This window comes from Phyllobates terribilis, unplaced genomic scaffold, assembly GCF_046119375.1.
Source record: "Phyllobates terribilis strain yellow unplaced genomic scaffold, ASM4611937v1 Scaffold_2__4_contigs__length_985480577, whole genome shotgun sequence".
Lineage (NCBI taxonomy): Eukaryota > Metazoa > Chordata > Amphibia > Anura > Dendrobatidae > Phyllobates > Phyllobates terribilis.
In genome coordinates this window covers 851,324,964-851,377,275 of record NW_027362762.1, presented here as the reverse complement: position 1 = coordinate 851,377,275, position 52,312 = coordinate 851,324,964, and the positions used below count along the sequence as shown (strand labels likewise).

The following is a 52,312-nucleotide window of genomic DNA, read 5'->3' as shown; positions in this document are numbered from 1 at the left end:
ACAATGTGAACATAGACTTAATGGAACCACTCACATATTTGTTCTTTTGTAACAGATCTATGTGCCCGCACCATTAAATCCTATTCTAATCCATTTGTTGGATCAGAATCTGCCATTCCAGTCTACGGAGATTGGTTAAAAAGTGCTTAAAATAAAAGCCATCCATCTTCAACTGATCCATTTGTAAGTTACAATAGAAAAAGAAGAAAGTTCACTTTACTTACATCAGTTTTTAGATCCTGATGAGGAAAACATAGATGAAAAATGGATGCCACACGGGAGAAAAGCGGTTTGTCTTTTCAGGATGAAAAAGAAAATTTAAACTGTTGTGTGATTGTGCTCCTGGGCCACGGCCCCACTATCAGTATTTGGTCAGTATTTTTTTCTCACAGACAAAACCATGAGTAGGTGATAAATGCAGAATTGGTGACTTGTTTCTATTATACCTTTTCTCTGATTGTTCCTCACCTGGTTTTGGCTCCCACTCCTGAGAAAAAATACTGACTGAATACTGACCGAATACTGATAGTGGGGCCGTGGACTATTCAGACAGGCTGGAAAGTTATTTTAAACAGAACTGAAAGTAGTTTGTTAATGGCCATATGTAAAGGATATTTAATATTCACAAGATCACTCGATCCAGCACTTATTAAAAAATATATATATACGAGTATCTTGTTTATTGCGGCTTATACCAGGATTAAAAGCATGTTTTTTAGAAAAGTGTAGCTCCAGTCCACTCTATTAGGTCACTGTCTGTCATTTTTGGATTTCTAATTTAAAAATTAAAGAAGACATATATTTTTTGATCTTGTGGATCTAAAGATGTTCATGTATAGTTTCCTGACTGCCGGCAGGATCCTTGCACTGCACTAAGGCACCGTCCATATATTCAGTATTTGGTCAGTTTTTTACCTCAGTATTTGTAAGCCAAATCTAGGAGTGGAACAATCAGAGGAAGAGTATAATAAAAAATACAGAAGTGGTGACGTGTTTCTATCTTGTTTTGGCTTACTGAGGTAAAAAACTCACTTAATAGTGAACGTGGCCTAATATGGGACAAATACATACCAATATGGAGAGGTGAGAAATTAACTAATTAATCTTTCTTTGATTAAATATTGGAATAATATGGAATATTCAGAATCTTTGAGATTTAATTTTTGTTATTCGGTTTTGTTATTAGCAACGAAAGAGAAATATAATATATAGGCCCACTAAGACAGGCCCGTAATCAGGAACTTGGGAGTGCTCATTTTGCAATTATCGACCTGTAAAAACAGGCCGGCAATCACCTGACTAAGGCCACGGCCCCACTATCAGTATTCAGTCAGTATTCTGTCAGTATTTTTTCTCAGGAGTGGGAGCCAAAACCAGATGAGGAACAATCAGAGAAAAGGTATAATAGAAACAAGTCACCAATTCTGCATTTATCACCCACTCCTGGTTTTGGCTCCCACTCCTGAGAAAAAATACTGACCGAATACTGACCAAATACTGATTGTGGGTCCGTGGCCTAACGAACAAAATTATTGTTCTCGGCAGCATATCATCCTGTTAACGTGATGTTATATATTTGTTCACAGACCTATCGTATTGATGAGCAGTCCAGTAAACGACCGCCAATCAACTTGCATGTGGCCCAGGGGCATATCACTAGTGCAACCTGTGCGGCCGCACAAGGGCCCAAGAATTAAGGGGCCCAGTTTCACCTCCAAAGCAGGTGGAAATGTCCATTATGATGAGCTATTGGGCTGCAAAGGGCCCATATATTGTTCTTGCACAGGGGCTTCTTCTGTCTGTGTTCGATACTGATGTGGCCGATTAGCGGCCGTTTAACATAAGTGGTTGGCCCGTCTAAATGGGAACTAAGCTTTTATGGCAAGACCCTATCTTCTAATTGAGGCCACATGCGCACGTTGAGTATTTAGTGAGTTTTTTACCTCAGTATTTGTAACCCAAAACCAGGAGTGGGTGATAAATACAGAAGTGGTGACGTGTTTCTATTATACTTTTCCTCCTGGTTTTGGATTACAAATACTGAGGTAAAAAACTCACCAAATACGCAATGTGTGCATGTGGCCTAAGGGCGCTCATACTAGCGTATAACCTGGGCGAGTACTGTCCAATGTTTTATTGCATAGCACTTGGACTAATGTTATTCTATGGGGCAGTATTGATCAGCATTTTTTTTCATCACGCCAATTCAGCATTGCAAAAAAATAAATTGCAGCATGCTGCGACGGGTGGCTCTGCAAATCTGTTCACGTGCGCCCATGCAAGTCTATGGTGAGTGGAAAACATTGGACTGCACTCGGATGACAGCTGTGAGCAGATTGATTTCCGTGGACTCACAAAATGGAGTAGATGGAAAAAAATCTTGTTCTCCCTCTTCTTTGCACACGTGATACGATTTTCTCATGCAAGAGAATCGGATCAATACGGGCCAAGTCACCTTTCTTTTGTGTGAACCGCTTAGTCCAAGGAAGGAAAATCGGACATGTGAACTATGCCATAGACTAACACGGAAAGCACTCGTACATGAAAAACTTCTGAATGAGGCCTAATGTGTCACTGAAGATAATGGCTTTATATAAATAAACTTTTCTATCTTTACAAAAACTTGGTTAGTTGTGGGGAGTTCATTTGAGCATGACCCAACATAAGGAAAATTGACAAATGAAGTGCATGCAAGGAAGTAAAAAAAAGATGAGACATATTCTACTGTATAATACTATACTATTAATTAGACGATATACATGTGTACTGTAGCTGCCCCGTCTGTTATCATAGAGGCCACAACATGTACGTGCTGACTGGTAACGAGTGTTCAAAGTAACATCTCCCTGGAGGCGGCTGATAAGTCTCAGAAACATCAGCAACATTCTCTAATCTAATGCAGCTGAGTAGGTGTGATGAGTGGACGCACCCAGTATGTGATGAAAGGCGGCGTAATCACATGATGGACAAGTGTCTGTCTCTACAGAAAGCAACTGCCATTTATGTGGGGCTTACATCAGATCAACCCGGGACATTGTACATGGCGGGAAAACTTTGAATAAAATCCCCCATATACGTACAGAATGATGCAACCATGTTCCAAATGAAATGTTAATGGGTTGTGTTTTAAGGCCACATTCACACGTTCAGTATTTGGTCAGTATTTTTCCTCAGTATTTGTAGCCAAAACTAGGAGAGGAACAATCAGAGGAAAAGTATAATAGAAACACGTCACCACTTCTGTATTTATCACCGGCTCCTGGTTTTGGCTTACAAATACTGGTGTAAAATACTGAACAAATATTGAAAGTGTGAATGTGGCCTAAGGCTATGTGCACACGGAGTATTTTTGCTGAGTTTTCACAGCGGAAACTGACAGTTTTTCAAGAGTTTTGAGATTTGGAGGAGGATTTAGAGAGGTTCGAAAAACTGCTCAAAAACATAGTGTGCACGATGTCTTTTAATCCTGTTGGGTTTTTCAAGCAGAAGATGATTCAGGAAATTGGTGTTTTTTTCCTGAAGCCTATTTTTTCTACAGTTTTGGCTGCCAGCAGTTTTTTGGAGGGTTTTCCCATGATTTATGTGATGTCATTTATTCACTCCATTGAATAATGGAGAAACTGACGGTATTTTTTTTTAAGCAAAAACTAAGGCAAAACGCTCCATGGACACGTCACTTCTTTTAACTGCTTAGTGTTTCTAGAAACCTGATGCGGTCAAAAAAACATTCAAAAGCCTGAACATATGATCAGCAAGTTATTTTTACATAGAAAGGCGAAAATTCATTCTTTTGAGTGGTTTCTGTTTTGTTTTTTTTTTCAGGCAGTTTCTGTGGAGAAAAAAAAGAAGTTTCACCACCTTCTCCTTTCTGACTGTCATCCGAGTGTGGTGCATTTTTTTTCATGGACCCATAGACTTCCATTGCTGATTTTGATCTGACCCTCGGATCGAAATCGGACATGCCTCTGCGATTTTCCAAAGACCGTTCGGTCAGTGAAAACTCACGGACATGTGAATGGCCCCAAAGACTATCACAGGTATCTGTGAAAACCATGGATAGCACTAGTACGAGAAAATTGGACATGCGAATTATGCCTTACTCACCCTTTCCAGGTCCAGCACTCCTGGTGTTTTAAAACAAACTGCAGCTGAGGGATGGGTTTTCTGAAAGAAAAAAAACGTTTAAAAGGTATGTGCACACGGCGACTTGTTCAGGAACATTTCTCCTGAAAAAGTCTGCATGAAATGGCGCCTCAATCGCGCTCGATAAAATGAACATGGTCCACAGCAATGAGATGACATGGCCCTGCTGTGTGTTTGGTGGTTATATAAATCATTTTTAAGCTTTGTGCACACAATCTTACACAATCGCTCTATGAAGGAATTGTATATTTAAAGTCACTCATAGAATTGGATCCAGTACTGTATAGTACAGTGATGAACACAAACGTATGGGAAGCTTTGGTCCTATAAACCAGGGTTCCCCAACTCCAGTCCTCAAGGCCCACCAACAGGTCATGTTTTCAGGATTTCCTTAGTATTGCACAGGTGATAATTCCATCATCAGCACAGGCAATAGTTACATCACCTGTGCAATACTAAGGAAATCCTGAAAACATGACCTGTTGGTGGGCCTTGAGGACTGGAGTTGGGGAACCCTGCTATAAACCACATAGAGACTAGAATATAATTGTATTAATCCGGCCAGGTTTTACCAAGCTGCCTGTAACTTCTGGCAGCAAAATTGTAAGCTTTGGCTGATCCTAGAGTCACAGGGGATCTGTCGTGTTTTGTTTTGATTGGTCCAATCGTATGTTGGATCAAGCACACTGCGTAACTTATGAACAAAAAAGAGAAGCCTGCACCTATCTGTATTTGTGATGGATCCTATAGATCCGAGTTTCCCAAACTCCAGTCCTCACGGCCCCCAACACATCATGTTTTCAGAATTTTCTTGGTATTGCGCAGGTGTTAGAATTATTATCAAGGCATCATAACTTGCCACAGGTCCTCTCACATGTGCCATACTAAGGAAATCCTGAAAATATGATCTGTTGGGGGCCGTGATGACCAGAGTTTGGGAACGACTGCTATAGATAGAAATTTTGTTTTGTTTTCCTTTTCCACATATTCTGTGCAAGTTGATCACCCTCAACTAGGGATGAGCGGACTCATGAAAGTTCGGGTTCTTGCACCCGACCCAAACTTTATTTCAAAGTTCAGTTTGGATACCAGAGCTGAACCAGAACCTGAACCCCATTGAAAACAATGCAGACCCGAACTATTGATCTGGAAAATATTCTCTCTCTCGCTCAGCTCCACCCTCAAGCAGTCAAAGTAGCTCAAGTTATGACCTCCATAACAACTGTAAAATGTGTCCTGCAATATCTGGCACTAAAACATTAGAAGGTACATTGCTAAGTCCTGTAGGTTGTGAAATGGGACCTCCACGGATCACACTTATTTTTCAAAGACTTCTCATAGAGGTACGACCAGATTAGGATCTGGAGAATTTGGAGACAAGTCAACACCTTAAAATCTGTGGTCAAATTCCTCAAACCATCCCTGAACATTTTTTTACAGTGTGACATGGCACATTATTCTATATCATCTACATGGATGGAAAGACCTTAGGTTTCCCAGCAAAACCATTGCCCAGAGCTTAACACTCCTTTTGGCTTGCCGCCTTCCCATAGGACATCCTGATGCCATCTCTTTAATCGGGTAAGAGATGACCATGCACCCACCCATTCATATCACGTAATAGGAAACATGATTTATCAGACCAGATCACCTTCTTCCATTGTGCCATGGTACAGTTCAAATAAATGGGACATAAGGCACAGTACCCTGGATGGGTCACTAAAAAACGCGTTGTTCCAACTCCATTGTTTACATTCAGCTGCTGTTGGTGCCGATAGCCGCTGATCTGTGGTAGTGCCTGGTGTTGGATCGCCTCTGATTTCATTTTGGATATTTATTTTACTCACTTGTATAGCGCCATTAATTCCGCAGCGCTTTACAGACACCATTATCCCTGTTCCCATTAGGGCTCACAATCTAAACTCCCTACCAGTATGTCTTTGGAGTGTGGGAGGAAACTGGAGAAAGTGGAGGAAACCCACACACAAACAAATCAATGTTATTCCCAGTCACCCATTATAGGAGTTATCCAGTAATAACAAGTTGTCACCTATCCACACAATAGGTGATAATTTAAGGTGCATTTACACTGAAAGATTACTGGGCTTGAGCAATGTTAAGAATGGTCATGATAATCTTTTTGTGTAAGCAGGCTGCAGATCACATGATGAATGAGCGAAATGCATGTTCATCAGGTGAAATGATCTTTTGTGCAGCACAAAACAATCATTGTTCTCGGTGGCATATGACTTTCACTGATGAGAACCATGGCAGTCTATGTGCACTGAGCCATCTATTACAGATCTCTCGGTGCGCATCACTTACTTTGGTCTGCCTGTGTTAAGCTATAAAACAACTTTTGGTAGGTAAATGTTTACCGATCGGCAGTCAGTGCCGCTAGTCGGCCTGTGTAAACGGACCCTTACTGATCGTGGGGGGTCCAACTTCTGTGTCCTGCACCAATGGGCAGAGCGAGGAACTTTTATCCCAGATAGAATGGAGCAGCTGTGCACATGCTTCATCAAGCGCCGTGCTCAGCTTTTTTTGGTAGCCTCATAAATAACGAATGAAGCGGCAATCAGCTATGTGACCCACAGCTCCTCTCTAAGGCCGGTGTCACACCAGTGTATGGCATCCGATGCGATATGCTAATGACCCTCAGCTCCAGTTCTGCTGCGAGCCGGAGCCGAGTGTCATGCTACGGTGTTCCGATTATCTTGCATGAGAGAATAGCGATACAGCTGCGGAAGAGACTGAGAAAATAATTTCTCTATCTCTTCCATGGACTGACTCGCCGTATAACGGACTGCACTGAGCGGACATGAGAGTGCACTCCGATGTTTCACTTGCACTCATAGACTTGTATGGGTGCAAGTGAATCGAGTCTCACTGTGATTGTACTCTCACGCCGAATCGGCATGAGAAAGATGCTGAGATCAGCGATTATTATTTCTTTATTGATCTGGTTTTCTATCAGACTATACCTATTGGTCTGGTTTATATCAGACTAATACACACATTAGTGCTTGTGCACTTTTGGATCCTTTGGTGTCTATTTTAGACTTTAATAAATAAACATATACATTTTAAGGGGTTTTTGTATGTACGCACAGTTGGCAACTCTGGGTAGAATATGTATCCTTTATGGTAAATGGGGCTGTTCACGACAGTGTTTTTTTCAGTGATGTATGTAGGGAATAAAGTCTAGCCAATCTGGTCTGATTCTATTGTAGCACAAAAGCACCTACAAAAGGCAAAAAAGCATCAGATCTAAACCATAGAGCAATGGTAGAAGGCCGCCTGGGATGAGTAATCGAATTTCCTCCCATATGACATAGTCAGCCTGGCAGTGGATAACGCCACAATGCACAAGGGAAGGAAAGCAAGCCAGTGTTTTGTTAGCAATCATTTGTTCCTGGCATTCATATGGATTTCACATGTAGCATCTACCTAAACATTCCTGCAGACCAAGTGCACCCCTTCATAATAGCTGCAGGATTCCCTAATCATAGAGGTCCCACCTTAAAACCTACAAGAATTAAAAAATCTGCCTCTACCATTTTGGTTCCAGCTTCCTAGGTACACCTCGAGGCCTCGTTCACGAGTCTGTGAAAAAATGGTACCGGTGTCCTCAGTGTTTTCCATGCGTGTGTGATCCAGGTGTCCGTTTTTACCGTCAGTGTTTTGTTTTTGCAGTATGGATAAAAACCCCCCCCCACAAATGAATTACAAAGTTTCTCCTATACTTTTCAATGTTAAACATGGACAGCACTCGGATTGTATACTGATGGACGCTGGACGTGTTTTTCACTGACCCATAGATTTGCATTGGCCGTTGTCATCCATGTTGCCGGAAAAAAAACGGACACATCTCTGTTTTTCACGGACACACAGTGTGTAAAAACACGGACATGTGCATAGCAGCATATGTTATATTGGGTACTTGTGATATCCATGAAATAAATAGTTACCACACACTGGAAACACAGAAGTGTGAAGGAGGGCTTGGAGATATTCTGGAGTCCACGGCTTGATTAGTCAGACCTGTTTTGGTCCACGAAGGGGAAATAAGCAATATCAGGCCTTATTCACAAGTCAGTCTGCAAAATACTGATGGAACAAATTACATGTTTTTTTTGGTTTGTGAGTCCATTTCCACCCACGGTTTATCATCCTATTTTATTGTACTCAAAAAATGTCCAATAACTCCACTTTAGTGGCCAGTGGCCGGCAGCTGCTGCGAAAGCAAATAAAATAATGGGATGTATTAAAGGAGGCATAGATGCTCATGATGAGAACATAGTTTTGCCTCTATAAAAGTCACTAGTGCGACCACACTTACAATACTGTGCACAATTTTGGTCTCTGGTGTATGAGAAGGATATAGCTGAACTTGAGCGGGTGAAGAGAAGAGCGACCAAGGTTATTAATGGAATGGGTGAACTGCAAAACCAAGACAGGTCATTAAACTTGGGGTTATTCAGTTTGGAAGAATGAAGGCTTAGGGGTGATTTTATAACAATGTACAAATATATGAGGGGACAGTACAAAGACCTTTCTAATGATCGTTTTACACTTAGGCCTGCGATAGGGACAAGGGGCACCCTCTACGGCTAAAGGAAACTTTTAATCATAATTGCAAAGTCAGATTCTTTACTGTAAGAGCAGGGAGAGTATGGGAGTCTCCGATACATGATGTGGTCATATTTGATTTACTACAAAAAGTCCAGTAGGACCTGGATGCCTTTCTTGAAAAATATAATATTACAGGATATGGGCACTAGATTCTGTGATAGGGCGTTGATCCAGGGAACTAGTCTGATTGCCGTATGTGGGGACGGGAAGGAATTTTTCCCCCAATATGGGGCAATTATCATCTGCTTCTGGGGAAATTAGCCTGTTACAGGATGAACTCGATGGATTTATGTCTACCTTCAACCTTAGAACTATGAAAAACAGACGGCACACGGTGTCATTATTTTCACTAATCTATTAACTTGAATGAGTTCTGTCCACAAATCGGGCCACAGTAAAAATTGTCTCCAATTTTTTTTTTTTTTTACTTCCAGTCAATTAAAGCAGCAAAAAATTACTAACATGCGAATAATCCCATAGTCTTACATAATATATGTCAGTGTGTGGTCAGTGTGAAATAACCTGACAACACATGGACCACAAACACGGACGTGTGAATGAGGTTGTAGACGGGCGACTTTAGTCTCCGTTTCCCACAATGAGGATTTTGTGATTTTTTTCTGCTGTGTATTTTTGTGCACACAAAATGCAACATCTTACAATTCCAGCAAAATGGATGTGATTTGAATAAATCTCAAGCCCACTGTGTGTTTTTTTTTGTTTTTTTTTATGCTGCAGAAACTGAATGGTGCAGTTTTGAAATCCACAGCATGTCAAATGATCCACACATGGATTTACCACTAATGTTTTGTGCACACTGAGTTTTTTAAGGAGTTTTTGGAGCAGAAACAGAGCTGAAAATGTCAAAAAGCTGCAGTTTCTGCTCTGTTTCCAAAACAAAAGTTTTATTTACAACATGACAACAAAACTACACAAAAACCACAGCAGAAATAACGTGATAAAAATGCATGGAAAGAAAAAATGCAATAAAAAAACAAGTAACTTCAATTAGTTAATTGATGATCAAAAACACACAAAATACTCATTGTGAAGTGTAACAATGGTTTCTAAGATATCACACGCAAAATACCTGCATCAACAGAAGCCAGAGCAGACCCCAGCCCTATGCACATTCTTTATCAGTCATTGCTGACGTTAGAAGAGGAGGATCTAACGAGTGCTGATAGTTAGTATGTAAATGAGGCGAGGTCTGTATAAATGTGGGACCCAGGAGCCAGGGGTTATAGCCCTTCACTGGTTGATGGAAGTAGATGAAGGCTAATCTGCTACTTGGCAAGGTAAGAGAATGGTCCTACATGGAGGCTGGGGGAAACCTAATATTCATACTATAGTGTACACTACTAGTCCGTACTTTTATAGGATTCTTTTCAGATGAAGAAAACTAACACAAAACTTTTCTAAGCTTTGACTTTCTAGCATTGCAAAATTAACTGTACGTCTTATGTATCGGGTGCATGGTTTCTATGGTTCGCTCTGATGTCCCACCAAAAAGGGCCCTGAAAGCCGACATACGAGCAGTTTGTTATCCCAATATATTTTTGTAATCTGGAAGAAAAATGTGGTCATGGTAGAATTCACAATTCTGAAAAAATGGCAGATCCTTAAGATTTTTTTTTTATTTTAGGCATAGACTTAATCTTGTCAGACAAGAAAATAGAACTGGTGCACATGACATGTATCCAGAGAGTTCTCTTTGCATGTAATGGGCTGGCTATGGACACATTTGTCATGCGCACCAGTTCTATTTGCTTGTCTGACAAAATTAAGTCTATGCCTAAAATAAAAAAAAAATCTTAAGGATCTGCCATTTTTTCAGAATAGTGAATTCTTTGTTAAAAAAAAAAAAATGCTGTTTTTGCCCCCCCCCCCTCTTTAAGCAGTATATGGTATATGCACTATATATATGTATATGCAGTATATGTCACCAGCATAGTCAATAAGACTTTTTAAATCTCATGCACGTGCTTTTATTTATTTTTTTGTGTGTCTTTGAGCCCTGATGTGTTTTTGCCAGGACGCAGCATGTAGATAATTTCAACGTTTTTGTAGTGTTTTTCACCCATTCAAATGAATGGATGAAAAACACAACAAAAAAAAACTTGGGAGTATTGGTCACAAGCTTTACATGTGAACATAACCCAATTTTTGTTATGACAAATGTGTCGCTGTTATATTGAAACATGATGCATGTGAAAGGGATCACATTGCCGCCCCAGGCTACCATGGCAAGCAAGTTGCAAAAAGTTGGACGCAGTTTTTTTTGTGACGTTCTTGTTGCAGTCGGTGCCCTCGGGTTTGCAATATGACTCCTTTTACCTGCATTATGGTGCAATATAGCAGCCGCACATAGTGTCACATGACTAATGATCACTAATATATACTTAAAAATAATTTGCATATTTAGTAAACCTAAGTAATTAATTGCAAGGTGTTCAGAAAATGGCTGCAGCGGTGCTGATATCCCATAGATTTACCTTCACTTTTTATTTTTGTGACATGAGAAAATTCCAATAAAGGAATGAAAATCTGAGTAAAAACCACTAGAAGTAGAGTAACTGCTTCTTTGCACTTTCTTCACAGATTTACTGAAGGAGACTTTGGACAATTGCAGCGGAAGTTTTCTATTAGGGCTGTGTGTGGGATATCATCATATACTGTAAGTTTGTTATAGACACTACAGTATAGATGATGTACTAGACCGAACCCTGCATGCGACTGGATGGAAGAAGCGGTGAAATAAAGGATGAAGCTCTTTCCAAATCTGTAAGATGCTTTATGCATTATAAATCAGAAACTGATAAGGAAGACGACCGAGGAGTTGGCGATGAAACCGTTACCATTACTGAGTTTAGTAATGGTAAGGGTTCTACTGCTGCTCTAAATCTCAGCGCCAAGACACCAAAGGAGGCAATAATGGCAACAGCCAGAATGTTGTGTTGAGTATATTGGGTTCTTATGAATGGAAATAAAGTCTTTGTATGTCTAAGCTATTCCTTATGTATTCATGTGCTTTATCCCATCACATAATGCTCCTTCCGAGCATCAAACCACAAGGTAAGCCTTGGAGTATATACTATTACCATGACATATTATAATATATATTCACATACTCCATGCAGGTAAACATAGAAATGACGTTTTTCATATATGTGTTCTATCCATAGTTTTCACACATACCGCTTTTTTATGTACAGATACACGTGTGTGTGTATGTATGTATGTATACATACATGTATATATACATACATACACACCGATATCTATCTATTGTGGACCGTGTAAAAATCATAGAGACAGCAGTTTTACACATTATAGATGAAAGGCACCAATAGAAGTCTGGAATCACAGGCCGCACATGGAGCATCAGTGAACAGTCCATGTGCTGTCAGTGATTATCAATGTAATGTATAGGAGAAACTTTGCAATTTATTTATCCATACATGAAAATCACTAATGGTAAAACTGACACATTGATGAATCTCGGAGCCAAAACACGGCTCACGTTTGTAACATTTTTTTTTGCGTACGTGATCAAACACTCATGTCAGAATGAAGCCTAATGGACCATCTTCTCCCTAAGTTAATACATAGTATACACAGTGTCATGGGCTGTAAATGCCAATGTAAGAGACTGACAACAGTGGGAGAACTCGAGTACCTCCTGCTGGACAACACAGACCTCATTGAGTGAACAGGTTCCCTTTAAGCACCGATAACGACATGTGCCCTTTATCACTTACCCGCTGGCACTGAAGGCCCAGCAGCAGAGACTTTAGGATTAGGCATGGAGTCATTGGGAAGTTAAGAAAAGATGTGAAAAAATACATTCACTTCATTCCACAATACAGGCAGACAATATATTGTGGATACAAACGTGCCTTTAATATACATAGCAGACTAACATGCTTATATAAAGGTGGGTTACACCGGACTCCTGGAAACCACGCACCATAATCCAGTAGCTTACAAAAATTTATGCAAGTGAATTACAATTTCCCAATATAAACTAAATACAGTATTACATGGATCTTAGACCCGATGAGGCAGGTGTCCTTACTCTGAAAATTCATGTATGAATGGCCGTATAATTATTTTTAAAAGTTTTGCTGCTGAATATTAACGTGAGCATTTTACAAGAGCAGCTATTTTAATGCAGAATACACAGACACTCTGTCATACTTTTTCAAAGTAAGGACACCAGACTCATCAGGTCTAAAATATGTATTTAGTAATGAACAATAAGTGCATTACCCTGAATCTTTGGGGCCACATTTTTACAATTTTAAATTGTTTGTTTTATTTTAATATTGTAAAAGCTACATCACCTGGTCGTGTCTCATTGCACACACACAGCTTTACACAACCCAGTGTGGTGCCGCACCACGTGTCCCGAACCTGCTAGCTAGTCTTCTGTCAGTTGCCATACAACCTCCTCCTCTCCACCTGCACACAGACTTATCAGATGGCTGCTGGTATTTTTGGGTACTGGCATTTTGGGGCCAGATGTGGACAATGTGTTTTTGGGCTCTGAAAAGGTGACCGATGGTGCCTCCATCCACTGCCACACTATGCATGGCTCAGGAGAGTATTAATCCGCAGAGCATCTCAGTATGATGAGCTGAGCACTGTATCCCCACATATACAGAGCCGACCTGAGGGCCCCAGCTAATGAATGCACCTTAATAATGCCCTAACCCGGGAACTCAGCAGATACAGCGCTCAAGCTAAAAAGCCAGAGACTTACCCATCCTCAGTGCCCCAGCTCCGGGGGCTCCAAAATACAGGGACCCATGAAGAGTTCCCCTGTGCAGTTCCCACATCATAGATTGCCCCTTATACAGTGTTATCTGTGGTGATACATAGGACTGCAGGTAACATCTACTACATTGTCCGCAATCAGTATCCAGTGTGGGAGAGGAGAAGCCGCTTCTTGTGTGCCCGTTCTCTACACAATCGCAGGAATCACTCTGCTACATGTGCGAGGATCCGGGTGATGTGACTGCGCACGAAACCCCCGACACCGGCCACGTTAGATGGATGCTCTAAGACAAACGAAAAGGCAGCAGAGGGCACCTTAATAAGCAGGTCACAATATCTAGATATGGAAGCATCGTCTGTTAGTTTTTTTTTTATAATTTTATCTGAAAACTTGAATGTTTTTGTTTGTTGTAATAAAAAAAATAATCTTGATTGTTGGCACAAGCCCTTGCTTTTATATAACAATGATCTATTGGTGCAATATCACAACCTGTAAGGTCATTAATGCCTCACAACAAGTTATTAAAGAGGAGCCATTGCACATGGCATGCTCAAAGAAAAGTTACTGAAGATGTAGATGCTGATTTCAGGAGTTACATTACCATTCCAGCAAAGGCAGCACATGTGGACGTGTGATAAACTATTCCATCAACTGTTCTCCTTGAATAAGAGCATCAAACAATATAAACCACAGGGAACGTTGTGTTCTTCTGAACACTGCAGAAAACATCTCATAGTCCAATCCAAAACTACAGAGTTGGGTTCACACCACAAGTTTGGGCTTTTAATTTGGACATCTGGCCACTATCTCTTTCTAAACTTTACAGCAAGTTGTAGACGGACATCACTCAAGAACGCATTCATTAGATCGCATCCGGCCTCTTTGGCAATCCTGCCGATCAGCTCTCCACCAGGGCCGATGACAAGTTTCTATGTAAAGGCAAAAAAACAGGAGTTAGTAAATCGGTGCGACCACGTGGCCACCGTCAGCTTCGCATCAGAGGAGTCTTGGGTTGTTGGAAGCTGCATTATATTTGTGATATCAATTCGTTACTCACCACATGGTTTTCTTTAGACACCAGCAACGTCTGCTTTATAACCAGTTCTCCGCCAGAACCTTCCTCCCAAAATTCATTGACCTGTAATTAAAGTGTTTAGAAGCACGTCTTATTTTCCAATGTCACATCTCACTACAATGTATAGTGTGTACCATAGATTTGTATCAGTCATGTAATACATAACTTCCCGATACTCACATGGCCCAAAAAACCTTCATTGACAACAAACAGAAGTTTGGCTGAATAGGCCGACCTAACCCCTATGACTAGTGGACCGGGTCGGCTTCAGTCCCTTTGTGCTCCTCAAATAGCAATCTGGGAGAGCGCATAGTTTGGACCAGCAGCACGACCATGTAACTGGACCAAACTGTCAATCTTCAGGAGCGCACCGCCCCCTGGTGACCCGGAAACTGGGAGGAAGGGGAGTGATGTGCTCCTGAAGTTATAAGCAATTATTTTCACTATCAGGGCACGTTTTTATTTTCTGTTTTGTTCTTTCATCCCTATCTTCTAAGTGCCAAGAGCCATAACCTTATTTCTTTTCCATCAACAAAATGAGGATCTGTTATATGAATAAGTTGTATTTTTTATGGCATAATTTGGGGGTAGATATAAAGCATGAAAGACTTTCTTATGCAAAGAATATTCACTTGAATAGTTAGCATGTAGTTAGCTAGCGAGACATGGCTTCCCTGACAAGAACCACTGATATGGTTTACGGCCATGAGCAGTGGTGTAACTAGAGTCCAATGGGCCCCAGTGCAAAATATGGACCTGCCCCCTCCCTCCACATGTTGGTCAGATGTATGGGCTCTTGTAGAGTTCTAAATCCTATAAGGACATACAAGTTGCACCCTCTCCCCCATTAAGTAGTAATGTCCCCCATCCAGGGCCCATCCTGGTATATATATACGTGTCCTCCATCCTGGTGTATATGCTGCATATCCAGGTATATATATCCCTTATCCTGGGCCCATCCCAGTATACAGTGGGTAAGGAAAGTATTCAGACCCCTTTAAATTTTTCACTCTTTGTTTCATTGCAGCCATTTGATAAATTTTAAAAAGTTAATTTTTTTCTCATTAAAGTACACTCTGCACCCCATCTTGATTGAAAAAAAACACAAATGTAGAAATTTTTGCAAATTTATTAAAAATAAAAACTGAAATATCACATGGTCACAAGTATTCAGACCCTTTGCTCAGTGTTGAGTAGAAGCACCCTTTTGAGCTAGTACAGCCATGAATCTTCTTGAGAATGATGCAACAAGTTTTTCACACCTTGATTTGGGGATCCTCTGCCATTCTTCCTTGCAGATCCTCTCCAGTTCCGTCAGGTTGGATGGTAGTCAAGAATGGTCACAGAGTTGTTCTGAAGCCACTCCTTTGTTATTTTAGCTGTGTGCTTAGGGTCATTGTCTTGTTGGAAGGTGAACCTTCAGCCAAGTCTGAGGTCCAGAGCACTCTGGAAGAGGTTTTCATCCAGGATATCTCTGTACTTGGCCGCATTCATGTTTCCTTCAACTGCAACCAGTCGTCCTGTCCCGGCAGCTGAAAAACACCCCCATGCCACCATCATGTTTCACTGTTGGGATTGTATTGGGCAGGTGATGAGCAGTACCTGGTTTTCTACACACATACCACTTAGAACTTTTTGGTGATAATTCTATCTTCGTCTCATCAGACCAGAGAATCTTATTTCTCATAGTCTGGGAGTCCTTCATGTGTTTTTGAGCAAACTCTATGCGGGCTTTCATATGTCTTGAACGGAGGACAGGCTTCCGTCAGGCCACTCTGCCATAAAGGCCCGACTGGTGGAGGGCTGAAGTGATAGTTGACTTTGTGGAACTTTCTCCCATCTCCCTACTGCATCTCAGGAGCTCAGTCACAGTGATCTTGGAGTTCTTCTTTACCTCTCTCACCAAGGCTCTTCTCCCACAATTGCTCAGTTTGGCTGGATGGCCAGGTCTAGGAAGACTTCTGGTGGTCCCAAACTTCTTCCATTTAAGGAATATGGAGGACACTGTGCTCTTAGGAACCTTGAGTAATGCAGAAATTCTTTTGTAACCTTGGCCAGATCTGTGCCTTGCCACAATTCTGTCTCTGAGCTCCTTGGGCAGTTCCTTTGAGCTCATGATTCTCATTTGGTCTGACATGCACTGTGAGCTGTGAGGTCTTATATAGACAGGTGTGTGCCTTTCCAAATCAAGTCCTATCAGTTTAATTAAACACAGCTGGACTCCAATGAAAGAGTAGAACCATCTCAAGGAGGATCACAAGGTAATGGACAGCATGTGACTTAAATATGAGTGTCTGAGCAAAGGGTCTGAATACTTATGACCATGTGATATTTCAGTTTGTCTTTTTAATAATTTTGCAAACATTTTTACATTTCTGTTTTTTTTCAGTCAAGATGGGGTGCAGAGTGTATTTTAATGAGAAAAAAACATGAACTTTTTAGAATTTACCAAATGGCTGCAATGAAACAAATAGTGAAAAATTTAAAGGGGTCTGAATACTTTCCGTACCCACGGTGTGTGTGTATATATATATATATATATATATATATATACAGTACAGACCAAAACTTTGGACACACCTTCTCATTTAAAATTTTTTCTGTATTTTCATGACTTTGAAAATTGTACATTCACACTAAAGGCGTCAAAACTATGAATTAACACATGTGGAATTATATACTTAACAAAAAAGTGTGAAACAACTGAAAATATGTCTTATATTCTAGGTTCTTCAAAGTAGCCACCTTTTGCTTTGATGACTGCTTTGCACACTCTTGGCATTCTCTTGATGAGCTTCAAGAGGTAGTCACCGGAAATGGTTTTCACTTCACAGGTGTGCCCTGTCAGGTTTAATAAGTGGGATTTCTTGCCTTATAAATGGGGTTGGGACCATCAGTTGTGTTGTGCAGAAGTCAGGTGGATACACAGCTGATAGTCCTACTGAATAGATTGTTAGAATTTGTATTATGGCAAGAAAAAAGCAGCTAAGAAAAACGAGTGGCCATCATTACTTTAAGAAATGAAGGTCAGTCAGTCTGAAAAATTGCGCAAACTTTGAAAGTGTCCCCAAGTGCAGTTGCAAAAACCATCAAGCGCTACAAATAAACTGGCTCACATGAGGACCGCCCCAGGAAAGGAAGACAAAGAGTCACCTCTGCTTCTGAGGATAAGTTTATCCGAGTCACCAGCCTCAGAAATCGCAGGTTAACAACAGCTCAGATTAGAGACCAGGTCAATGCCACACAGAGTTCTAGCAGCAGACACATCTCTACAACAACTGTTAAGAGGAGACTTTGTGCAGCAGGCCTTCATGGTAAAATAGCTGCTAGGAAACCACTGCTAAGGACAGGCAACAAGCAGAAGAGACTTGTTTGGGCTAAAGAACACAAGGAATGGACATTAGACCAGTGGAAATCTGTGCTTTGGTCTGATGAGTCCAAATTTGAGATCTTTGGTTCCAACCACCGTGTCTTTGTGCAACGCAGAAAAGGTGAACGGATGGACTCTACATGCCTGGTTCCCACCGTGAAGCATGGAGGAGGAGGTGTGATGGTGTGGGGTTGCTTTGCTGGTGACACTGTTGGGGATTTATTCAAAATTGAAGACATACTGAACCAGCATGGCTACCACAGCATCTTGCAGCGGCATGCTATTCCATCCGGTTTGCGTTTAGTTGGACCATCATTTATTTTTCAACAGGACAATGACCCCAAACACACCTCCAGGCTGTGTAAGGGCTACCTGACCAAGAATGAGAGTGATGGGGTGCTACGCCAGATGACCTGGCCTCCACAGTCACCAGACCTGAACCCAATCGAGATGGTTTTGGGTGAGCTGGACCGCAGAGTGAAGGCAAAAGGGCCAACAAGTGCTAAGCATCTCTGTGAACTCCTTCAAGATTGTTGGAAGACTATTTCCGGTGACTACCTCTTGAAGCTCATCAAGAGAATGTCAAGAGTGTGCAAAGCAGTCATCAAAGTAAAAGGTGGCTACTTTGAAGAACCTAGAATATAAGACATATTTTCAGTTGTTTCACACTTTTTTGTTAAGTATATAATTCCATATGTGTTAATTCATAGTTTTGATGCCTTCAGTGTGAATGTACAATTTTCATAGTCATGAAAAAGCCGAAAAATCTTTAAATGAGAAGGTGTGTCCAAACTTTTGGTCTGTACTGTATATGTGTATGTATGTATACAGTGCTGGCCAAAAGTATTGGCACCCCTGCAATTCTGTCAGATAATACTCAGTTTCTTCCTGAAAATGATTGCAATCACAAATTCTTTGGTATTATTATCTTCATTTAATTTGCTTGCAAGAAAAAAACACAAAAGAGAATGAAGCAAAAATCAAATCATTGATCATTTACACAAAACTCCAAAAAAGGGCCGGACAAAAGTATTGGCACCCTCAGCCTAATACTTGGTTGCACAACCTTTAGCCAAAATAACTGCGAACAACCGCTTCCGGTAACCATCAATGAGTTTCTTCCAATGCTCTGCTGGAATTGTAGACCATTCTTCTTTGGCAAACTGCTTCAGGTCCCTGATATTTGAAGGGTGCCTTCTCCAAACTGCCATTTTGAGATCTTTCCACAGGTGTTCTATGGGATTCAGGTCTGGACTCATTGCTGGACACCTTAGAAGTCTCCAGTGCTTTCTCTCAAACCATTTTATAGTGCTTTTGGAAGTGTGTTTTGGGTCATTGTCTTGCTGGAAGACCCATGACCTCTGAGGGAGACCCAGTTTTCTCACACTGGGTCCTACATTATGCTGCAAAATTTTTAGTAGTCTTCAGACTTCATAATGCCATGCACACGGTCAAGCAGTCCAGTGCCAGAGGCAGCAAAGCAACCCCAAAACATCAGGGAACCTCCGTCATGTTTGACTGTAGGGACCGTGTTCTTTTCTTTGAATGCCTCTTTTTTTTCCTGTACACTCTATGTTGATGCTTTTTCCCAAAAAGCTCTACTTTTGTCTCATCTGACCAGAGAACATTCTTCCAAAACGTTTTAGGTTTTCTCAGGTAAGTTTTGGCAAACTACAGCCTGGCTTTTTTATGTATCGGGGTAAGAAGTGGGGTCTTCCTGGGTATCCTACCATACAGTCCCTTTTCATTCAGACGCCGACGGATAGTACGGGTTGACACTGTTGTACCCTCGGACTGCAGGGCAGCTTGAAATTGTTTGGATGTTAGTCGAGGTTCTTTATCCACCATCCGCACAATCTTGCGTTGAAATCTCTCGTCAATTTTTCTTTTCCGTCCACATCTAGGGAGGTTAGCCACAGTGCCATGGGCTTTAAACTTCTTGATGACACTGCGCACGGAAGACACAGGAACATTCAGGTCTTTGGAGATGGACTTGTAGCCTTGAGATTGCTCATGCTTCCTCACAATTTGGTTTCTCAAGTCCTCAGACAGTTCTTTGGTCTTCTTTCTTTTCTCCATGCTCAATGTGGTACACACAAGGACACAGAACAGAGGTTGAGTCAACTTTAATCCATGTTAACTGGCTGCAAGTGTGATTTAGTTATTGCCAACACCTGTTAGGTGCCACAGGTAAGTTACAGGTGCTGTTAATTACACGAATTAGAGAAGCATCACATGATTTTTCAAACAGTGCCAATACTTTTGTCCACCCCCTTTTTTAGGTTTGGTGTGGAATTATATCCAATTTGGCTTTAGGACAATTCTTTTTGTGTTTTTTTCATTGAAGACAAATTAAATGAAGAGAATAATACCAAAGAATTTGTGATTGCAATCATTTTCAGGAAGAAACTGAGTATTATCTGACAGAATTGCAGGGGTGCCAATACTTTTGGCCAGCACTGTACATATATATATATGTATATACAGTGCCTACAAGTAGTATTCAACCCCCTGCAGATTTAGCTGGTTGACACATGCGGAATTAACTTGGCATTGTGACATTTGTACTGTAGATCAGCCTGGAAGTGGGAAATGCACTGCAGCAAATTATTATTATTTTTTTTTTAAAAACGTTAAAAGTTAATTCAGAGTGTCATTTATTATTCAACCCCTCAAACCACAAGAATTCTGTTTGGTCCCCCTAAAGTATTAAGAAGTAGTTCAGGCACCAAGAATAATGAGCTTCACATGTGTGGATTAAAGATCTCTTTTGCCAGCCTTTTCTGACTATTTAAGACCCTCCCCAAACTTGTGAACAGCACTCAGACATGGTCAACATGGGAAAGACAAAGGAGCATTCCAAGGCCATCAGAGACAAGATCGTGGAGGGTCACAAGGCTGGCAAGGGGTACAAAACCCTTTCCAAGGAGTTGGGCCTACCTGTCTCCACTATTGGGAGCATCATCCGTAAGTGGAAGGCTTATGGAACTACTGTTAGCCTTCCACGGCCTGGACAGCCTTTGAAAGTGTCCTCCCGTGCCGAGGCCAGGCTTGTCCGAAGAGTCAAGGCTAACCCAAGGACAACAAGGAAGGAGCTCCGGGAAGATCTCATGGCAGTGGGGACATTGGTTTCAGTCAATACCATAAGTAACGTACTCCACCGCAATGGTCTCCGTTCCAGACGAGCCTGTATGGTACCTTTACTTTCAAAGCGTCATGTCAAGGCTCGTCTACAGTTTGCTCATGATCACTTGGAGGACTCTGAGACAGACTGGTTCAAGGTTCTATGGTCTGATGAGACCAAGATCGAGATCTTTGGTGCCAACCACACACGTGACGTTTGGAGACTGGATGGCACTGCATATGACCCCAAGAATACCATCCCTACAGTCAAGCATGGTGGTGGCAGCATCATGCTGTGGGGCTGTTTCTCAGCCAAGGGGCCTGGCCATCTGGTCCGCATCCATGGGAAGATGGATAGCACGGCCTACCTGGAGATTTTGGCCAAGAACCTCAGCTCCTCCATCAAGGATCTTAAGATGGGTCGTAATTTCATCTTCCAACAAGACAACGACCCAAAGCACACAGCCAAGAAAACCAAGGCCTGGTTCAAGAGGGAAAAAGTCAAGGTGTTGGAGTGGCCTAGTCAGTCTCCTGACCTTAACCCAATTGAAAACTTGTGGAAGGAGCTCAAGAATAAAGTCCACATGAGACACCCAAAGAACCTAGATAACTTGGAGAAGATCTGCATGGAGGAGTGGGCCAAGATAACTCCACAGACCTGTGCCGGCCTGATCAGGTCTTATAAAAGACGATTATTAGCTGTAATTGCAAACAAGGGTTATTCCACAAAATATTAAACATAGGGGTTGTATAATAATTGACCCACACTTTTATGTTTAAAATTTAATAAAATTCAACTGAGTAACATAACTTTTTGGTTTGTAAGATTTATGCTTCTGTTCATAAAACCTACTCTCGTTTGCAGTTTGAAGGCTCTAACTTATTTGCATCTTATCAAACCAGCTAAATCTGCAGGGGGTTGAATACTTCTTGTAGGCACTGTATGCATGTATACATATATATATATATATATATATATATATATATATATATATATATATATATATATATATATATATATATATATATATATATATATATATATATATATATCTATATATATCTATATCTATATCCCCCATCCTGCTGCTGTTCTTTAATGCAGAGAAGAAAAAAAAATTTGACTCCTCCTCCCATCCGCTCCCCCGTCGGCAGCTGACTGCAGTATGCAAAAGATGGGAGCGCATGATGTCACTGCCATGCTCCTGCCAACGTCAGCTGCTGGCCTCCGATTGGCCGGGAGCGTGTATTGCCGTGCACAGACTCGCACATCCAGTTGAGGTTTGCGCTGGCGGGTCCCTCACCAGCTCAGGCACGACTGTGATAGTTGCGCCCCTAGCCATGAGACTGTCTTCTTGCGAGAACCCCATTTAAATACATGAAGTAACGATCATAAAAGATTCAGTGCAACAAGCAATAAGTGACATCTAAACGAGGCACATGCAGAGCCCTCTGTAATAATGTATGTAGAATAGATAAAGAACAATTGCTTTGTGTTTTACCTGTGTGATATTGTAAGGAACCTCCTGCGGCAAATATTCGAGAAGCTTCTCCCTGATAATATTGTTGCAGATTTCCTGTGGGGACTGAGTCGTCACAACCTCACTATGATATTCCCATTCTCCAGGCTTGGCAAGAGTCATCAGATATTTCTAAAATAGGAGAAAAGTAGGCTTTCAGCTAAACACATACATCTACACTTCTGAGACGTGTTTTGTCCAGCAATCAAAATTTCTTGTTAACCAGTTAGAGGGACCGATCGGAAATGAAAGGTGTTGTCCAAGAGCAGCTGTCACCAGGTCAAAGGTGGCCAATGTGCGCTCTTATTTTATTCCCATTACTTCCAAATGTATTTATTTTTTAAAAAAAAACATCACACAGTATGAAAGATATGTGCCTTTTATTAGTTGCATATTTTTATGGCTCTATTTCCTGTGGCTCACAGGACCCTGAGTGTGTTGATGTTAAGACTGTTCTGCAATACTACCTAGGAAGCATGGTAAAGACCTTAAAAAGACCAATATCTTTGCAACCATACGGTGGATTTAAAAGCCACAAGGTCCTCCTTACGCATTTTACATTCTAAATCACATAAAAGATCACATAAAGTTAACAATTTTCAATACCCCTGTATCTAGATATTACTAGTACATGTATGTGATGGGGCTCCCTGCTGTCCTATTGATTCCCTCTACATGTCCACCTAATGTGTCCAGTGCTGGTGGTCACAAATTCTCAGTGTGTACATGTTTTTGTGGGTGGCCATCTTGCCTGAGTTACATTTACAGATATAATATATGTGACTGCTGTAAAGAGTCAACTGGATATGTTTATTGACATCTAGTTTTCTAGGCATACTATGATTTGTGCAGATATGGGGAGGAGGTGAGCTGTGAACATCACATATTGTGCACAGTATAACCTGTGAGATGATGATAATATATATTGTCTTTAATTTTATTTATATTTTTTGATTATTTTTACATCAGGAAGCATATGAAGTTTTGACAAACAATGTAACAATGTATTTTAGTGATCGCATATGTGGATAGCCAAATCTTCATAAAGGAATGTGACATTTTTAAAGTCCCCAATGTACAGAGAGATCATATAAACATCAACAGTGCAATAACATGATTCTCTACTGTCATTATTCTATTAAAACTTTTTTCTATGTTTTTTTCTTCTTATAATTGATGCAAAAAAAAAAAAAGTTTGGCATAAAAAAACCCTTTATTTGAACAATAAGGTTCTTTCTGATAACATATTCCTTTACAGAGTCTGATCTTATTTCTTTAGAGGAGCACTGCTCCCCTGCCTCCCAGGTTTGTTTGCTGAGGGGCGGTGCGCACCTGAAGACTGACAGTGTGAACTAGCAGCATTGTTGTGCCAATGTTGTGCTCTCAGTTGCTGCGATATGAGGCAGCTTTGCCACGGAGGGTAGTGGAGCTGGCGAGACCCAGGATACCCGCAAGATTCTGACTAGCACCTACAAGCTGTATAATACGCTCTTTGCACAGGAAAACAAGCACTCTCAGACTGCAGCGGTGGACGGTAACCTAGGCAATGAGCAGTACATAACAGAATTAAATATCTCTCTGTTCTTGAAAATGGAAATTTTTAATAAAAGGTAAACTGGAAAGTTACTTTGCAATTTTAACAATTTAAGAAGTTGACACAATCCTTCTAAACTTAAGTTATTAATCTACTCAGGAATGGAAGAAAACGTATCTGTATTTACCCTAGAGAATGCTGAAGTCAATGTTTGGATAGACAGTGCCGAAAAAATGATTTCTTATGTAGCGATATCCAATTTACAGGACTTTGTTACATATAAACTCATAAGAATAAAATTTACCTTCAGTGTCTCCACTTCACCTCCTTCCAATGCGGACAGCATGAACACCTCCTGAAAATTAGGCCACCCAGTCCTGCCCTTTAGGTTCCTATATGTAATTTCCTGCTCACCACCAACATTTCGACTAAGGCTTGAAAGCTCCTTCTGCCCCCCTGGCTGTTCCCCAGGCTCTTCTTTTCTTATATGGGGATCTGGTTGGGCGCTTCGGTCTGAAGATTTTTTACTAGATTTTATTACAGCTTTCCTTCCCTTCACCAGCCCTTCTGTCAGTTTATATGTGACTTCCAGCAAAGTGTTTTTCTCCTTCATTAGATCAACCTAAAATAAAAATAAATAAATCTAAAAATATGATATATACACAGTGAAGGAAATAATTATTTGATCCCTTGCTGTTTTTGTAAGTTTGCCCACTGACAAAGACATGAACAGTCTATAATTAAGGGTAGGTTAATTTTAACATTGAGAGATAGAATATCCAAAAAAAAAAAAATCAAGAAAATCACATTGTATAAATTAGTTAAATTAATTTATTCCTTCACACACATATATATATATATATATATATATATATGTGTGTATGACAGACAATGTTACCAAGTCTTTTTTATTCATTACATATATATTTATTTTATATAACGTATGTATGAGATAGAGTGGAAAAAAAAGAAGAGTGAAGGGGTGAGAGGGAAGAGGGAAGGGGCGAGGGCGCAGGAGGGAAAGGGGCGAGGGCGCGGAAGGTAAAGGGCGAGGGCGCGGAAGGTAAAGGGCGAGGGCGCAGAAGGTAAAGGGCGAGGGCGCAGAAGGTAAAGGGCGAGGGCGCAGAAGGTAAAGGGCGAGGGCGCAGAAGGTAAAGGGCGAGGGCGCAGAAGGTAAAGGGCGAGGGCGCAGAAGGTAAAGGGCGAGGGCGCAGAAGGTAAAGGGCGAGGGCGCAGAAGGTAAAGGGCGAGGGCGCAGAAGGTAAAGGGCGAGGGCGCAGAAGGTAAAGGGCGAGGGCGCAGAAGGTAAAGGGCGAGGGCGCAGAAGGTAAAGGGCGAGGGCGCAGAAGGTAAAGGGCGAGGGCGCAGAAGGTAAGGGGCGAGGGCGCAGAAGGTAAGGGGCGAGGGCGCAGAGGGAAGGGGCGAGGGCGCAGGGGAGAAGGGCGCAGGGGGAAGGGCGCAGGGGGAAGGGCGCAGGGGGAAGGGCGCAGAGGGAAGGGCGTAGGAACAAGGGCGCAGAGTGAAGGGGTGAGAAAGAAGGGGTGAGGGCACAGGGCGAGGGTGCAGAAGGGAAGGGGCGAGGGCGCAGGAACAAGGGCGCAGGGGCGAGGGCACAGGGTGAAGGGGCAAGGGCACAGAGGGAAGGGCGTAGGAACAAGGGAACAGAGTGAAGGGGCGAGGGCGCAGGAGGGAAAGGGGCGAGGGGGCGGAAGGAAAGGGGCGAGGAGGCGGAAGGGAAGGGGCGAGGAGGCGGAAGGGAAGGGGCGAGGAGGCGGAAGGGAAGGGGCGAGGGCGGGAAGGGGCGAGGGCGGGAAGGGGCGAGGGCGGGAAGGGGCGAGGGAGGGAAGGGGCGAGGGAGGGAAGGGGCGAGGGAGGGAAGGGGCGAGGGAGGGAAGGGGCGAAGGAGGGAAGGGGCGAAGGAGGGAAGGGGCGAAGGAGGGAAGGGGCGAAGGAGGGAAGGGGCGAAGGAGGGAAGGGGCGAGGGAGGGAAGGGGCGAGGGAGGGAAGGGGCGAGGGAGGGAAGGGAAGGGGCGAGGGAGGGAAGGGAAGGGGCGAGGGAGGGAAGGGAAGGGGCGAGGGAGGGAAGGGAAGGGGCGAGGGCGCAGAAGGGAAGGGGCGAGGGCGCAGAAGGGAAGGGGCGAGGGCGCAGAAGGGAAGGGGCGAGGGCGCAGAAGGGAAGGGGCGAGGGCGCAGAAGGGAAGGGGCGAGGGCGCAGAAGGGAAGGGGCGAGGGCGCAGAAGGGAAGGGGCGAGGGCGCAGAAGGGAAGGGGCGAGGGCGCAGAAGGGAAGGGGCGAGGGCGCAGAAGGGAAGGGGCGAGGGAGCAGAAGGGAAGGGGCGAGGGCGCAGAAGGTAAAGGGCGAGGGCACAGAAGGTAAAGGGCGAGGGCACAGAAGGTAAAGGGCGAGGGCAAAGAGGGAAAGGGCAAGGGCACAGGGGCGAGGTCGCAGGGGGAATGGGCGAGGGCGCAGAGGGAAGGGTGTAGGAACAAGGGCGCAGAGGGAAGGGGCGAAGGCGCAGAAGGAAGGGGCGAGGGCGCAGAAGGAAGGGGCGAGGGCGCAGAAGGAAGGGGCGAGGGTGCAGAGGGAAGGGTGTAGGAACAAGGGCGCTGAGTGAAGGCGCAAGAGGGAAGGGGAGAGGGCGCAGAAGGGAAGGGGAGAGGGCGCAGAAGGGAAGGGGAGAGGGCGCAGAAGGGAAGGGGCGAGGGCTCAGAAGGGAAGGGGCGAGGGCGCAGGAGGGAAGGGGCGAGGGCGCAGGAGGGAAGGGGCGAGGGCGCAGGAGGGAAGGGGCGAGGGCGCAGAAGAGGATGCGGGAGGAGAGAACAGCAGCAAGAGACATTGGCTGCACTATTGAAGCCGTAAACGTTTTACTTTGTATCGCTGTAGAAAAACAGACTTTGAAAAGGGACAGGTCTCTCCCAATAGCTGTGCATATAGAGATCTGTCAATCAAAGGGATTGGAGCAGGTAGAATCCACCAGGAACCTGCTTTTGAATAGTCATCTGAGACACATACTTTGAAAAGCTGGCTGGGGACTATGTTTTCTCCAAAATGACGCAGCATTTCAGAGGATATTATACTTGGCTAAAATAGAGCAATCAGTGTCCTGGGCTTGTCCTCTGATGACAAGATTTTCAGTTGTGATTGTTTGGTTGTCAGGCGGTTTTCGCATTTTAACAGATATAACAAAAAACATGGGAACTTGACAAAAGAGGACAAGTAACTCAGACTTGACATTTTATTTTGTATTTATATTATAGCTTTTTCTTTTTATTATAAGACGGTGATTTTCTATTTGGATGTCAATTCAGATTTCCACAATAGGATTCCTATAATCCAGCATTACTAGACCTTGAATGTTCAGAAAAATATGAAAACCTTCTATCAGACGTTTATGTTGACAATTCTGCTCAATGGAAGGTTCTGGCCTGTGCGCAGCATTGTCATACACAGCTCATTGACTGACGGCAATATAATAGCAGTATCTTATATGCAGGAGGCCTCCACATAGAAAAGTGATGTCAAATATGCTTTTCTATGCAGAAAAAGGGTACACAAGGTGAAATAACACTCTTTGCATCTGCAGGGTAAATGAAGCCCTGTGGTTACCTTGATGTATATGCCGGCTGCTTTCCCATAAATTATAATTTTATTTATATAGCGCCAACATATTCCGCAGCACTTTACAATTGAGCGGGGACATGTACAGACAATAAAAACAATACAAAGTAACACACCCGGTCCTGGATCAGAATCCCCCGAATCACTGCAGCGCACAGTGCGTCCGCTGGGGGGATTCATAAGTCTGCAGTCCTTTGAATATTAATACACAATATGCAAAAAATCAGAGAGGTCTTGTAAAGTTCACTCAGTCCCTCATGCTACTGGCTTTGTGTTGAAATTTCAATATCACTGTAGTATTGAATTGCGGAATAAAAAAAATTACTGTATTAGGATTTGATGTGAAATAGAGTATTTTAGAAAGAGGGCAGAAAAGCCCTGATACTAGCCTTACATGTACACCATGTGCCATTTCACTAACCGGCATGCTTTTAATGGGGGTGCAAATATTGCAGTATAGGCATAGCAATTATTCTAAATGCCCCCGCAATGTGCATAACCTCTCATAGGAAATAGGTCAATAGATCCGGAGTAGAGAAAACTGATGAGTGCTCTAGTTAGGATTGATCATCTGTTTCCCCATTTGCTCACTTACAATGAGAATGCATACATCAAGATTGATGGCCTAATGAACTTAATTCATTCCTTCCTGCTTAATGATAATACATTGCAATATGTAAATGAGGCAGAAGACTGTCCGCACAGCACTATCCCAGAACTGAAAGAATCCCACAAAACAAAAAGACAGTTTTAGAGGAGATACGTGATGTACAGATGTATCGTAGCCTTACTTTATTTAGCACAAGGATGCTGGGGACATGGCAGTTCTTGTACAGACACTTGAGCACCTCCGAGTGCAAAGATTTCCTCATCCACTTATCCGAGACATCCACCAAAACCAGCACTGCACAAGAGAACATGGGGGATAAGCTGATCAGATAGTGCTACGCCTCATGGGAATTCATTATATTTTGGCTCATTGGAAAACAGGTGCAAGAATTATATATAAAAAAAAAAAAAAAAAGGGAGGGAGAATGATAATGTAAAATAGGGAGCAAGAGAAAGAGCGAGTGTGAGAAACGAATCAGCAAGAGAAAGAAAAAAAGACAAAAGAAAGAAAAAAGATAAGACACAGAGTGAGAGCACCACACAAACACGCACGCAGCGAGAGCGCCACACAAACACACACAGCGAGTGCGCCACAAAATACACACAGCAAGTGACGCGCGCACGCACACACACAGCAAGTGACGCGCAGACACACACACACACACAGCGAGTGACGCGCAGACACACACACACACACACAGCGAGTGCGCCACAAAATACACACAGCAAGTGACGCGCAGACACACACACACACAGCGAGTGACACACACACACAGCGAGTGACGCGCAGACACACACACACACACACACAGCGAGTGACACACACACACAGCGAGTGACACACACACACTTTCCTTTAACACGAGAGTCTATGGATGACTGCAGTGCAAATTAATATAATCTATGATCTTTTTTTACCAGCAGTTGTGTGTTACACACATATTTAAAGGGAACCTGTCCCCTGACTCATGCTGTCTACACCAGGAGCAGCATGAATCAGAGCCTGGCTGCACGACTGCAGCCAGGTATTTTTACTTTACTTAAATGGGTTGATCCTACTGACAGATTCCCTTAAAAGCCGTATATATGGGCATGTAGGTCATAGGAGCTGAATAAAATGATACTTTGATATCTGTGATCCAACTTTGATATCTGTGATCCAATGTCTTATTCCAGAGAACTCCACGTTTTTCTTATACATAAATGACCTCTTCCAGGCTCTGGGGAGGAAGCTGCCTGGAAGATAACTCTGCCCCCAGAGATTATTTTATAAAAAAGGGGGCACTACCAGTGTGAGACAAGTAACTAACACAGAACAGGAAAAATGAACTTTGTCTTCTTGCAAACATATTTTTTGCAGCACGGTGGCTAAGTGGTTAGCACTGTAGCTTTGCAGCATTGGGGTCCTGGGTTCAAATCCTACCAAGGACAACATCTGCAAGGAGTTTGTATGTTCTCCCTGTGTTTGTGTGGGTTTCCTCAGGGTTCTCTGGTTTCCTCCCACACTCCAAAGACATACTGATAGGGAATCTAGATTGTGAGCCCCAATGGGGACAGTGATGACAATGTATGTAAAGTGCTGTGGAATATGATGGCGCTATACAAGTGAGTAAAGACTGGAAGAGGTCATTTACATAAAGTGATAAAAGATGATGTCTCCACAACAAGGCATCTGATATGAGGCATACAGGGATCACTCTCCTCAGCTGTCTATACCCTGTATACAAACATTAATAGCTTAGATAGGCCAAATGTGGCGACAGATTCCCTTTTAAAGAACTGGCACTGCTAGAGAAGATTCACGTGTCTCTTGCTATGGGAAGAGATGGCCAGAGACCATAGTCGGAGATGAGACTAGTCCAGCGAAATCCCCGGCCGGCTCTTCCCAGAACCATTAAAGGTGATTGACGGATCTCTCCCATATCTGTAATGTATTTTTTTTTCTAAAATGCCAAAGCATTTCAGAGAATAATATACCTGGCTGCAACCATGCAGTAGGCTCAGACTCATGCTTCCTGTGGTTTGGGCAGCTTGGATCAGATGACGGGTTCCCTTTAAAGAGAATTTAAAACCCTTCACATTTCTCTGTATGAAAGCGTATATAGAGATAAACACGATCAGGAATCCAATCAGTGAGCTCAGCGGCTCTGCTCATGTAGATGGAGAACCTTGCTCAGAGCCGCTAAGCTCCAAGCTAACATTATACACTAAAAATATATAGAGCCACTGGTATCTCACCTAGGTCAGCCAACTTCACAGACGTCCAGGGGTCCTCCTGAAAGGTTTTCTCCAGTTTATGCCTAAAAATAGCACAAAATAGAGTAATCTAGACAAAATGAACAATGCGGCTACTTGTTACATGAAGGGCAATGTCTATCACTATGGTTAAAGGGGAGTTCTCATCTGAAACATTTATGCCAGGAATTTATAACAGATGCCAATGGGAACTACATCTATCTAGAAATCTAGAAACGGGCAGCATCACTTGCTGCAATAAATGGGAGACGTGGTCAGAAGTCCTGTGCAAATAAACGGGAACCACGTCTCCATTCACAGCAGCACATGTCAGGGCTGCAATGGTGAAACTTATACTATGGATAAGCCATATTTGTATAAGATGGGAATACCCCTCTAAAGGATGTGGACACTTTCACAGTTTTAGTTTACTTAAATCCATATCTATCTATCTATCTATCTATATTTTATATATAAAAAAATATTATGGACCACTTGACTTCTACAGTCTCTTTGTATCATAAGACATAGCAAACTGCAGAATGAGTTAACAGTAATACATCAGTGAGTTCGCTTGTTGGTGGGTCCGATTTATTTCCTTGTCCTGAACAATCTTCTGAGATGATTTATGACAATTTTAATTAAGTTTTCATTTGTTCATGAATCAGCTTAGAAGATCATACAGGAGAAAAGAGAGAGTTACAGACTCTGGGTCATGGGGGTCCATGCTTAGGCACTGGCCCTTTTCAGAAAATTTTGTTCCCTGAATGCAGTTTGTTCTAAAAAAACCAAACAAACAAGCAGCGCTTTATTCATGTCCCCAGATGCAACGCTGAGTGTCCGTCTTCATCCCGGTACCTGGTATTGGCGACGGCGCTGACGTCAACATCCCATCAGTGAGCTCAGCAGCGCTGCCCATGTAGACGGAACGCCCTGCTCAGAGCCACCAAGCTCACCGATTGGCTGTTGCGCTATTGACGTGATGTCAGTGCTGCAGCCAATACTACACACTGGCGGAGACTCAGCGCTGCACCCAGGGAAGGCGATATTTTTTATTTTTATAACAAACTTGGCCCCAAGACGAAGATTTTCTGAAAGGGAGCAATTGTTTTAATGCTTAGGATTGCCTGTAAACCACTTGTGAAAAATGATCCATTAAAGACTCACTAATGAATAATTACTATTAAGAAACTGCAGTTTCCCTTTAAATCCAGCTAGAATATAGGAGACATGAAGAACGTCATGCTTCTTAAGCCTGGGAACCAATATTTTTGCTTTTATATACGGTGATTTGTTATGTTTATTGGTTCTTTAAAGTACGAGTAATGTGGCATTAACTACATCCCCTCAGTACATCGATTGCCGGTGTGAAGCGAGGCCCTTAAGCCAGCACTGACAAAACCCATTGATTCATGTAAATATGTGTTATTGATCTCTGGCTGAGTTAGAAACCCTGCTACTTGTAAAAAATCAAGGGGGTGACGGAAAAGAAAGAAACATGCCTAAACACTGCGCTCCGAGATCCCGACGGACATGGCGGTAAACCTAATCCTAGCAGCACAATCATTGTCATGAATATTGGGTCACTCAATCAGCTCCGAAAAGAAAATTGCAGAAAAGAATCTTTTATATATAAAAAATATAAAAGCAGAACAATACATGTCACATTACTGTATGGTGTGTTTAGGAACACTAAGCATAGAAAATGCCGCCCAACCACCCCACCCCTCAAAAATCACAGCACTCGAACTAGATAAGCTGAAAAATATTTAAAAGATTTATGTCCCAGGAGAATCAGTCACTGACATAGGTCTGTCTGTAAAGGCCCCCATACACATTAGACTAAAGTCATCAGAGTCCCCTGGTACTGTAATTTAATGACTATGGGGGCCCTACAATGCTCTCCTGACAAATAATGTTGGGGGAAAGAATGATTCAGCACGTCTGATTTCCACTAGCCGATCATTTTGGGAGATAAGCTCCTGAGGAGCCTTGCAGCGGCTCTCCCAAAGAAAGCACAGGAGCGTGCGACTGACAGTCACCTAATATGTAGCTCCCTTACATATTAGACTAATGTTAGCCGAACCTGCCGACTGACGGTTTCAGCCGACGCTCTACTGTGTATGAGGGCGCCAGCTAACTGATTGTCAGGGAAGAAGTCAATCAAGAATTCTCTCCCCCCCAGAAACTCCGAACATTCTAATGGACTTCCAGGAGAAGTCAGTGTACTGAGATTAGAACTAGTGTTGAGCGAGTATGTTCTATTAACCCATTCGCCGAGTATGCTCGGGCCGAGCTCCGAGTATTTATAGCTGCTCGGTGATATGGTTGAATCGCTCCCGTGTGCATGATTTGCAACTGTTTGACAGCTTTATTACATGTGAGGAATGTCTATTTCTTACACATTCCTCACATGTAATAAAGCTGTCAAACAGTTGCAAATCATGCACACGGGAGAGATTCAAACATATCACCGAGCAGCTGTAAATACTCGGAGCTCGGCCCGAGCATACTCGGAAAGAACATACTCGCTCAACCCTAATTAGAACCGGACAGGTTCCTGTGTATGGGAGCGACGGCCGTGACAACTGTCAGCCAAATGATCAGCCGAAGCATCGTTTGGTTGTCAGCCAGCTAATCTTTATGGCGGACTTAAGGCATCTGACTGCAACAGGACCCTCTCCCATCTAATACAGTAGAACAAAAGATTTAGAAGGCTGTTACATCAGTGGTTCGCTGACATATATAGAAAGAATTATCAGTATAATGAGCCCTGTGGTCTCTACAGGAATTCTACATTTTGCTGTGTTTCAGGATCACGCAGGACATTCGGCTACATGACAACCACTGTGGTAGATTTACTTTTAGCTTTTATTTAAAGGCATGTTCCCAGAATCATAAATTATCGGATAGGTGGTATGTATGATTACTGGGGGATCCACTACTAGGCTTCCCACCTACAGTGAGAATGAGAGTTTAAGGTCCTCATCTGTTTAGTGCGGCAGATGACCGTGTGTTTTGCACCTTCAAAGTCTATGGGACTCACACAGATAGTAGAATACAGTACTGCAGGAGTTAAAATAGGGTGTCCACCTTTGGAGACAATTTTTTTTTTGCTTACTTAAAGGGGTATTCCCATCTCCAAGATCCTATTCCAATATGTAGTAGGTGTAATAATAATAATATTAGCAAATACCTCCAATCAGAAATGTATAGTTTTTCTGATTCGCAATGTATCTTTCCTCATGTGCAGGCATTGCAGGACCTTAGGTATCCATGGTTATGACCAGTGATATAGTGACAGCTAGTTGCTAAGGTCCTGCAATGCCTGCACATGAGGAAAAAGACATAGCTAAACAGAAAAACTATACTATGTTTTTAATTGGAGGTATTGGGTATTCCCATCTCCAAGATCCTATCCCAATATGTATTAGGTGTAATAATAACATTAGCCAATACCTCCAATTAAAAACATAGTATAGTTTTTCTGATTCGCTATGTCTCTTTCCATATGTGCAAGCATTGCAGGACCTTATCAACTAGCTGTCACTATATCAGTGGTCGTAACCATGGATACCTAAGGTCCTGCAATGCCTGCACATGAGAAAAGAGACATAGCTTATCAGAAAAACTATACTACATTTCTAATTAGAGGTATTTGCTAATATTACTATTATTACTAAATCTAGTACATATTGGGATAGGATCTTGGAGATGGGAATACCCAATACCTCCAATTAAAAACGTAATGCTATGCCTGCACATGAGGAAAGATACATAGCGAATCAGAAAAACTGATATATTTACTATATATGTCAGCAAACCTTTAAATACATGCAATTGAGGCTAAAAATGGCTGCCGATGGATGCGCATGTCACCAGACCTGTCCAATTGAAAAGCTCACATTGGAAAAGCTGCTATTCTATTGGAGGAGGCGGAGGACAGGTCCGGTCACATGGTCTCCATCAGCAGCCATTGTATGGACTAGAGAGCTGTGCAGTCTCCAATGGTTAGTATGAAAAGAAGATTTTTTTTTATATATATACACATGTATATAAAATACATACACACACACTTGTAGTTACACATACGAAGAAAAAAAGTTTATTTTAAAAACATGCCGTTATCTTATTAGAGATTGGTAGAGTAGATAAATCTGTATATTTTACCCTATGAACTGTGTGCACCAAAAAGTTATAGTCGGTTCTACACTCAAGACATAACCCTCAACACTTCCCATCAGCATAGACGCCGGGATGTGCCGAATATGCAGGTTTACTGCCATAGTGAGTGAAAGAAGCGATTGCAAGCCACATTTGGGGGCACTTATCACCCAGGGGATCCACAGATTGGGCATATTAAATTAAAATATATCCGATCCTTGTTTCGCCTGACATTTTGGGCCGTCACCACACACTGGGGGCATTTGGTTGTGAACCATTTTCAAACATGAAAGGTGGTGTTGAATCAAACTGTGCAGAAAAAGGGAAACAGTCTACATAAAGAAGCATGCCAATCAAAATTTGTATCCTCTTAATACACTGCAGTCATCATATTATACAGCACTGTGTACTTACAATTGCTCATTTTGCCTTTCTACCCAGCTAATTCTCTTCTCTTTTCCATTAGGTCTATGACATCAGGTGATTTAAAACAGACTAGCTGAATCCTTTTAAGCTCTATGTAGAAACAGGAGGTCAATTTTCTCTGCACAAGTCATAAGTCACTGCAAAAGTCCCTGGTAGGGGGAGGAGAGAGCAGCTGGGTCAGGAGTTGAAGAGGGGGATGATAAATGCAGGGACAAGAGACTTCCTGTTTCTACATAGACCAGAGAAAAGAGAAGAATTAACTAGGTAGAAAGGCAAAAAGAGCAAATGTAAGTACACAGTGCTATATAATATGATGATTGCAATATATTAAGAGGATAAAAACGTTGATGGGAGTGCTTCTTTAAGATATGACTACGGCCTGTTTCACAAATCTGATATTCATGTTTCCAAGTATGAAGTGACTAAGGGTCTCCTGAGCAGAACTTTACATCCGCCTACGATGCTGCCGAGTTGGGTCAGGAGACTGGCGGCCAGTGTACATGTACTCGGACCATAAATGTTGAACATATGAAACCTAAGTGATGACTCCTACCACATGGGGGTAACAGCCAGTGAAAGAGTCTTGTCCCTAGTGTCTCTCAGTATTCGCAATTTAGAGGCCAGTGGCTCTCATAGCTACTGGTAGAGAAACTCTGTCATACACAATAGGCCAATTCCACACACAAAGTTTAGAATTTTTCATGATGTTTTTAGATTACTTTTTTTTGCATTTTCCTTTTTTGTGGGAATGTGGACTAAATCATATACAGCATTACATACAAAAGACCGACATTTGCATTGATCACATACAGTCAAGAAAAAAGGGTAGCTCACCGATCAGCTCTTACAGAATTGACCATGCCGGGAGTATCCAGAAGTATCTAAAGACAACATAGGTCGTAAAGAATTTCTTGGCCAGTGCTACGTAGTACAATACTCAGCACTGCATGCATTGCCCTCACACACATTAATCCAAACTGTAATTACCGCACAGGATATGTCATAGGCATTTCTGTATACCTCTCATACTTCCACTGGAACTCGGCTCGGAAAGTACAGCAGTGATTGGAGTTTGGCTCCAGCCACTGCAGGTAGAGACAGATCCCGGCTATGTAATTTAGCTGGCAATTACCGGGTGTCAAGGAAGCTCAACCACTGAGCCCCCTCCACACACCGTGCACCCAGCACTGAGATACAGGTACATCATTTTGTGCTAAAAACTTATATATATTTTTTTACATTTCTAAAAATAAAGAAATAAATAATATAAAAACTGTTGCAAATGGTACAAGACAAAAAAATTATAGACTACTTACAGCACTATGCAAAAGTTTTAGGCAGGTGTGGAAAAAATACTGCAAAGTATGCTTTCCAAAATTATTTTTATCAACTAACAAAATGCAAAGTGAATAAACAAAAGAGATATTAAATCAAATCAATATTTGGTGTGACCGCACTTCGCCTTCAGCATCAATTCTCATCGGTACACTTAAACAGTTTTATAAAGGAACTCAGCAGGGAGGTTGTTCCAAACATCTTGGAAAACTAACCACAGATTTGTGGATGTCGCTTGTGCAAATCCTTCCGTCATGTAATCCCAGACAGTCTGGATAATATTGAGATCAGGGCTCTGTGGAGGCCATATCATCACTTCCAGGACTCCTTGTTCTTCTCTACACCGAAGATAGTTCTTAATTATGTTGGCTGTATGTTCGGGGTCGTAGTTCTGCTACAGAATAAAATTTGGAGCCAATCAGACGCCTCCCTGATGGTATTAAATGATGGATAAGTATGTGCCTGTATTTCTCAGCATTGAGGACATCAATAATCTTAAGCAAATCCCCAACTACAGTTGCTGAAATGCAGCCGTAAACTAGCAGCGACCCCCCACCATGCTTCACTGATGCCTGCTGACACCCATTATTGTACTGCTCTCCTGCCCTTTGGGCACAAACTGCCTTCTGTTACAGCCAAATATTTCACATTTTGACTAATCAGTCCAAAGCACCTACTGACATTTTTTCTGCCCACCAGCTCCTATGTTTTCGTGCATTGTTGAGTCACTTGGTCTCGTATCCATGTTGAAGGTATGGCTTTTGGCTGCAATTCTTTTTTGAAGACCACTTTTGGTCAGACTTCTCTGAACAGTAGATGAGTGTAGCTGCATCCCACTAGCTTCTGCCAGTTCTCAGCTGAGGGAACTGCTGGACATCTCCTGATTTTGAACTGAAGTATGATGTATCGTTCATCTCCTGCATGAAGTTTTCTTGGCTGACCACTGCGTCTACGGTGCTCAATGTTGCCCATTTCTTGAAGTCTTTAATGCTGAGAAATACAGTCAAATACTTATCCATCATGTAATACCATCAGGGAGGCATCTGACTAGTTCCAAATTTATTCTGCAGTAGGACAACAACCCCAAACATACAGCCAATGTCTTTAAGGAATATCTTTAGTGTAAAGAAAAACAATGAGTCCTGGAAGTGATGATATAGCTCCACAGAGCCCTGATCTCAATATCATCGAGACTTTGTAGGATAACATTGTGATAAAGAAGGATTTGTACAAGCCTACATCCACAGAAGATCAATGGTCCGTTCTCCAAGATTTTTAGAAAAACCTCCCTGCTGTGTTTCTTCAAAACCTGTACAAGTGTAGCTAGAAGAATTGATTAAAAAAAATAATATTCTTGAAATTGGTAGCAAGCACATCGGTTCCAAAAAGGCTGCAGGAACAAAAGTCCTTTAAAAATAGTTGTATTGAAAGTAAATATGCCAGCTCCCTGACTTGGATGCGGGCTCACACACCGAGCCCGCCCCTTTCCCGGCAAATGATGGCTGATTTAATCCTCCAACAGTCGCGGGTGGATTGAAGCTTCGCCCCTTGGATGTTAACCTGTTAAATCCCACTGGAAATCTCTGACAGCAGGTCGGGGGACGCGTCATTGCACGTGCCCATTGGCATGCCCAAGACGTGATCGCGGGGTGCCGATGGGTTGCCATGACAGCTGGGGGTCTGCCGAAGACCCCTGTGCCCGTCATTACGATCCTTCTGTGAAAGGAAATCATAGATTATAATGTAAGTGTATAGTACTTAAACAATTTCACCGTACAAATAAATTTTAGGTGTATGTTTATTGGTATCATTAAAAATTCAAATGTAACTGACCCTCAAAAAAACAAACCAAAAATAGTTAAAAAGGCTGTAAAGTATTCTCAGCCCAAAAAGAGATTCTCATAAAGTGGGGAAGGGGCAATGCCCTAAGCTGACCCCTAATCAGCCCCTACCTCACAGCGGAGGTTGGCACTCTCTTGAACGCAAATGGTGCCCCCGCTCCTCCTCAGCTCACCCTAAAGAACCCTATAAGTCCATGATTAGGTGAGAGTGAAGCGAGTCAATTATCAGTGTAAGGCGACGAAAGAGGGTAATCACCATTCAATCCCCAAGACCAATGGGCCACCACCACTGTACCTGCAGTGTACAGGTGTGGTAAATCAAAAAATAGGAAGTTATTGAGTACTCGTTTCCTAACGGTCAATTATCTTAATGGCCCAGATACTCAAGAGGATATCAATCATCAGACAATCAATAATACTGTATATACATCTCAATCTGACTGTAAACACAATACTGTATACAGATCTCAATCGGGCTGTAAATACAGAAAAAGTATATACATATATATGTATTAGTAAAAAAAAAATGATCGCAGGGAATATTCCTGCATCTCTCACCAAACCAGAAAATAGATGTCACTTTATACCAATATATAACAGACCAATCTTCAAGCACAATAAGAATAAAAAGATTCACTACTCAGCCAGAAAATCAAGAGATAAAGTCTGGAGGTGTCCTTGGACCCTCCTATTCATAGGGACAAGATCAGAAATGCAAATAGAACAACCCCACAACTACACCGCTAAGTTCAAGTACAGATGCAGGTATGTATCATCCTTTAGGGTGAGCCGACGAGGAGACGGGGGTCCATTTGCGTTCAAGAGGGTGCCAACCTCCACTGTGAGGTAGGGACAGATTAGGGGTCAGCTTAGGGAATTGTTCCTTCCCCACTTTACGATGATCTCTTTTTGGGTTGAGAATACTTTACAGCCTTTTTAACTATTTTTGGTGTTTTTTGCTTGTTTTTTTGAGGGTCAGTTACATTTGAATTTTTAATGATACCAATAAACATAAATTTTAAGTGTATTTTTTCGGTGAAATTCCTTCTGTGAAAGCCTGCGTTTAGCTAGCATTCATAGGAGATCGGGATTTTCTCTATACATAGCAGGGCTGATTCCCTGCTATGTATAGCATAAGCGATCAGACGATTGAATCTTCAAGTCCTCTAAGAATACAGTGAAAAAATAAATAGAAATATGAAAAAAACTATAAAAGTTCAAATCACCCCTCTTTTGCCCCATTAAAAAAAAATACACCTATTTGGTATCGCTGCGTTCATAAAAGTCAGATCTATCAAAATGTAAAACGAATGAATCCAATTGGTAAACAGCATAATGAGAGAAAAAAAATGAAAGAAACGCCAGAATTATGTTTTTTTTTTCCGCCGTAACATTGCAATAAAAGGCAATCAAAACATTGTATCTACAGGTGCATCTCCCTAAATTAGGATATCATCAAAAAGTAAATTTATTTCAGTTCTTCAATACAAAATGTGAAACTCATTATATAGAGTCATTACAGAAGGAGTGATCTATTTCAAGTGTTTATTTCTGTTAATGTTGATGATTATGGCTTACAGCCAATGAAAACACAAAAGTCATTATCTCAGTAAATTAGAATACTTTATAACAACAGCTTGACAAATGATTTTAAAATCTGAAATGTTGGCCTACTGAAATGTATGGTCAGTAAATGCCCTCAATACTTGGTCGGGGCTCCTTTTGCATCAATTACTGCATCAATGCGGCGTGGCATGGAGGTGATCAGCCTGTGGCACTGCTGAGGTGTTATGGAAGCCCAGGTTGCCTTGATAGCAGCCTTCAGCTCGTCTGCATTGTTGGGTCTGGTGTCTCTCATCTTCCTCTTGACAATACCCCATAGATTCTCTATAATAGATTCTCTATGGGGTTAAGGTCAGGCGAGTTTGCTGGCCAGTCAAGCACAGTGATACTGTTGTATATAAACCAGGTATTGGTACTTTTGGCAGTGTGGACAGGTGCCAAGTCCTGCTGGAGAATGAAATTTCCATCTCCAAAAAGCTTGTCGGCAGAGGGAAGCATGAAGTGCTCTAAAATTTCCTGGTAGACGGCTGCGCTGACTTTGGTCTTGATAAAACACAGTGGACCTACACCAGCAGATGACATGGCTCCCCAAACCATCACTGATTGTGGAAACTTCTCACGAGACCTCAAGCAGCTTGGATTGTGGCCTCTTCACTCTTCCTCCAGACTCTGGGACCTTGATTTCCAAATGAAAACTGGAACTCTGGAACCTTGTGGAGAGTGTCAATAACTACCTTCTGGACATCTGTCAAGTCAGCAGGCTTCCCCATGATTGTGGAGCCTACTGAAACAGATTAAGGGACCTTTTTAAACGCTTAGGAAGCCTTTGCAGGTGTTTTTTGTTAATTATTGTAATTTACTGAGATAATGACTTTTGTGTTTTCATTGGCTGTAAGCCATAATCATCAACATTAACAGAAATAAACACTTGAAATAGATCACTCTGTTTGTAATGACTTTATGAGTTTCACTTTTTGTATTGAAGAATTTAAATAAATTAAATTTTTGATGATATTCTAATTTAGTGAGATGCACCTGTATCTAAAATGGTATCAATAAAACAGTCAGCTCAGAGCACAAAAAATAAGCCATCACATAGCCTCATATCCTGAAAATTGAAAGTGTTACGGGTCTCAGAAAACTGCAACACAGCAAATTTTTTTTCCCCGAATTTTTCATACCACTTAAAAAAACAAAACAATAAAATTTAAATAAATTTAAAAAAAATGCATGTTTGGTATTTGCGTAATCGTAGTGACCTGGAGAATCATATTACCAGGTCAGTTTTACCGTATAGTGAGCATAGTAAGTAAAAAAAAAAATTCTACGCACTGGAATTTTTTTTCCCCGCTTTTCAGTGCATCACATTATAAAATCAATGGTGTCATTAAAAAAAGCACAACTTGTTTTTCAAGAAACAAGCCGTCATATGGCCATACTGACAAAAATATAAAGAAGTTATGGATCTTGGAAAAAGGGGAGGGAAAAAACGAAAATGAAAAAAAAAACAAAACAGAAAATGGCCCAGGGGTGAAGGGGTTAAATATCTTGTACAGTGTGACACAGTACCCAAGTGTACCTAGAAGAATTCACGCTATTTTGAAGGCAAATGGCAGTAAAAGCAAATGTTAATTTAGGATTTCTCTTTTGTTCATTCATTTGGCTAATTGATAAAAATAATCGTTTGACACCTCTACTATTGAAAGCATTTATTCTATACCTGTGTAACCCATTTGCACAGTACTGTATCTCTTCATGAGCATTTCTGGTGGTCCTGTAGGTCTGTATTTACAAGCTTCTAGCATGCGACCACTGCCACGATCACTGATCCTAACCACGGCTCCGTACGGTACTTACAATCTGGGTGTCTCCTTCTGTGAGAATCCCTTGAGCTTTGCAGCGCGTGGTGTGGACTTTACTGGATACAGGGAAAAGCTACACACAAAAGTATTTACACCATTAGAAATGTCAGTCATTTGGTAAAACACCTAAAATATAAAAGCCTTTACAAACTGGAAGTTAATATTTAATTAGAAAATTCTGACATGAGAATGATGCAGACAACTTCACTATTTCCTGCCAGTAACTATTCTTCCCCTTTACAGGATGAACCTGATTTTTTTTGGCCAAGCCTCCTAAGCCTAAATAACCAAAAGAGGATTTTTACAGGGAATATTAGAAGAGTAATAACCAGCTCACCTGAGCTTTGAGAAAGAACGTCAGAGAGCGTTTGATCACATTATGGATCTGTGCACTTAAATTTTAATGATGTGACTTAATACATTTTGCAATTTTAAGAAGCTGGGAAATTCCCCTGATTTTTATAGGGGACCTGTCAACAGGCTTTCCCAATATAAAGTACAGCCAGCACCTTTAAGCTGCATTCTAGTAGGATGTCTGTATGCGCCCAATGCAGGGCACAAAAAAATACCTTTTATTATACTCAAAGACATTGCGGTATGCTCAAATGGTCTTGGTCTTTGGTCTTCATCCGGTGCCTCCTCTCTTATTATCCCCGTCCTCCTTCCCTGCTTCATGTGGATGACGTGTCCTATGTCATCCACACAGTTTCCTCCATTGCATTCCTGCGCAGGCGCACTTCTCTCTGCCCTGCCGAGGGCAGAACAAAGCATTGTAGAGCGCATGCACCGGCTTTTCCTACAGGTCATCGGCGCTCTTTGGCCTTTCCTGGAGCATGCACACTACAGTAACTTTGCTCTGCCCTCAGCATAGCTGAGAGAAGTGCACCTGCGCAGAAGAGCGATGGAGGACACCGTATGGATGACATAGGACGCATCATCCACCAGAAGCAGGGAAGGAGGACAGCGATCATAAGAAGGGAGGAGGCATTGGATCAAGACCAGAGACACCCATCGGACCGGACGGCGCCGTCGGCGAGTATTAAAGGTATTTTTTGTGCCTTGTAGAGGGGACTAGGGACATATATACAGCTTAAGGCCCCATCACACTAAGCGACACTACAGCGATCCCGACAACGATACGACCTGTCAGGGATCGTTGCTGCGTCGCTATGTGGTCGCTGGTGAGATGTCAAACAGTCAGATCTTCCCAACCACGCAGCAGCGATGCAGCGACCCGTAACGATCTGTATAACGATGCACGCCTATGTGTTTCTGTGTCTGAGTCGTCAACAAGGTCGTTGGTAAGGTGTCAAACACAGCGATGCATGCTACCCAGCGGGGCCTCAACGATCAAAAATGTCCAGACCATTCCGACACGACCAGCGATCTCACAGCAGGGACCTGGTCGCTGCTACGTGTCAAACGTAGCGAGATCGCTGCTGAGGTCGCTGTTGCGTCACAAAACCTGTGACTCAGCAGTGATCTCGCTTAGTGTGACGGGGGCTTTACTTGAACATTGCAACAGAGGGTTTAAAGGTGCTGGCTGTACTTTACATGGGGAAAACCTGGTGACGGGTTCCCTTTAAAGACTCATCTGTTAAAGAGGAATAAGAAACCCTTGTAACAAACACTCCAAGATCGCTCTTCTCTTTAGAAAGATTCTGCTGCAGCTACAAGGCCAGAAAATACAATGCCCAGCTGCAGCAGAACCAAAGACACAAAAAGGCTCCAGGTCAGTCAATGATTTACACAAAGTCCCCTCTTCTTTTCAAAATGTGCTGAACCCTCTATACCTCATGGTGCAACAAGGTCAGACAACCCCACAATGATATCCTAAAGAGGTGTTTCCAGAATCACAACTTCTCCCCTGCTCCAGTGGACACGCAGAAGGCTGCACTTATCCATTCAAAGAGAGGGACATAGGACCCCCGGTCTCATGAGTGGTGGGGGTTTCACTACTCGAACATGTATCCATCTATGCTATGGAGAGGTGATAGGCTGCGACTCTGTGAATTCACATAATGGACACATAACATAATGAATATAAGCCTTGTGTCTTATGCTCTTTACCTTTCTGCCCAGAAGCTGGTTGGACAAAGTGGATTTTCCTGCATTGGGAGCCCCTATAATGGCAAGTTTGAGCACTTTGGAGTCCTCTGGCTGGTCAGGGGCATTCAATAATAAACTGTCTTGATCAGCTGCAAACAGAGAAATGCATTTAGTCTGAACTGGAGCAAACTATGAAAGAACACAAATGGGAGGTAAAACATGACTTATAACGCTGACCTTACACATTAGATGAAAGGTGACCAAACCCAATCCAGCCAAAAATATCTAATGTGTATGGGGGCTGCCTGAATGTTTTACAATAGCAGAGGACTTTTTTTATCCTGTGGGAGATAACTTATAGCAATAAGTTACATCCATTGTCCAATTGAAAAAGTACAGGTATGTATAACTATAGTGAGGTATACCGGAGGCAGGCTTCTTTTTTTTTTTTCTTTTTTACATACTGTTGATTTTTATTAAGGTTTTAAAGGATGAACAATACAATAGTATTTTGAAAAACATTCATGCAAACTTTTTTCTTATATAATATAACAAGGAGGGGGACAACAAGGGGAGGAGAGAGGGGAAAGGGGAGAAAGGAGTTGAATCCTATATAGCGGGTAACATTTGTTAAGTATAGTCAGAGTCTGGTGTGACTTGTAAGTAGGGATGAGCGGACCGTGGAAGTTGGCGTTCTGGTACCCGACCCAAACTTTATTTCAAAGTTTGGTTCGGGTACCAGAATTGCATCCAAATTTGAACCAGAAACCCATTGAAAACAATGGGGACCCGGACTTTTGAGCCAGAAAACTCTCTCGGACTTCCCCCGGAGCTCCGAACATTGCGACCTACTTCCGGGGAAGTTGGTGTTCGGTGTTTAACACCGGACAGTGATTGTCCGGTATGAACGTCGAACTTTTATATTCAGGTTCGCTCATTTCTACTTGTAAGTGTAGAGGGGATGTGGCGAAGAGAATATGGATGCTATATTCTACCCATGGTGACCAGATTTTCTGAAATTTGTCCACCTTGTCGCATAGCATAGCTGAGAGTTTTTCATTAGTCATGTACCAATAGATTAGTCTTTTTACTTCCGAGAAGTCAAGCCCTGGTTTTCTCCAAGCAGAGATGATTGATAGTTTGCTTACTAGCAAGAAATATGAAGGGAATAAGTTGGAATGCGTGTATTTAATAAAGTCTCTCAGGGGGTTTTCTATAAATTATGGCCTGTAACAGATAAGAAGGAAGTACACTAATCTAAAGTCTACAGGCATTGGGGCAAATCCACAATATATAGTACATGTGGCTTATAGACTGACATCTTCTAAAACATTTGATGGAATAGTTAGGAACAGCTTTGGCTACTCTATCTGGAGTCACGTAGCATCTCATCATGACTTGTAGTTAGTTTCAAGCATCAAGGTATTAAGAAAGTCGCTTTGTGGTAGAAGACCAAATTTGGGTCCAGTCTTCATCAGATAATGTAAAGCCAATATCTCCTCCCCAGCCAGAATGATAGGTGATATGACATCTGTGGGTGGCATGGTTTATAAAAGTATAGAAAAGCGAGATAGTGCCCGGTGCATGAGGGTTTATACAAAATCTCTGTTCAAGTGGGATGAAAGAATATGGTGGAGTTGCATTTCTTAGACAAGGAAATAATGAAGTGTTTAAGTTTAAGGTATCTGAATATTTGTTTGGAAGGAAGATGACATTTTTCTTTGAGGATGGGAAAACATTACGAAGGTGGTGAAGCTTGGTGATGCCTGCTCTAATCCACTTACGGAATGCTAAGGGGGATTCTGCGCCTGTAGGTAATTGGGGATTACTCCAAAGAGGTGCTCAGGTAAAAAGGGAGAAATTATGGTCAAGAATATTTCATGGAATCACAAATTTCAAGTGAATGGGACAGTGTAGGATTAGAAATGTGGTTGGAGGAGCAATAGTAAAGTATTTAGAGCTAAAGGGTGACATTCTGGGGCTTCCAGGGTAAGCCAGAGACCGGGTTCAAAGGATGTGTGGAATACAGTTAGTTGGGCCAATTGAGCTGCCTGATAGTATTTAGCTAGGTTTGGGACTCTTTATTGTGGTGGTGATATAGTGTGGTCCTATTGACACATGGAATGCCTCCTTTCCAGACAAAAGAGTTAATTGAGTGTTGTGTTATTTTATCGAAGCTGACAGGCGGCTTTCAAGTTGCGCCTAGGCCTCTACTTTCATGACTCCATCAGAGGTACCATCCAATTTTCTGCAAAGCAGTATTCGGACAGGACCCACCCCCAACAGAGGCAATGAGTACAACGAGGCAAATGGAGTCCAAAGTCTGTAAGTTTGGATCCTGCTTGGCCTCTTTTCCGGCAGTGAATGAAAAACTCCTAGCACTCACGTTTTGCTGTACTTCTATGTTTCTGTATGGGATTTTCATCCAGCATGCAGTTTAGCACGTTGCATTTTTGGGACATGTTTTAGCCCATCAGCAGCCTTTTTGAACTGATGGTGTCTGGCTAAAAACTTGCAGATTCCCCCTTTGCTTGACTGCACTCAATGCCTTTCAGTCTATAACCCTGAAAAATAAAATGAGGCAAAAGAAGCCCAAACTGTTCTGCTGTAAACTCCGTCTGGCCTCCTTTCCGGCAATGTCCGGGTAAAGAGTAGCAGACTACATTAACCTCACTGTACACAACGGCTCTGTCCCGACAGAGTGACGAACGCGGAGCCTAAACGCAATACAAGAGCAGCCATCCACAACTCTCTAGCTGCCAAGCCTGTCTGCAGCTAGGAGCAAATAGGTAGATATGTTATGAATATGTGAAAATACCGAGACTTCGTCATTCATCACATCCCTATTTAAACAATATTACACGTCATCAATACAAATGTTCACAGACATTTACCTTTATTAAAGGAGACAGCCGGTGCTTGTGGGCTGAGAAATTCATTTGTGGGACTATGTTGCTGTACCCCCAACAAACTGCCAATAGCAGAGTCTCTCCCATGTAGACATGCAGCTAATCTATTAACCCTGTGATGCTCTTTATTCCTTAGAAGTAGGACTGTTCCTGTGGGGAAATAAAAGTTAAACAATTGAATGAAAGAATTAAAAGGCCTGTCAAAAATGGAGGAGGGGAGAACATACAAATGCTTTGAAAATGTTGTCCATTGTGAGATTTGAACCCAGGACCTGTTCTGCGGCTCTATTCAACTACTATGAAAGCTGAGTCCATTGCTAGGCTGCGTCTGTCAAAACCAGACAAATTATGGTCATTCCCTTCTTAAATTCCTAGTCACCCAAGAAAAAGGTAAAAAAAAAAAAGATTATACTCACCTTTATAGGTGTAGACCGATACCATTCCAGCAATGTTCGCGCAGATTCTTCTGGATCACGTTTCATCCTATGTTGCATGAGCGCTACAGCTAATCAGTGGCCGCCGACCAGCTGCAGCCTGTCTTAAGTATTGTCAGAGTGGACATCAGCTTTATTGGAATATTGATGATCAGCAACCGCTGATTGGCTGAAGTGCTCATGTAAATGTCACACATACCACGGGAAACTCCGCATCAACATCGCTGGCCCGGATGTGGTGCAGGTGGGGAGTATAAGCTTTTTTTTTTTTTTTTTTTTTTTTATCTTACTCGGGTAATTTGGGCACTCAAGAAGGGAATGACCAAGTAGTGGATAATTCCTTTAAATGTAGAGGCAGGACACATGATAGACCATCGCTGCATTCAGCTCCTTACCATAGAGGTGCAATGAGGAAAAACAAGGGCCCCAGACGCCCCCCCGGGTGGGGGTCCCAACAATAATCTACCAGTGTATAATCCATGGGTAGAATCACAAGTGTCAACATTGACCATAATGTGAGCAAACTTTTTGCATTCAGAAAAAAAGCCAAACAATGTGTTTCTATAGATCATACATGTCAAACTCTGTGGGCCAAATCTGGTCCACGACACCAGAACCACCACCCTAGGGCTATTATTCCGTATGGAGGACTATGTGGGGCCCATTATTCCGTATGGTGGACTATGTGGGGCCCATTATTCCGTATGGAGGACTATGTGGGGCCCATTATTCCGTATGGAGGACGATGTGGGGCCCATTATTCCGTATGGAGGACTATGTGGGGCCCATTATTCCGTATGGAGGACTATGTGGGGCCCATTATTCCGTATGGAGGACTATGTGGGGCCCATTATTCCGTATGGAGGACTATGTGGGGCCCATTATTCCGTATGGAGGACGATGTGGGGCCCATTATTCCGTATGGAGGACTATGTGGGGCCCATTATTCCGTATGGAGGACTATGTGGGGCCCATTATTCCGTATGGAGGACTATGTGGGGCCCATTATTCCGTATGGAGGACTATGTGGGGCCCATTATTCCGTATGGAGGACTATGTGGGGCCCGGTACACTGTATGGAGGACTATGTGGGGCCCGGTACACTGTATGGAGGGCTATGTGGGGCCCGGTACACTGTATGGAGGGCTATGTGGGGCCCGGTACACTGTATGGAGGGCTATGTGGGGCCCGGTACACTGTATGGAGGGCTATGTGGGGCCCGGTACACTGTATGGAGGGCTATGTGGGGCCCGGTACACTGTATGGAGGGCCATGTGGGGCCCGGTACACTGTATGGAGGGCTATGTGGGGCCCGGTACACTGTATGGCGGGCTATGTGGTGCCCGTTACACTGTAAGGAGAACTATGTGGTGCCCGTTACACTGTATGGAGGACTAAATTACACTGTACGGAGGACTATGTGGTGCCCATTACACTGTATACTGTAAACTGACTTTGAAGTTTTTCAATTTGGCCCTCTGTGGGTTTGTGTTTGACATCCCTGAGAGATGAATCTGTGCAGAAGTCACTTGTGTGGAAATTCTGTGATGGAACAAGGGCAAAACAATGACAGATGCCCCCAGGGTCATATCATCTGTAGCATGGGCGTACCCACCGTGGGGTAGGGGGGGGGCAGCTGCCCCCCCTAGAAGCAGGCACGCAAGCCGCACACCAAGGCCGGCGTCAGCACTCGGCGCACCCGGGCAAATGCTCCCCCCCGCTTGCTCCGGGCCCTGGCACGATACTTACCCCTCCCCGAGCCTCCGCAGCAGATCCTGCATCCTCTGCGGCTGCTGCACTGTGACGTCTCAGGTCAGAGGGCGCGGTGACGTCTTTACAACGCGCTCTTTCCTGAGCAGTCACAGCGCAGAGCGGGATGAGGCTGGCGACGCTGAGGAGTCCGGAGCAGCGGCAGCAGGTGAGACGTGAGGTATTTGATTTTTTTACATTTTTATTATATGGAGGCCTGTGGCAATATAAGGGAGGGGGTGAGATGGGGGTGTGTGACATCCTGCATGGGGCATTATAAGGGGGGGTGTGACATACTGCACGGGGCATTATAAGGGGGGGTGACATCCTGCATGGGGCATTATAAGGGGGGGGTGGGTGGGAGTGACATCCAGCATGGGGCATTATAAGGGGGGGGGGGGGTGACATCCTGCATGGGGCATTATAAGGGAGGGGGGTGACATCCTGCATGGGGCATTATAAGGGAGAGGGGGGAGGTGACATCCTGCATGGGGCATAAGGAAGGGGGGGGGGTGTCATCCTGCATGGGGCATTATAAGGTGGGGTGACATCCTACATGGGTTATTATATGGGGGGGGGGGGGGGGGGGAACAGCCTGCGTGGGGCATTATGTGAGGGGGAACAGCCTGCATGAGGCATTATGTGAGGGGGAACAGCCTGCATGAGGCATTATGTGTGGGGAACAACCTGCATGGAGCATTATATGGGGGCCAGTATTCTGTATGGAGCGTTATATGGGGGCCAGTATCCTGCATGGAGCGTTATATGGGGGCCAGTATCCTGCATGGAGCGTTATATGGGGGCCAGTATCCTGCATGGAGCGTTATATGGGGGCCAGTATCCTGCATGGAGCGTTATATGGGGGCCAGTATCCTGCATGGAGCGTTATATGGGGGCCAGTATCCTGTATGGAGCGTTATATGGGGGCCAGTATTCCGTATGGAGCGTTATATGGGGGCCAGTATTCTGTATGGAGCATTTTATGGGGGCCAGTATTCTGTGTGGAGCATTATATGGGGGACAGTATCCTATATGGAGCGTTATATGGGGGGGCCAGTCTCCTGTATGGAGTATTTTATGGCGGCCAGTATACTGTGTGGACCAATTCGCTGGTTTCTGAGCTATTGTGGAATTTACAATAGATATCACTCATGTAATGTAAGAAGCGAAATCTTTGCATTGTACTATATTATATATATATATATATATATATATATATATATATTTCTCTTCGGTATCTGTGACCATGGCTTGCCCCCCCTAGTTTTGATCCTGGGTACGCCCATGATCTGTAGTCAGATTATATTAATTATACAATTAGGAAATCCAGGCACCTGAGTGCAGGCTGCCAGCACATGATGGGAGTTGTAATCTCACAACAAAATCCCGAGTGCACAGTTACATACAGTCACACAGCATACTACTAGTATATACAGCCGCAGGCTACTTATTATCTGCAACCTGCTGGGAAAAACTACAAGTCCCCGCGGTCAGCAGAAGCTCGGTTGTCCGGTTCCCTGACAAGGCAGTGACAGAAGTTCGGTTCCCTGACCGCAGTGACAGAAGCTACGTCATTACCGTGCGCCGTCACTGACCTGCAGCTCTGCTCTCAGCCAGGACACGAGTGGCCCTGACCGACCTGAACAGCGCACACCACATCGTATTACCGGCCGCTGGTTATTATATCACGCCGTGACTGATGGGCGCCGCCATATTGTAAGAATCTGTAGTCTCACTGGTGACGTCATATGTATGCGACTGGAGAAACGCGGACGTGCAGCGCCATCTTTCCTCCTGGCAACCCTAAACTCGCGTAGTACTACAAATCACAAGCGTCCACAGTTAAGCAGCTATGATCCATGTCACGGTCAGGCTAAGTGCCCACGATGCAGAAATGCTGCAGATTTTTTCTGCATCTCCCTGGCAGGAAAAACGCATGCGGATTTTACATGCGTTTTTCCCGCCAGGTAGAAGCGTTTGTCAAGCGTTTTTGCATGCATTTCTGCATGCAGGTTATGGCTATGTGCCCACGATGCAGAAATGAAGCAGAAAATTTCTGCAGCATTTGGCTGTGTGCCCACGTAGCGTTTTTCAAGCGTATATGCTGCGGAATTTCCGCAGCGTAAACGCTTGAAAAACGCATGTAGATCCGCACCCCATGGTCCCCAATGGCATTCCGCAATGTCAATGCCCATGCTGCGGATTTTTCCGCAGCGTATATGCTGCAGTCAAAAATCCGCAGCATGTTCATTAATTTTGCGGAAGCGCAGCGGAATCAATGTGCGGATGGTACCCAAGTCTGGAGGAGAGGAGACTCTCCTCCAGACCTGGGTACCAAAGAACCTGTAAAAAAAAGAATAAAATAAAGTTTATACTTATCTTCTGATGTTTTCCCTCCGTCGCGCTGTTGTCTGAAGGACCTGCCACGTCATTGAGTCATGTGACCCACCACATGACTCAATGACGTCACCGCAGGTCCTGCACACAACAGCGTGAGCCGCTCAAGACTCCGGACGGGGCAGAGAATGCATCAGAAGGTGAGTATAAAGTTTATTTTTTTATTTTTTACCATTCTGAACAAGTTGTCAAGCACTTTTCCAAGTGATGCTTGGAGAAGTGCTTGATAACCCGCATGCGGAAATGCATGCAAAGACGCCTCACAAACGCTTCTACCTGGCGGGAAAACCGCATGTAATATCCGCATGCGATTTTCCCGCCAGGGAGAAGCGTAAAAAATATGCTTCAGGTCCGCAACGTGGGCACATAGCCTTTCTGCATCTCCCTGGCAGAAAAAAACGCATGCAGATTGTGCATGCGTTTTTCCTGCAGAATACATGCGGATTCACATGCGTTTCCGCATGCAGATTGACAAGTGCTTTCCAGGCGATAGCATCACTTGGAAAGTGCTTGACAACTAGGTCACACTGTATAAATCCATGCAAACAGCATGGATTTATACAGTGTGAACCGTAAAAATTAAAACAAATAAAGCTATACTCACCCCCGATGCCCCGGCGTGGCTGCCTGGTTCCTGGCTGCCGGCATCTCGCGAGACAGAGCGGTGAAGGGCCTGCGGTCACATGACTGTGACGTCACCGCAGGTCCTCAAGCGATGCCCGCATTCAGAGAGAAGCCGCCGGACAGGTGAATATAAACTTTATTTGTTATTTTATTCTTTTTTTACAGGTACAATGGTACCCAGGTCTGGATGAGAGTCTCCTCTCCTCCAGAACTGGGTACCATCCGCACATAGAGACGCATAGAAGCCGCTTGTAAAAATGTACAGTCGCGGTTTCTGTGCGTCTCAATGCAAGTCAATGGCGGGAGTTCCGCTGCGC

At 43.0% G+C, this 52,312-nt stretch overlaps 1 protein-coding gene across 1 annotated transcript; it reads right to left on the bottom strand.

Moving 5' to 3' along the window:
* Window positions 1–12,684: 12,684 nt before the first annotated feature.
* ERAL1 (Era like 12S mitochondrial rRNA chaperone 1) lies at window positions 12,685–50,724 on the bottom strand. Its single transcript, XM_073667891.1, has 11 exons — window positions 50,570–50,724; window positions 46,777–46,941; window positions 43,904–44,031; window positions 41,829–41,906; window positions 36,067–36,113; window positions 30,646–30,707; window positions 28,590–28,702; window positions 24,485–24,802; window positions 22,629–22,778; window positions 14,616–14,696; window positions 12,685–14,487 (listed from the first exon to the last, which is right to left on the bottom strand). Exons 1-11 carry the CDS (start codon window positions 50,631–50,633, stop codon window positions 14,362–14,364), a joined length of 1,332 nt encoding a protein of 443 aa, XP_073523992.1. The 5' UTR covers window positions 50,634–50,724; the 3' UTR covers window positions 12,685–14,361.
* Between the last annotated feature and the right edge of the window lie 1,588 nt (window positions 50,725–52,312).

Coding starts and splice junctions, on each gene's coding strand:
- ERAL1 (XM_073667891.1), bottom strand. CDS start 50,633: ATGTGGTGTGCGCTGTTCAGGTCGGTCAGGGCCACTCGTGTCCTGGCT. Junction 30,708..36,066: donor AATTCTGTAAGAGCTGATCG/GTGAGCTACCCT, acceptor TGCTATTTTTAG/GCATAAACTGGAGAAAACCT. Junction 14,488..14,615: donor TGTCTAAAGAAAACCATGTG/GTGAGTAACGAA, acceptor GCCTTTACATAG/AAACTTGTCATCGGCCCTGG.